Source organism: Aptenodytes patagonicus, chromosome 3 (genome assembly GCF_965638725.1).
Source record: "Aptenodytes patagonicus chromosome 3, bAptPat1.pri.cur, whole genome shotgun sequence".
NCBI lineage: Eukaryota > Metazoa > Chordata > Aves > Sphenisciformes > Spheniscidae > Aptenodytes > Aptenodytes patagonicus.
This window is the reverse complement of record NC_134951.1, coordinates 55663946-55736034: the sequence shown is the minus strand read 5'-3', so window position 1 is coordinate 55736034 and position 72089 is coordinate 55663946. Positions and strand designations below refer to the sequence as shown.

At 41.3% G+C, this 72089-nt stretch overlaps 1 long non-coding RNA gene across 2 annotated transcripts; it reads left to right on the top strand.

Moving 5' to 3' along the window:
• The first annotated feature begins 18909 nt into the window (after window positions 1-18909).
• On the top strand, window positions 18910-55466 carry LOC143158042 (uncharacterized). 2 transcript variants are annotated; one of them, XR_012994899.1, is made up of 4 exons: window positions 18910-19035; window positions 32258-32389; window positions 46582-46704; window positions 46956-48038. It is a non-coding gene; the product is annotated as an uncharacterized LOC143158042 (long non-coding RNA). The 2 variants fall into 2 exon arrangements; XR_012994900.1 differs by lacking the exons at window positions 46582-46704; window positions 46956-48038 and adding an exon at window positions 54996-55466.
• Window positions 55467-72089: the final 16623 nt, after the last annotated feature.

The window sequence follows — 72089 nt, the reverse complement described above, 5'->3', positions numbered from 1 at the left end:
CTTTTAGTTCTTAAACTGTATCTGAGTTTTCCAATAACATTGAGATTCAAATAAACAGCCCTCTGGTGTAACATAACAACACACACATAAGTTTGCTTCACTAGTTGTCAACAATAGAATATCAAGAGGAGATAGTGATCCCATTAATACAAAACTATTATACATTACTAAAGCTCTGACCAGGAGCAGACCCTCTTCTCTCTCTTGAAATTGTGTGATAAATGCATTCCTCAAAAAGTTGAATTTGAGAGACTGCTTCCTCTACTTCTTGGAGGAGAGAACAGAAAAATAGTTGGAGACTTCCTCAAGCAAGCACGAGTCTTCATTTACGGAAATTAACAGGGAAAGTCATTTTGACTGGGACACCTCTCTCAGTTTCTCACTCTACAGTTCAGCTGGAGTGACCAAAGTCTTCACCCTGTAAATGCATCTTCTTATCGCATGGCAATCAGCCCTCGTCAGAAAAATCTGTAGTAAATATCCAGTAACAAAGAGCAGTGCCACAGGCAAACTGAACAGGAGGCCCCAGCCATATGGGCACACTGATGCTTCCGAAATTTCCTAATAGGCATGAAGTTACGAGTGGAGACAGACCGCAGCATGCCAGTAGTTCTTCTAAGGTCAGCATGCTTGCAGGCTGGCACTTACACAGCAATGTTTTCAATCGCATCAGCGTCTGACGAGCATCTTACGTTTTCGCTTATTTGCTCAGCGCGGGGACAGTTATAACCACGGATTTGGAAACCTCTCCTTCACCTGCTTTTTTTGGAAAGCTTTGCTAAATAAACCTTTTTGTAAGACAGAGGTGCTTTAAGATTGTTTGGCTATAGAGAGGTAATACCTTCTGCATGCACAGTAGGAAAGGTCCACTTGGGACTATAATTTAAAGAGCTAATATTAATGGAATAAAACACACACATATTTACCATCATTAGTCCTTTTCCACTGCTACAGTAGCACTGAATGCTCACGCTAAACATGTCAAGGTTGAAAATCAAAATATTCTGCCCATATACTGTTTTTACTGTTGTCTCTGTACTGTTCCAACCCGGCCCATAGTCAGGAAACTAGTAACTTTAAGAGAAAATGGCACTATTCTTTGCTGTTTGCAAGGACCTCTCCCTGTTAGCTATAAACTGGACAAACCTTAAATGCTTCCCGGAGCTGCTGATAAGCACCCAAAACCTCTGAATGGCTTGCATTTGCAAAGCTAGGAGGGAAATCTTGTATAAAGTCTTTCCTGTAATTTCAGACAATTCCTGTTTAAGGTCAAGCCAGAAATTCTTCACAAATAGTTTCTCTCAGGGTACAGAAGTATTTCCTTTTCAGGTTCTGGCTAGGACCCAAAGCTCAAAAGCATGAGGAAAAAAACCTAATGATAATCAGAAAGTTAACCAAATCCTTCCTATCTCAAAAATGCTTCCACTACATGTACTTGCACTACAGTTTGGCAGGCACTCAGTAAAGTGATATCAACCTATCTTAATAGGTTCCCCATCTTGACACCCTCATAGGTAACGTGCCCTCTGACCTTCAGTCACCTCTGCTGTTGGGTAGCTTTCTATTTCTTCAGGTAAAGCACGTTCTTAAAAACTGAAAAATATTTTTTCACTTCAGTCCATATTTGCAAATAATTGCACTGGCTGGGCAGTGGGTGGAATTTCTTACTGACTAACATGAGGGGTGTCTCCGTGCATTTTTCTCATGTGTCCAAACACCAACACAAGCATCAGTAAATAAAAGGGGATATTAAAGATGTGTTCTGAAAGAAAACATAATTTTCTTCTAATATTTGTTCTCACTCTCTGGCTACTTTCATTAATTTATTTTATAAACCTCTTGACATTATTTTATCTTTTTCCAATGTGGCAGTAAATGTATGTACCCTCTTCATTTTATTTACCAGAAAATAGTAATCAAAGGCAGATGGACCATCTGGAACAAATGTCGAGTTCTCTAACATGTGAGCCCAAGAAATCTGAGCTCTGAACTATACTTTGGCTGCAGTTCTGGTTTGGATTTCAGGTAAATAATTTAAAATAGGAGAACTGTGCCAACATAAATCAATTTCCTGTGTTATTTTTGTGTTTAATGTAACAGCAAGTGCCTCATTCCTGAGTGACATGATGAGACCACATCATAGCAAGGGCAGAAATACCCCCCAATAAGGCTTTGGTTTGGCTTCCTGATTCCTTTCAAAATGAACCTTGCCAAAAGGCTCATGTATGGTTAAACCAGAACCCATCAGAGACCTCATCATGGGTTAAGTATTGTGATTTGCAAGTCGTCTTCTGTTTCTAGTTATAGCAGGAGAGGAGTGGAAAGTATGAATTCAGGGTAACAATCTCTGTCTCCATTTTTGCCACCAAAAATTGACTCTTATAGCCCCAAAGTTACCTTAATTTAGGTTCCGTATTCTATTTCACTTCATCATGCTTTGCTGTTTTGTATAGTCACAGGCAGTATAAAGTCTAAAGCAACATCTACCCCATTAAAGGACGTTGTATTGGGGCCCATTCTCTGTGTCTGGTTGTGTGGGAACTGGCCCACGTCCATGCTTTTGAAGTCTCCCACCTTCCAAGACAGGGTGGCCGCATCCAGATTATTTGCTAGGAATGGTCCATGCTCTGTGCTAACTTCTGAACTCTCCTTAGGACATCCCTGGGAGAACGCCAGTTGGCTTAGGCCAAAATGGTGCTAGTAATTAGATAGCATAAAGGCTGGGCCATGGTAATTTGAATTTATTAACATAGATGTAGACTAGAAATCCTGGCATCCAGCTGGACCTTGTCCTTACTGAAAAGGAGACAATTTCTCACTTAATACACGCTGAAGGCACACTTCTTCTGTTAGTGGTTGTATCAGTATTGCTAAGATACATGTGACATTCAGTGGAACTGCATCCAGAAATTAAAACTCGCTTCTGTAAATGCAGGCCTTCCACTTTTGGCAAGGAGTAATTCCCGTGACCTGAGCTCTGTAGATGGCTTCTTCCCCTCATGTTCAGCGGGCAATACTTGGCATCAGCAGCAGTTACACACAGAGGAAGGATAGAAAATGCATCATACATCTGCAACACACTGTGCACGAGAAGTGTTTTCATTGAGGGATTATATGCTGAAAAATAAGCAGTATGCAAAAAAATCACAGTGTAGACGGATTTTAGGGGGATACTTAGAGAACAAAAAAAATTTCAGAAACTATAGGTCCAACAGGAAAAAAAAAATTACTACTTGAAACTTTGTCAGGTACAGATTTTATGACATAAAGCCAATCACTTTCAGCTTGAAGAAAATCTCCAGTTATCTAGCTAGATTAGGATAAGCACCCTTCCTGAAGACTATGTGAATCTGTTCAGAGTGTTGAAATTCTTAAGAGAACCAATTTTCTCATGTCCTTTTTGAGATCTCCTCTCTCAGTAAACCAAAAAAATAGCTTTTCTGAACTTCCACCTTTAATGAAAAAGCTGCTTAAAATAAACTAGATTCTGCTAAAATTTTAACTTGGGTTGAAGCTAATTTGGGGCTGTTTCAGATCAGCTCCTACATTATCTGAATGCTTCGCCAACAGTGAACGATGTAATGTATCTGGTGGATTACTGGAGACTGTCATGTCACGCCTGTACACTCAGAAAAAAAATAGGCTTATGTTCTGGATATTTCAAAATTACTTTCTGGGCTGGAAAATGACTCGCAGCTGAGCACTTTAAGGGCTGCAAGAAAACACCTTTGAAAGAGCAAAACATTTAAATAAAATAAATAATAAATAAATAAATAAAACATTTAAATAAAAATAAAAAATTTCAGATTTTGCAGTCTTCCTGTTAGACAGTCCATTCAGTTTGATTTTTAGGAACAGTAGGAGACAACTTTATGCAAAACAGCTGTGCGCATTAAAGTGTATTCCACAAGGTTTAATACAGCTTTGTCCTAGTCTACGTTGTGGAAAGGAGCTGCGTCCCTGGGCTATTCCTTCTGAGCTCCACCGGTATGGCACATTGCAGCTCTGGGATTTGCTTTTCCTAAACTAATTGGAAAGACGAGGACACCCTTATAGGTTGTAGAAGAGAAAACCAGAAATTACTGGGTGGCTGAGGGGGAGAGAGGGAGGAGGAAGGAATTTATCAGATTAATCTTAGACTTCTGCTTTAGGATGAAACTACTCACCCTGTGGGAGCTCCCTACTTGTCTCTACGTATTAAGCAGCCTGCAGAGAATAAGTCTTCAGACAGAGTCTACATTTTTGTTGTCCAATATTAACCAAGATTAATCCCACTTTATATTTGGAATGAAAATACGCATACACGTATATGTTTGTGCAGGCTCATGTACAAGTACATTTGCATATGCATCTTCCTGTTCTTTCTTTGGCTCCTTGGGTTGTTTCTTTCCTTCACAGGTGCCATTTTGCACAGCAACATTATTTCCCTTTTTTCCATTAGTGAAGAACTCACGTGTTTTCCGCTAAGAGCTCAGCATTTACAGAAAATTATTGCAGACAAAAGCATAGTTTTCCTCATACATAGACTAAGCAAATGTGATATATGTTGAATAACTTTTTTCACTGCAGAAAAAAGATGCCAACATTACAGCCTGTTGTTCTGATATACCTGCTTGTCAATTAGTCTGCATATTGCCTTTCCCTGGTGTGTGTAAACCATGGGCTGCAACTTTTCCTGCCATGTGCAGATGAAAGTGGGAGCAAATGTCTTGCAGCAGTCATACCACAAGTGCTCTCTACTCCCTCCATCCTCCCAGGAAGACTGACCAACATATTGCCATCCCCCATTCTGCTGCAAAACACTCTAGTCACAGGGACAAACCAGCAGATATGGTGTCTTTAGCAGCCAGACTGCGAAGAGAAATGGAGCAGGAGACACCATAACTGTGTTCATGTTTCTGGATTTAATCCACATTTCTGGATTTAAATTTTCTGGTTTCAGTGGTTTGCTTTTTTTTCACTAAAGGTCAAAATATTTTGTGGGAAGCAGACATTAATCATATGCAAAATATTTATTTGCAAAAAAATACATATCTAATTAAAGATTTTTGTCAGCTCCCAGAATATACTAAAGTTTGTATCTGCTGCTGCACCAGTCCCCATCACATGCTAGAGAACTTAAAAAAGCAACACTCCTACATGAAATTTCACAGTGAAAAAAAAACCCAAACCCTGAAGTTTCCTTTAAAAAGCCTTTCTACCTTCATACCTCTGAGACATATTATTTGGAACCATTTCTGCACATCCAAAGCACAGAATACTGCAAAGCCATCAGCAATAGCTAAATATTACTGCAGAGAAATAGCAAACACAACACTGAAAATATGCTAACCTTGTGTGTCAGCTTTCAAATGTCAGAACTGATTTCTTTAGCTACTATTGATTTCTTTTCTAGTACTGCAGAAAAATCTTAAAAGTAAGCACTGGACAGTTATAACAAATTTTATCTATTCTTAGGATGTCGTGTCTATTTACTTAAGAAAAAAGTATTCTAATGATGCATTGTTTTTTACAGCTTTGGAGGAAAAAATATAAAGGAAATGCAGGCCTAATGCAAACTGCAGTATCACTGTAACAGACATGGGAAGGGTTGTCATTAGGTAAGGCAGACCCTGGCGTTACGCTGGCTGATTTTGGTTTTGGTCTTCTGCTGACTGTCCCTCACATGTGAACACAAACGTTCATATAAGCAGCCTTCAAAACCGTGCAGTGCTTTCTGTCTCCTGTGCACTCACCTTGTTGGAAATACAAACAGTCAATGGAACATGCATAGCCAAATATTTCTCACTGGAAAATGCTGTTTGGCCAAGACTCAATCTCCAATATCTTCACAGAATTTAGTTCTACAGATTTTAAAACTATCTTACTCTTTTTTTTTTTTTTAATAATTGGTAAAAAACCTCATGTTTTCATAGTATTTCTGTTCTGAAAGTTTTCATTTAGAAATGCAATTGAAAGTAAAGTAGAATATAAACATTCTTTGTGAGAGAAATATTTTAATAAATTAAACATTTTGTAACTACTGAAATAACCCAGTCAGCATTGTTTTATCCGAGATGACTGCAATTAAAAAAAAAAGAAAAGAAAAAAATAGGGAGAGTAACTATTCATTATGATTCAGAATGGAAATTTTGAACTTTTGAAAATCTACCTGGGACAGGAAAGCCTCCTGCTGCCCAGCAGGACTTCCAAGTGGCAATCCAGTCAGCCCTTGAGTTACCTGCTGGCCAGGTATATTGTTTCCTTACATTCAGGGGTGTTTAATACAGAATGGAGAGTAAAATCTATACTCTTGCTGCCATGCATTTGAAGCGCTACATCCTGCAATTTACAAAGTAAAGCCATTCTTACAAAAACATCTAGGAGGGGGCCATCTAACATGTATGGAAATAAGAGGAAAAGGTTCCCTGTACTGTAGGAAAATAATTATGTTTGTATGTTGTTTATCTTTTTCTTTGAGACAATGTAGCTATAAACTTCTACCCAGAGCAAACAATAATTGTGCTTTTGTGCGAGGCATTGCAGCACCCACTTTGCACAAGAGTTAATATAATGTTTATATATGGCCAGGGCAACCAAGAGTAGTTTCTGACCACAAGGTAAATACTGTATTTTCTTCTACTCTGTTTCTACTTTGTTCTCAATATTATTAGGTATGCCAAGAAACACGTGAAGCTGATCAAGCTGAAGGGCCAGTTCACACAGCTAATATCTTCCTCTGGTCTATGATCAGTTCAGTTTGAATGTGGACATTTTGAACGTTACCTTTAGGCCCCCCAATTATCAACAGATAAGCTCATATTGAGCAGAGTTATTTAGTCCTTTCCAAAGCCTCGTGTTCTGCTCATGGCCTGTATGAGTTAACAAGGAACTGGTCTATGGGGAGGCTTCATGTAGGTGGCTCACCTATACAATGAAGTTATTCTCCAGCTACACTATGGAAATCTTTTCAAGGTTACTGTGAAAGATGTGGTGGATCATGACTTTTCTTTTCACAGGGAATAGAGGCAAGAACTTTCCAAGGTTAGCAGAGCAGTAAGGGAGGAGCACGACTGAGACTTCTGCTTCTTTATTTCCATTCGGGTCATTTCCCATAGACAAGACAAGCTGGTTATGACCAAAAGCCTCTCAATTCAATCTGTAGGCTTCTTGCCTATGTTAATCTTGCAATGACGTTAAATTAAACAAAGTTGATGATGGTTTCAAATGAAAAAGAAAGTTCTGCTTCCTTTTATATGGAAAGGAATTACACCAGGCTTTCTATTAGCAATTGAACAGAGTACTAATATAGAAATGGTTTCTCAGTTGCTTCAGGTTTATGTCAACAGACTACCCAGTTAGGGGAAATTCTTCAGTAAATATAAAAAGCCTGTGGGTTTTTGATATAAGTAATGCCTTGCTTTTTCTGCCTCACTAGACTTTGCGTTTTTTCTGATGGTTTTAGGTAGACGTCTGTTATGTCAGTATCATGTTTCCTGTTTAAAATGGGTACAGCCATTAAATTGTAAGCTCCAGAAGTATCTTAAGGTAGCTTTACCAAGGAGATAGCACAACCATTTCCTTTCACAGGTAAAGATACAGTACTTTATTTTCCAATCACTGAAAGTTTACTCCATAATTCTATTATATTAACAAATCCAAAAGCAGAGATTTTATTTTAGAAAAGTATTACGTTCCTGCAAAGCAGTGATAATAATAATAATAATTTGATGAGTGCTTTACAACCAGTATCTGGTTGGCCTTCACATTGGCTCTGTGATGACGTGTACATGGCAGTGATAAAAATAACTATGGAGAGGAATTTTATATACTGCAGAAAAATAAACCCACAAAAAGACCTCACAAAGTGGCCTCAATCCCACTGAATGTCTGAACCCAACACTGGCTTCATCCAAACTCCCTCTGTCAGTGGGCCCCGAGTCTCTATGTCCCTGTCAGTGGAGTCCCCTGCGTGCCTAAATCTCTGCTGCTGCCTGTGCCCATAAATCAATCTCTGCAGCACTCAGCAGCTAAGCACAAGGTACCACATAAACCCCTTGGGCTCTGCAAACCAGGTGTCCCCCTCTAATCTTGCCTCTGTGGTCTGACCCAGCAGAGCTCTGGGCCTCATCCAAAGAAAGACAGAGAATCATAAAATATATCGGCCATAGAGGAAGGATCCTCCAGGGAGATCTGCTGCTATCTGCAGAAACCCCTGGAGTGCTAAGTCTGGGCCCAGTGTCACTCCTGCACGCCCAAGGACACACTGATGTGTTTCAAGAAGGCCATAAATAACATCCATATGAATAGTCCCCAAGGTTAATGTCTCCAAAAATGTGAACTGTTAACCCTCTAAGGCAAAGCTTTCTTCCCAAGAGGGGTAAAGGTGTACATACGCAAACACTGAATCTTTCTATTCTCATTTATTTTCATTATGGACTTCAGCTGAAGACTGGACCTTTTCAAAGAAACCTCAGAAAATGTCTCTATGTTCCCTTTGTGCATCTGATTTTTCAAGAAAACATGGTTGTTTTGTGATAGGGATTGTTTTCTGTGATTTAAAACCATATCTACATGCAGGTTTCACCTCATGAAAAAAAAAATTAAAAATCTGTTGTGCTGGTTGTAATATTACATTAAATAAGGAATATCTACTTGATCACAATAGCACATTGCGAGGCAATGGATGCGTGTAACGCAATATCCTATCGGTTCAACTGGTGGGTACTAATAGGCTTTCCATGTACAAGCGGCAACCTCTTCTCTAATTATAAAAAACAACTTGTTGTTGAACAGCTAATAGCCATGCTAAGCCAGATACATTGTGCCTCTCTGAGAATGAGAGAATGAAGAATAGATTAATATTGTGCCTGCACTGACTTCCTTGAAATAGCACAGAAGAGCAGGATATTATTGACTCCAAATCTATGCCTCTGCCTGTAAACTCCCTGGGAAATTTCAGGTGCTGTACATAAGGAAGGGAAAAAATATGAAATCAAATCAAAGCATAAGATTCAAGCTTAGCTGAGAGCCATATCTCATACATTTTAATTATTGTTACTGCATTTTTAATTTAATTGAAGCTGTTTCTTATGGAAGTGTTGGTACCACATCACCATTCAGCCTTCATTTATTTTCTGATCTGACAGCCCTAGATGCATTTGTGTTGATGGCTTAATTGTTTCTTTCCCTGAGCAAGAGCAAGTGGGGGAAGTTCACAGGATGCCATGCAAGGTTATCTTAACTACAAGGCAACCTGGATTGCAATAGTTTGTGACTAGCAAACAGACACACTTAAAAACATATTTTCATGGAAAAAGGAAAACAATGTCTTATGAGCACATTTGGGATAAAAATGAAAACTGAAAGCTGAAGCAATAATAAAGGATACTTGAAAAAAATCATCTCATGTTTAATCAGAAAAGGTCATTGTTTTGCTTTTTTTTCCCAAAGGTTTTGGTTTTTTATGTTTTCCTTTTGTTTCTTTATTCCTTTCACAATAACAAGTAAATCAATAAATAGAAAAAAGAGAAATCAAAGAGAAAAAAAATTGTCAGCAGGTAAGAAGGAAGCAAAAAAAACCCACTTTAAAGACAAGAAAATCTGCAGAATAACAATTTTCTTTTAAAGACCATTTAAGTGATGAAGGTTTTAAATGGCAGTATTTTGCTCCACAGGTTAACTTTGTTTCCTACATAATGCCCTTATTTTCTTGGGCTATCTGATGCCATTTAAAGGCAAAGAGAAATAAGTCCTAGCTGTGCCTATGTAGAGGTGGCCCATTGGGCTAGGCTGGCTAAGCCAAGCTATTTTGTCCAGTCTGTAGAAAATCAGAGATCCATAAACTATGAAGGTTTTTTCATTAGCAGACAGATTTTTTTTTTTTTTAAATTTTTCCCCCTTGTTTGTTGCTCGGACATTAGTACCACTGCTGTGGGGTGCAAGATACCAACCTATCTGATACATGACATCTTACAGCTACTTTGCCCTCATTTTGCACCATAATATTTGACTGCACAAGTCATTGGGCAATGGAGAATAAGGCCACAATTTTCCTCAGAATTTGCAGGGGGACAAGAAATGGTTTTCTTAATATATAGCTAACTGCTGGCTGTGTTGAGAAAGTGGAGTTGTGTTACTGAGAGTGAGTTAGGCCCAGGTCTCCAAGATGCTTTACCTGTACATCTTCATTTGAAGCTAGTTTGAACTTTGCTGCCTATAATGAGCTACTCTCACATAGAGGTTTTCATTTGTTGTAATGTGAGGGAAAATTATAATGGAGGCGTTTTTTGCACCGTCTAATTAAAAATACTTACAGCATTGTAGCACCACCTGCAGGAGGCCTTTTACTTTGCTAGGGTACTCACTGTACCATGGCCAAGCTTGTGTGGGAACATTATAACCCAAAGCATTAGAAACCCGAAGGTCTTACAAAGGGCTTAAAAAAAAATAATGGAGAGAAAACCGTAATAACCCAGCTGCACACATGGCAAAACCATGCGAGATGTGTGCTGCTTCAGACAGATAATTTTTAACTCCCGATTTTTAATTGTTTTCTTTTGACCGATTTGCTACAAGAAATTGCCTTTAAAATTAGTTTTCCATTTGATTGGTTAAAATGTAGAGGGCAATATGGCAAATTTTTGGGCTGATGTAGACAGCAAGATTAAAGGTGTGTTTAATACCCCTGAGGTGCACACACTCTGCCGCGCAATCAAGATCCTGGGGCCTGGGCTCTCCTGATAGCCCAAAGCCAGTGGGAAGCTGTCCTTCATGGGCAGCGAAGGATTTCCCATGCACAGGGAAGCTGCCTGGAGACTGGGATCTGCACGGCTGAGCCTGGGCCACCAGCTCGGGCGGCCCCACAGGGATACTTCTCCCCACACGTGGTGGAGGCACGTGGCGACCCAGGACTGCTGGACCAGCAGTCCTTCCCCTGTGCAGCTGTGATTTTGGGCATCCATCACAGCAAGTCCGAGGGGCCGCAGGGGTTGACTGGGGGTCAGAAATGTAACAGCGGTTCATCTGCGTGGCCTTTTCTTTTTTTAATTAAGTACAAGAGCATAATTCTGATATATTTAAGAATTCAGAGACCTGAGCATATCAGCTGATAACTCTCCATCCCGCCCCTGAATGTCAAGGCTGCTGTTGTAGGTAATTTAGTCATGACAGCCCAGACGCCGTTAACAGGGACAGCCCCAGACTCAGGGCTGAGCCGTGGAGGTAAATACTGCATTTCCATTGACTTTGTTGGCAGGACTGGACTGTCTGGTAAGACCCAGCCTTGGTGACAGGGTCAGTGATGTCCAGGACTTTCACCACTCACGTCCAGAAGGGTCCAGTGCAGAAAGGACTGAAGCCCTGGAGAGAGGCATTGCTTGCTGCCAGCCACAATGCGCGTGGGGGGGGAAACCACCAACACACATCTCCAACGCCCTGTTACTTCTGCCGTTTTCTGCATAGCACAGATATGAAGCAAAGTGTCCAAGCCTCCCCGAACAGCCAGCCACAACATGTTAGACAAGATATCAGCAAGAGCAGCAGACCGTGGAAAATTAGTGGGAAAAGGGAGGAACGAGGACCTGTAATTTGCAATAGTCGGTCATGCTGTGCACATTTCTGGGGTATTTCATGCATGTGTGACTGCAGATACAAAAACACACATATGTAAAGCAGCTTTGTTCCTCAACGTGCAAGCTCTCGCATACTGTAAAATCTTCGGTTTGCTGCTGACTTGACACTTTTTCATTATTTCCCCCACTTGCTCAGGGCACAGGACATGTGCAGCAGATGGGATTCAGCAAAGGAAGGAGCAAAGACAAATTATGTCAGGTAAGACCGAAAGAAAAGGCTCTGCGACATACTGCCATTCAGAGCAGGGGAAAAATGCTGAGGGTGAAGAGGGGACAAAAGCCTATCTCCCTCTCTGCCCGGCACCCCTGCAGCCCCAGCCCCGCTGGCAGTGGAGCCCCTTACCCCACCTAAGCAACGCTGCTCCTCCCTGGGTCAAATTTTCCTCCCTCGTCCCTGGGCTGAGGACCCTGAGGGATTTTTAAGGAGACAAAAATCCCTCTGTCTGGACAAAGGTTGTGAGAGCAGCACCCAATGAGACCTTGCCTCACCTCTGAGAATGTGTCTGTAGCAGCTGATGCTCTTTGTGTGTTTGCTTTCTAGTTTAGCTGATTTTTAAACCAGTCATTCATGACAGCCTCTTCAGTAATGCTGGAAGAGACATGGGCATGCGTGGCTGGCAAAGGGATATTGCTTTTCAAATAGGTACTTGATTTTGTGAGAAAGAGTACTAGCAAAGTTATTTCTGTTTCCTGGCAGCAAATCATTTAGGCGTTATTCTTCCAAAGTGGCTCAAAGGAAGGAAAATGTGGTTAGAAATCTAGATTTGCTTGTGAAAGTGTGTGTCTGTTTTTCACAATTTTCCTCATTCCCTCTCTTGCACTTTCCTTCCCTCTACCCAGCTTCACTCTCCTGCTCTCCCACTCTCTTACATATGTATGGATGTGCGCATGTATGCATATACCTTTCCTTTCCTTCCCTTTTTTTTTGCCAGGAGAATCAACCTCAGTAAATTACTGTACAGTCCTATCTCATAGCAGCTCGCCTGTTCCCTCCCGTAGGCAATTTGGTGCCAACTGGATTATATCAGAGCAGTTGCTTTCCCCACAAGAGCAGGAGAAGGTGCAGGAGATTAAAATAAAGATCAGCCAACCCTGTAGCACAGCAAATTAGCTCAGGCCATTAAGCATAATGGCCTTCCAGAGGCCAAAGGGGTCAGCTATTAGTTCAAAATAATGACCTTCAACCCAGGCAGGAGGAAGTATATACACAGACGCCTGTCGTTCTCCTGATTCAGTTTTCAAAAGATCTACCTCAGTCCCCATTTTGTACAGTTAAAATGTTTAACACATTTAATGGGACCTGATTTTTTTTTTCTTTTGGGCTGACATGGGAGTTTGAAGTTAACCATGTGGAGGCTGCTAAAAGATCCAGGCAGAGTGATTCCAATTAACAACATGGAAACACAGTTTGCTTAATTTCGAACCTACTTAAACATCAAAGGTTCAAAAGTTCAGTGCAAATGTTCCTGGATTACATTATTTCAGAGAGGAAGAGAGAGTAAAAAAAAAAAAAAATCCGAGGCCATACAGTATAGACTGCATATCATATGAAATATGAACTGGTTAGGGAAGATGTTGAAAGCGCTGGACTGGGATTCGGGGGATGTAGATTAAATTCCTTGTCTCTGCTGCAAACTTCCTGTGTGGCCTGGAGCAAACTGCATTGCTGGCTCTGTGTTTTAGTTTCTGACACGTGCGTGGGGTGCAGCTAATGAGTCCTTTCTCCTGCCCTTTGTCTCCTTTCCCTACTTAGAGATGCTCTTTAGAGAAACGTCTGCAGAGCTTCTCTTAATGAGTATATATACAGAGATGAATACTCAATACAGGCTTCACCTCAACTTTAAATACTACCAAAGAAGAACTAGAAAAACAATAATTAAAAACAGTAGGTTGGCTTTCAGGAAATTCTTGGCTCTGCCACAAATTTCCTGTGTGACTTTCACCAAGTCATTTAATCTCTCTCTGATTCAGCTCCACGACCATAAAAGTACTTCTTAGTAATGTAGTGTGTAATGCATCCACTCATAGTTGTAAGGCATGTGGAAATGACAATAGGAGACCCAAAACACAGCTAGGTAGACTTTCTTTGGTGAATAAAAGCTGGAAAGCTCAATATCATATCACAGACATGCCTTCTAGGGAGGCTGTCTTGAAACTCCTAACATGCGCAGTATTCAGCCCAGTGAGGGAGGTGAAGGACTAGCGGACCACAGATATATTGCACTGTATATGGTCTCCATATGTGTCAGTCCTGAATTTCAAGCATGTTCTCCCGATCATAATGTAAAATGCAGAAAAAAACCCAAGCATATTTGTTTGTTTAAATTGGGGTGAAAAGAGGATTAGAGGGGAGGGAAAAGTTTACAAACTCAACAAGTCTTGTGAACCCCAATTGGCAGGAGAGAAAGTTCGCAAAACCTTGAGCCCCGTTGCTTTCTGTCATGCCTTGCTCCAATATGGAGAAGTCTGGCTGAATTTATGACTGTTTACGGCATGAGAGCTACACAGTGTTTGTGGAAGTATAAAAGCTGTTGTTGACTATCATAAAAAGAATTAAATCGCCAAACTGTTTTCACAGGAGGTTAAAAGGTCTGATATAAATCTTCAAAGGGTAGGCGGAAACTCTGTCCTTAATCTGCCCTGTTGTGCTGAGGTACTGCAGGCAACGCATATGTTGTATAACGTTAGCCAGTGCTGAGAGACTTTTATAAAGCCTATAGGCACAAAGAAGCCGATAAGGGTGCAACTGGATCATTGGGCTAACACTGGATTTGTCTGCTTTCATGAGCAGATATTGAACTATAAAGCTTTTTATTTAAAACTCATATTAATTTTTTTTTAAAAATAGGTGAATGTAATTTTGAGCCCTTTGCTTCCCATGGAGGTCTTGTGAGCGTGCGTGTTTAAGAGAGGGAAAAAAAGTACAAGGGGAGGGTTGGTGTATGTGATAGTCTCCTCCTCTCAGTGATGCCAATTAAGCACACTTTCTGCTGGTGAGCTGAACTTTACCCAGTGAGCTTTCACCGTACATCATCTGCCAGTGGGACTGCGACAGCTGCGCGGCAGGGCCAGGAGTCCAAACTGCAAAATGCCCAATAGCACTTCTAGGGGGATAGTTAGAGAGCTTCAGTGGGAGTTGGTCATTACAGTTCCCACTTGGGATAATATTTTATCCTAAAGGCTATAGTAGGGCATTGCGGAAAATTAGTTCATGGCTTACAAAATTCAAACTAGAGCTTTGAAAATGTTTTTAAGCTGTGCAAGTACGAAAAACACCCAGAAGTTCATTTGTACCCCAAGTACCTCGCCAGGATACCATTTTAAGTTTAACAATGATTAAAGATGAAAGCATTCTTATTAATTAACATTAATCAAATGTTGATAAGAGAAAAACTAAATTAAAAAAACCATTAAAGAGAACATCACTTCCAGGCCAAGACCGATGCCAGTTTTTTCTTGCCTGGATTGAATTTTATATTGGAATTATAATATAAACCTCTGAAAAGAGGGTTTACAGTGGAAACACTGACAGACTCTTAACCGGAGCATGCTACGGGTGCCTTTATAAACATACCAGGCATGATGGTTTTGAGCCAAAAAAGTGCTTCTTAAAAAATGTATTAAAAAATAATTTATTCCTTATGCATGTCTAAGTTAAAACTTCTCAGCATGAGCTTTATTAATTCCCTCAGGGCTCCTCTCTATCCGTTGCAGACAACAAAAATGTACTCTATAGAAGATAAACTGGAACAGCCCAGCCCTCCGTGGGTAAGTGGAATGCTTTGCTGGTAGATAGCAGCACCTTCCTCCATACTCTGCACGCTGTGCGTGTACGAAAGCACACCCAGAATACAGCTACGAAACAGCTAGCCTTAAGGAAACTTGGTTTTGCCTCATCTTCTAGCTTTACTGTGCAGCACAGGCAGCCACCCAGTGCACAGGAGAGCACATGATGGATGTGTCACAGTGCGGAGTTTGGGTCAGGGCACTGCTGGCGAGGGCGCATGGCCATGGTCCTGCTGGCCCTCTGCCCAACCCCGTGTTCACATGTGGGGATCCCCCACGACACTGGGAAGGACACCCATCATGAAGGGATAGCGTGCGCCCACACGCCTGGGTGCGCTCTGCTCCAGCCCTTGCTCCCGAACTCGATCCTCCCTCCCTCCCTCCTGCGGGGACACAGCAGGGCAAGCAAACACCTTTTTTCCCAAACAGGGTCCCCTCCCACCAGCCAGGGAGCAAGAGGGATTTGGCCACAGTTGCTGCTGCTTCTGCAACCGAAGAAGAAATAGAGTGCAATTTGAAAATTGGATATGGTCCGCAAATGAAATCTGACATGCAAACAGCTAAGAATGTGGGTGATGTGCGATACCCAGCCCCACATCTGCACCCAATTTGCACAAAGGATTCCTGTCATTTTCCGGGGCTGAAACAAAAGTCTGGTTCAGCAAGCCCCACAACTTTGGAGGGCTGAAATTTGCAGCAGAGTCTTGTAGCCTGGTTTCCCCTCAGACAGAAACATTTCTCGCTGTAACTCCCCAGTTCCTCTCTTCCAAATGCTGAGCATGTTCTCAGCCCCAGCTGCACACGGCTGAAGATAAGCCTGGGGCAACGTCAAGAAGAAGCTGCAACGTTTTTTTAAGAAGCAAGTATTAATATATTTCCTGTTAGACATGGAAAATAGGATTAGAGGCGATATTATGACAAAGGCCTTCTGTGAAATGAGGAATAAATGTCATTAATGCCCCCTAATGGGCAAAGTGGTCTCCCACCTGCATGTATGTAGCAGGCCTGTATTAGATTGTCATACATAATTGATAGTGAAATAAGACACTTCCACCGAATGGGAAAAAAGGCTCATGCGGTAAATTCATTTTCAGTGGATTCATTTGCAAAGAGATTGATCCAATCAAAGATTGAGAAATTGAGTCCAAATTGATTTTATTACATGAAGACTAGGATCATGTTATAAATATCTGTTATATACACAGCAAGTAAAACCAAAACAAAACAAAGTCAATGGAAGAAAATCCTTCCTCACTCTGAAAGGAGTATGTACACTTTATTTCTTCTTACCAGTTCACGATACAAGATAGTGCAACATAAAATGTCTCTCTTAAGAATGATATAACTTAAAGTGTTTTTTTCCATGTGACATTTACTAAACAGTGACATCTATTGGGGAACAGTATTTCAAGAAATTGGAAAACAGGAATCTGTTCAGACTTAACTGACCAAAGCATTTGAAATTATGGGACACAATTCTGAATTAGAAGAGAGATGGATGAGATGATCTTATAGATCTATTCCATCTCTAGGGCTAGACCATGTTTTCAGGAGTCAGGCTGAAGTAGTTGTGGGTGGGGAGGTGTGGGTGTGTGAAATTTCACTGCCATTTTAAACAAAATGCTGGCTGCAGGTATTTCCCCTGGGCCTCCAGTGGAGTGTATGTGGCAGCAAAGCTTCCCCCATCCTTTTAAAAAAATGCAATAGAGATACATGTTCTCCACTGTGTGGCAGCTTCAAAATCCAGGGATCCAGGTTAGGAACCGTGCCTCCTGCTGCTCCCCAAGCAGTGCTCTTCCCTTCACCGGAGGAGGTGAAATGTCCTGTCCTTCCATCCACATAAAGTGGCCCTTTCTTTCTAGGACTGTCAAGAAGAAGCACTGACAAATCACACAACCATCAGTGCACAGTTTTCTCAGAAATGGCAACAGAATTGTTGTAGAATGGGCTCCATAACAGCAAAATCAGAGCTCTTGCTTCATTGCTGTAAGAAGCCTGGCTCCTTCTTCTTGACCACCTCCCCGCAGGTACCGGGGGTTACTGTCAGACCCCCCCGAGCCACCTCTGCAAACCAGCCTCATCCCTCAGCCTCTCCTCGCAGGGCAACTGCTCCAGCCCCTACCAGCTTGGGAGCCCCTCACTGAATTCACGCCATTTTGTCCACATTTTGTATCACGGGGGGCCCAAAACCAGGCACTATATCCTCAGGTCTCATGATGGCAGAGCAGAGGAGCATAATCTCATCCCTAGATGGATGGACTGTGCTCCTGCTGCCTGGTCACTGCTGGCTCCTGCATGGCTCGTGGTGCTCCAGGGTGCCAGCACCTCCCACAGAGCTGCTCCCCATCCCTGCTGCCCCCAGCCTACACCCTTGCAGGGTTATCCCCTCAGCGGTCCAGGAGTTTGCATTGATCCTCCTTGAATTTCACAAGATTGCTGTTGGCTCATGCCTCCAGCCTGACTGAGCCCTGAGGTGGAGAACCATGTTGTTGTTGCTCCTGAAATAATTTTACTGATCTCGTACATGCCTTGGAATCCCTTCAGTGCATTTCTGAAGGCAGCTCCAGGGTCAGATAATTTTCTGAAATGAAGCTGGCAAGCAGTGTCTGAGAGACGAGCCAGGCCATTTCCCACAAAAGTTCAGTTGCTGTGTTTTTGATTTATATTGTTATTTTGTAAATGGTACATTTTAAAAGTAAAAAAATAAACACCAAGTTAAACGATGCAGCCTAATACATACTTAGAAGAAAAATGAAATGAATGCTGAGAACCTGCATACTTATTTTCTGTGGCATGGCCTCAATTTCAGGTTGACCTGGAGTTTTTCAAAAGAAAATACAAATATATTGCAATGAAATTTTCTAATGAAAATATATTGGTTTTCCGTAATGAGATCCAGAATGGAATTTCTAGTCTGAACCAGAACAAAGGAGCAGCACCTCTGAATACTCCCTGCCTAGGGCCCACTTTTAGGGCAGGAGAGACCCAGACCCATAATCCTATTGTGTTCAGCTCCAAACAAGGACCTCCTACCTCCCAGTGGGTCCCTAATGGGTTGCTCTGCTCAGTTTCCAAAACAGTTTTTGGAAGACTTTGATTTTATTCCAACACAGAACAAAAATAAGTTTCAAAACCTCAACATTTTTTGTTAAACAGAATTTTCCCAGCCAAACCTACCATACATTATTACTGTTACAAATCACCCAAGTGCTTCCAGAATAATCAGAAAGGAGTGCTGCATCCAGAAAAATCCCAAATCAAAACCAAAGGGTAGAAAGAAGAGATATAGCGCATCGGGAGGTCAGTGGTTGTGTGGCCACTCCGCACTGGCATAGTCATCCAGGGAAGGAGATTATTATCACCGTGTAAGTGCCCACAGGAGTGATCCAGCTTGGACTGCTTGGGGGGGAGCAGCTCCAAGTTGTGCAACCTCCCACATGCTGTTCCCCACACAGGCAATGCTCCCTGTGCACACAGCCATCTGTCTCCACATCCCCCTTCCCTTGCCTTGGCAGCCACCTCCTTCTCCGTGTTTCCCCACCACGAACAGAGCAGCCCTCCTCAAACATCCCTGTGGCAGGAGCTGCCGCTGCCAACCCTACCCTTCTGCTCGCTTGCCGGGAGGAGCGGGGGACAGGTAAGCAGGGGAGAGCAACGCTCTCATATGGGAAGGTGGTGAGGAGGTAGATTTGAGTGTGTGCAGCCCAGCCCTGCTCTCCTGGGAAGAGAGAAGGGAGCCAGGGTCTGTCACGAAGCAGAGAGGGAATGGGTTCGTTCCTTGCATGACTCTCCCTCCTTCATCTTCCAGGCCTGACCAGGCACATCCCACAGCCTGTGTTTGACCTACAGACAGTCAAGGCTACACTACACCTGGTATTAAAGGTATTTTGTAGCCACATGTTACCTGGATCCTTTATCCAGGTGAGGGACCTGCAAGCTGAGCCTGTTTGGGTATCACCAGTGGGGTGATGGTGAGGGCAGGAGCTATAGGTCTACACAGACACTCACAGCGTGGGTGTTTGACTGTCAGCGCATCGCTCCCTCACTGCCCTGCAGCAGCTTGAGCACAGCTCCTCGCTCAAGTTCAGGAACTGCAGTGTCAACCCTGGGGCCGCTGGGCTGGGCTCCGCTCAGCGTGTGATGTTTAGTCCACTTCTGCCTTAATTCTCCATCATCTGCAATACGGGGAAAATACATATTTCCCTGTTTTCCAGGATAAACACATTACAAGATTGTGAAGGTCTGGATGGGGATCAGAAACAGGAAGAATAAATGTTTCTCTTTTCCTATTAAAGTGGGTGGAATTTTTATGGGAAGGGAGGCAAAACCTTTACTTTCTATAGCAGAATAATAATTTCAGCCTGGAGAAAAAAAAACTAGAAGAGGCCTCTGGTAGGAAGCTGTACCTTTTGGTCAAAGGTCTCAGACACCATTGTAAGACAAAATACTTAAGCATTTTTCCTTAGGATTGTCTTTCACCAAAAAAGATAAGCTCTTGGTTGAATGCTTGGCATCAAACAGCAGATAGTGAAGTGGGGATTTCTCATGTCCTGATCTCTGTGAGAAAACACCACCTTTGTGAAAAAGAAAGCACGGTTTGCTAAAAGAGCAATTTCACAGCTAGTTGATCTTTCTGCTCCTATGTGGACAAAGGGCATTTCTGGGTCTGCAACCCTTCTCTCCCCACCTCTCCCCTCAAACCTCTCTCTGCTCCACATGGAGACTCTTCCTCTGGTCAGATGTCTAGGACAGCATAGGTCAGGGACAGAGTATGCACTTCCTCAGCCTCTTGTTCTCTGAGATAAAGGTGAAAAGAACAAAAATACTAGCCAATCCAGAGCTGCACTGTATTTATAGCAATCATGATTAACATCCTCGTAGGCTGGCCTCAGAGCTCCTGGGTTTGTTTGTCTCATAAGAGACTGCTTGGGGATAAAAGCAGCTCTGGGAAGAGATCCCTGTAGAATTTTTTCTTCCTGGAGATCCTGCATGGGTCTGGGTCTGCTTCTTCATCTCAACATCCACAAATACAAAAGGGGGCCAACCAGCAAAGCGGGGATGTGAGGAGGGCACGCACCTCATCTGTTCCTTGCAGCAGCTCTGCCTGGCACAAGTTCTGCCATCATTAGGGCACTAGGCTTTCTTCAGGATTTTCTCAGCAGGTTTCCACAGACCCTATGTGCTTGGCCCAGCATGTGATAAGTTTGCCAGCAATGTAAACACACGCTGTGCACAGTGCTTTCATAATTTGCTAAAGAAAGGATTAATGCAAAATCTCCTGATCTGACTCCTGGAAGCAGTTTTTTTCCAGGGTAGAATATGGTTGTTTCTCCACACAGATCTTCTGTGAAGGCAACTGTGCTGAATATCCCAAGCTGTGATTACTAGAGGCTTCAGCCAGCAGTTATTTGTGTCTATTTTCCCTCTATAGCAGGAAGATAAGGGCTGTTTAGTTTAGCTGGATACTCCTCTGCTCAGTAAGACTATAGGCTTCCTCCTAACCCTGTTCCCCATCCATCTCTGAGTTTGCTTTCTCTTCCAACAGCTTGGGCATCACGGAGCATTCCAGTGCTTGGAGGTCAAATGTGAAGGACCATACCTCCCTACACATTACACCTCCTGTCTCAGAGGGGGGTTGATAACTTTATTTTTCTTTAATTTGAAAAGAATTTAACTAATTGTATCTTTACTTTTGTCTATATGATATTTGAAACGTCCCATTATTAATGTTGTCCAACACTTCAGTATAACAGTGTGCTTCTATTTGCTTGTTTCTCTGCCAAATTTCCATGTTCTCACACAGAATGCTTTCCTCTGGCTGGTTATATTTTTGAGTGTTTTTTTCAAAATCAGCCCAAATCCCATTTCTTGGAACAAAGCTGAGAATAAGGTATGTCATTTCCCATATTAAAAAGTTATTTTCTGATATCTTTGTAGTATGCAATGTCTTTTTATCTCTGAGCAGGGACTGGAATTTGACTGGCATGGTAGCCTTAGCATTAATGCATGCCTTTTGCCATTTAAAGAAAAGTTGTCTATTTTAGCCCCAGTTTCAGAAAAAAAAAAAAGCCTTTGTTGTATATTAAGGATATCCATGCAAAATTAACATTTTAGTGCTTGATTCGGCAGCCTTATTAATAATGCTTTCAGCATATTATTTATATATGCTATTTTATTGAATTACCTTAAAAAATTATTTTCCAAATCACCTTTTACACCCTACTGAGTAGGTTCTTTAGCATATTAAAATTCACAGACATACGCACACACAAAAAATTGCTTTAAGTACAGCATTGATTAACAGTAAACTTTTAGATGAAAAGTCTATAGGCTGGAGTAGCATAAATAATTATTACAATCAACTTGAAGAGATTTTTTAATATAGTTCATAAAACAGGAACAGTGGCACTGTGTGTTGTTTCCTGTATTGAAAGCAACTATTATTTGCCACTTCTACCACATTGCTGTTTGAATGAGACATTAAAAATAGTGCCTCTCATTTGCCAGGCTCTGAAGCTACCCAGCTGGGAGGGCAGAGAAAGGAAGTGTTCAGGGTGTTCACAAAGAAAATGTGCCAGATCCTGCTACCCGTCCTACTGGTGTAAGTCTAGAGTAAATCTACTCGCTGTATTCATGGGTATTCTGGAACAGTATAAAACAATGCGATTTGATCCATTGGGTAATAACAAGGCACAGAAGAAAAGAAGAGAAAAAATGAAATGAAAAGAAGATAGGCTGCACCGGAGTGATCACTGGTGTCTGGGCTGTTAGGGCAGAAAGAAGTATCAGCCTTTCGAGTCTTGCTGGCGGCCCATGTTTCACTTCTGCAAAATGAACAAAGTATGGTCTTCTCTAATCAGGTCTGACCATTCCTACGTTCAGTCACACCAACCCCACAGATCACATCTCACAGGTGTTTCTACAGCAGAAGTACAGGGGCGGTCAGATACCTGCGGCATCCCCAGTCCCTCGCCACTGGCCGATCAGTACCAGGAGAGAAACTAGCCCCCAGTAGCTCCATGAAAGACCATGCATTTTTCCGCTTCTCCTTTCACCTCACCTTTTGGGTTCCTCCATGCGGAGGATGGAGGACGATACCCTTGTGGTATCGTCCCGCACTACCTTAGCTCCACATACTTTAGAGCTGTTGATGCTGCCAATGTGGTGCATAACAAGACGACTGCATACAGAAATGTGGATTTATATCACAACTATTTGCTTTTTTTGTGCTAAGTCTCATGTGTCTGTGCAAAGGAGCTAGTGAAATCAGAGGGGAGGTTCTGGGACGTTCATCATGTACAGTATTATATTTTGTTTCAGTATGAAACAGCTGTATAAGGATTATAAAAATGTGATTTGCCAAAAATATTTTAAATATTTGAAAAAGGATTTGGTGGCATCTTCCTTATAAAAATAACCAGTTCCTTCTGTGTTGACTAATGTGATGTACATAAAGGGTTTTGGCAGCCGTACAGAATGAGGTGTTTCAGCTGTTGTTCATATAGACAGATCATTCTAGAGATGTACAGATGTGATGCACATTAAAAATGCAGTGCTACAAGCTTTTGTAACATTCGTAGATGTTTTAGGAGGTGAAGAGCAAAACCTTTACATTCATCTGGCATTGTACTGTTTTCACTGGGGGACGAATTGTGTTCGTAAAGTCAGGAGCAAAACCTCAGGACCAAGTCCTGTGCTAAACACCACAGCCGGGAGTCCTAGGGAACTTGAGGAAGCTGCAGAGTCCTGCACAGATGCTGCCATGCATGGGAAGCATGTGGTTAATGAAGCTGCTGAACAGTGATGGTCAGGGCTCCACACTGGGCTCCTACTTCATACCCCACTGCAGGATGCACAAGGGGTCCTTCTTGCCCCTGGTTGCCAAACCATACTGGAGGTATTGGCTGAAAACAGATTCCTCTGTGCCTCCCACATCTCAGCTGAGCAGAAGTGTATGACCTCCATGAGATGGGGCCATACAGACCTGCAGGGAAGGGGAACGCATTTGCCTCTGAGGATGCAGTTTGCAGAAGCAGCAGAATGCCGAAGGCTGGAGCACATTTACTGTGCCAGCTGCAGGGCAAGAGCCACTCTCCACTAGCTTGCTGCTGGAGTTTGTAAGGGATTGCAGAAAGTCTGGCAGTATATCTGACCTGACTGCTTGATGTTCAGGAAAATGGACTTGCACGCAGTGAGCCCCACACATACCACACTTCTCCACGTGAAAATGAATCCTCTGGGACTGCCCATTCTGCTATCCATATGCTGCAGAGCTGGATTTGTTGGACTCAATGTACATGAGCTGGAAAACTCACCTGCTCATGTGCTTAAAGTCTGATGCATCCAGAACTGAAGCAGGCTTACAGCACACATGCTTTGCATTTCACGCAGCCATTTTCTGTCTAGGATTTCAGAGAAAAAATATAGGAGCCCTAAGCCACTTTGCCATATAATCGGAGGGACCACAGCTGTGTTCACCTAGCAGTCCCTTCGAGGTTCAGGGCTCACACAGCCCTGTGTGCACTGCTGTGTGCTGGTGATATGTTCAACGTTGCACCAGGACAAAAATAGAGTCCTTACTAGAAAAAATGTATAAACTCAAAGACAAAGAAAGGCATGACCTATCAGAAACCTAGAAATAATTGATTCATGCTCTTTAATAATTAAAAACTTCCATCTGAGCATCCAGGCGAAGGAGGGATACTGTTAGGGAGTATCTTACACTAAAGCTTAAAATACAGAAAATAGGATTTATTTTGAGGGGAAAGATGCGGTATCCCAGGAAATGTGAATCACAGGGAAGTCACAGGACTACATGAGGAGAGGATCCCAGTAGGTGGATCTTGCATTGGCTCATTTTTTATTTTATGAAATAGAATCCTGAATAGTAAAATTCTACAGATCACTTCCCTTTTAAAATTATCTTGGCTAAAAAAAGACAAGAACCTTCAGTTTTTCAATACTTATGCGAATCAACACATAGCTGTGGACGTTCTGCTGGTTTAGAGCTTTTTGGTACGCTGTAGTTTGAGCGGGAAGGGAAAGGTTGCATTGTGAAAATGAAACAGCTTGCATATTGAAGATAGCTGGCTTTGATTTATTACATAAAAATGACTGGAAAGAGACAACTGAGGTCAGCACACACACAGCTTTGTGCTATAACCCACACACTGTCTTTCCTCAAGTTGGGAGAGTAATGGATATGCATAATGCAAAGCTTGCTGCTGCAAAATGTTCTACATTTTCAGCTCTTGTGTGTACACAAGCCCCAAGCTGAGGTTGCTGATCATCCTTAAAGATGAACTTGGAACTGTGCAGCACTGAGCCTGAAAGCACTAATACTGCAACTAGCTCCAGGCATCACTTTAGAGATATGAAAGTCATATGTCCACTTTATTGTGTATAGAATATCCTGATATTGGAGCAATAAAACTCTGCCCCAAACTATTGCAGGTCTAGCTTATGTGTGGTTTCAGGCGTTAACAGAATACCAGAGAAGAGTGACTTGCAGGTTTTCATTCTGAAATGCCAAATGTCCTCTCAAATTGAAGAAAAACTTAGGCAAGTATGCAAAGGCAAGCAAACAGATCTAGATACTTTGCTTTGTAAAGGCACAGACACAAAACTTTACATGTTGAGCACTGCATTTATCCCCATCGAAGGGAGCAGGTAATTAAAGGAACATGCCCTAAGCTGCACAAACATATAAACAGCTCTGTGATTTTAAGATGTAAACATGCGGGCATCAGTAATTTGCATGTATCAATATTTTGCTAGTAAATATATGCACTAGTTTTTACACCTGACCACAAGCTGCTATTTTTAATTTAAACTTACACTAAATAGGGCAAGCTTTTTTACTTCCCTAGCTTCATTTCTCAATGCAGGCATCTTCCACTTAGGGCACATAAATACCTTGTCTGTATTGCCTCCATAGCCAAGTGGAAAGTAACGTGTATTTTAATGAAAATGAGGAAGTTCATAAGGCTGATGCTTCTAGGGCTTAGCAAGCAATTATACTTACTCTATAAATACTAGCTGTTACATAGGCCTCCAGTTATGCTGACTGATACTAGCACAGCAAGAGTGCCCGGGTCAAATGCAATTAGACTGGAAGTAATGTTGGAGTAAAACTCAAATCTGTAATAGGACAAGAAGCTGACAGCTAAAGCCCATTTTCTCCCTCTCCATTGAGGTCACGGATGGTACAACAGAATGCACTTACTGCATTACGTCTCTCCATCACTGTAGCTAAGAGGAAAAACAAATCAAAAATGTATTTCTTACTTAATGTCCAGCAACAGCTCAGGTCTCAGCCTCTGTTCAAACACTAATGCTCACACAAAGCTGTTAGTCAGTTACATGAATGTTTTTCATTTCTGTTCTCTTTTTTCCCCCAAGAGCAAAATTCCTTATGACATTTTGTGTGAACCCCCCATAAAATTGTGCCACAAAACAGAGAAGAGGAAAATAAAATCCTAACTATTTTAACATCTCAGCGTTGGCTGTAAGCAGTTGGTATATTTTTAAATCAGTGGTTGTACTCTTGAATCCTCATCACTGAGAGGAGAGAACTAACATGTACCTTGAAAAATCCTTACTGAAACCCTCTGGAATATAAACTGAGCTGTATTTACATGCATTCTCTGAAGGAAGGATTTAACAAGGCTTGAAAGGGTGGGATTTGCTTGCTATTTCTTAAGTAATGAACAAGCAAAAGATTTGAAATGGCCAACTGATATTTAGCTAAAATAACCTTTGTGAATGGATGCTTATTTCAAAGAGATATTTAATTTCATTTTATAACTATCTTAAGCAGAATAACAACTCTTTCATACTGCATTTGTTCACATATTGCATGTCAGCATAAAAATACCCCTACTAATTACTCAGCCAGGATTATTTCTGACAGGGACTAATACTTGGGGTTTATTCCCAGCATTTATTTAGTTGGCATTTAGTTAACTATGTCTTCACTTTTTTTCTACACTGAGAAGTGCTGAACACTTGCAGATAGTACTGAAGGAACCTGCAGTCCTTTGATGAATTTAAATGAAGCAAAAATGAAGGGTTGGTGAAAATTTGGCAGTGCTCAACAATGGTGGTGGTGTTTTACAGGGATGTTTAGAGTTGCCATTACTTTTTGCTATTAGGTTTCACATAGCAGAGGAAAAATTATGTAAACATGAAATCATTGTCAGCTGGTCTTCATATCAAATGTGAAGGTCTGTGCATTTGTACTCCAGCAACTTCCATGCTCAGGTTTATGATCCTGGTGGTGCTGCTGGCATTTCCCAGTGGGGCTGTGAGAGCTATAGAAGCAGAAAGCGGGGTCTTACTCACCTGAAAGTGGGATAGACATTTGGGTCCAGAACTCATGCTCTAATCTCTCTAGCGTTTCAAAAGTATGTTGTATAGAGCAGAGCGTTCTTGCACAAAGGGGAAAGCAGACAGCTCAGCCAGAAAACACTTCCTACACCACAGCAGCAAAATGGACAGAGAAATGTCTCCATGGCCACTGGGAAGGAGGCAGGGAAACCAGAAACAAGACTGCTGACAGCTTGCTTCCTTCAAGGAAATGGCAAAGCCTTTGTCCTCCAGAAGGCAAAAGCCAGGAACCGCTGTCCCCAGCAAATGGACTGAATGTGCTGGGCCAGTTGCCTGGTGGTCGCTGCAGGTGGGGGACAGACCCTACATCCTCCTCCCTGGGAAGGACAACACGCTTCCTGCCCAGGCATTCCCCTTCCTGGAGCCAAAGAAGACTCAACAATCCTACCTTGTAACAGTACACAGAAACATTCAAACAGATGGGAAGCTGAACCTAGCATTTCCCATCGAGCAAATCCGCATTGTAGACCCCACGGTAGCACCACCAAGAACCAGTGATCCAGAAGTAACAAACTGTGGTTTTGCGTGGATTTGGGCACTGCCACGGATCCAGTGAGCTCCAGCTGAAACTCCATTCATGACAGAGGATATCAGAAAATGTCTATCTATCTCCTGTGCAACTTTTCTGGTGCCTAATAGCGCACAAACTGATACTGCCACCTTTCCTTCAGCTGGGTATTTGCAGAGGCTTTTATAAGCTTTCCCTTCTCTGGCTTAGTTCCTGTTTCCATAAAATTTGTGGGAACTCAGGTAGCTCAGCCCTTAGTTAACTTGGCTTAAAACTGGCCAACGGATTCAGAAATAAATAGAAAGACAAACCTAGTGGCACACAAGCACAGTGTGGTCATATCAACCTTGTTTGTAATGGGAGCTGGGCTAAGAAATAGTCACATTACTCCAGTTCAGATGATGGAAGCTATTAGGAATTGATTATTAAATGGCTGCTTAACTTATGGTCTGACTTCAGGGTAGAGTTTAGGCGGGGGTTAACTGATTGATTCAAACTCATATTTCCACACCGTAGACTTTTTTAATTGCTTTGAAGTTTAATCCTAATTCTAAACTTTTGGAGTTTGTTGAGCTTTTTTTGGGAGATACCTACAAAAAGCGGACAGTATTTTTTTCCTTCTCACTACTAAAATGTTTGTAACTTCTAATTAATATGGAGCTTAAGCTACCTGAATATAAAAGGAGCTATTTTGCTATTTGCTGGTACAAAAAAAATTCTTATTATTTAGGAAAAGTTTATTATCCCAGACTGAGTATTGTTAAATTAATGATTCTCTATGAAAATCAAAAACCCAAAGATTTTTTGTATTGGTTTTCTGTTAAAAAATTCTCAAATTTATTCAAATGTTATGGGTGCCCATTTTATGGAAACACATTATTTGAATATTCCTCCCAAGCTTCATGGAAAATAATTTCAGCTAGACACACTTGTGAGGACTAAGGTGTATCATTAAATTGCAATGAAACTGCTGGCTCGAGATACCAGCTACACTAACACAACTCCATCAAGGCGTTTCCACTATGTTGGTATAAAACTGGATCAACAGCTGGATGAATCATTCTCAGTGCTTTCATCTCTATCAATCATGCTGACTTGCTTTACTAATTGTTTCCTCTGTTGAACATTCAGAGGCATTTTCATTTTGCTGTATTTCCTTTTCCGTCTTACACTGCTTTCTATTAACCACCTGTAAGTGATTCACTGCTGGATGACCTAGGGTTTTGTTCAAATTGAACTATTGCTTTGTTTGCTGTAGAGAATATTAAATTAAATCAACCTCTCAGACAAAATGAACGTTTGGCATAAAACTTGCTCTGAAAGGTTAATGGATCTCAGAAATCCTCCCAAGTGAAGGAAAAAGGCTATACCTAACCAATATGAAACTCATGCAGCAAACACTGTACTTCTAATGTAATTTCTCTGATTTCAGTGAGGAATAAATTTGACCCGCATGAGTCAAACCCATCCTTCTTTTCAAGGGAGGTACAATAACCCGCAAGGAAACAATCACCTCTCACTTGCCAGTAGCTTAATGGGAAACTCCAGGTCAATGTATGGGCATAAAACTATATGGATTATTTCTGTTATGATACCTCTTTTATTAACTCCAACAGAAATTTTTAATTGAAATTTTCCAGCCATTAGAGGAAGCTAAAATATATGCACATAAAAATAAAAATTACTGCAATAAGGAAAGCCTTTTTGAACAAAAATAATTCAGTATTTAAGACAAAAAAGTGAATGCATTATATTTTTTGATATCTTGCAAATTTTTGTGAGTGTGGTTACCAGTGAACTATTAACCAGAGGATCAGACCAGTTCTCAGAGGAGAGAGAAGCAGTCTGAGGAAAACTAATAACATAGGACAGAAACGTGAATTTACCATTCAATCTTTTAGAAAGGAAAGGAAAATAACTTTGGGTTCCATTTTATTTGGTTAAGTTCCATCTTATTTCATTTTTTAAAGATTCAAGAGTTGAGATATTCAGAAGCAGTAAGACTGTGAGGCAATTTGTAGGAAATCTGATGGTTTTGCTGTCAATCTGTAGTGAACCTAAACCTTCTTTCTTAGAAAACGTAAGTGAGGGAACTTTAATGACCTTTTCCATAACAAGCTGATCCTCGAAGTTGGAAAAGCTGATATTTCCTTTGGGAAAAGCATCTAAAAGGATTAAGCTCCTATTTTAGATAGCTCATCTGAAAGGCTAAAAAGTGGGTGCATCCTGGCCAGTGCATCCTCAAAACCATTGACTGTGCAAACTAACATCTCATATTTTCATGAAGTTACATTAGATTTTTTTTGCATTTTAATGGAAGAAAAGCACCGAAATCTTTTCAGCTCATTTGAAAAAGTGGTTAACAGCAATGGTGATATGGAGTTGGGGATACCCACAGCTGGGCCACTGCTAAGGAGGTGGGGGGAGAAGGGCTAGAAACAGTGCTAGATCCAAGACTCCTATTTAAAATATACTGATTTAGACATCTGTCATTAAGGATATCTCTTAGGTCAAGTCTTATAACCCTATGCTAGGACAGGTTTACATGATATTCTTCAAAGTTTCTTCATTAGTACTTTTGGTTAGTGTAGTTTTAAGGGATCCAGTGTGAAGGGGATTTCCATGGCTGGCTGGCAGAGTCTGATGCAACCCAGCAAACACTCCTATGCTGGAGCTAGGGTATCGCTTTTCATGCTCTTTATGCCTCTCAGTGTTGGGTGGTTGTGTGGGGAGGAGGAATCAGCAGCCAGTGGAGGTCAGCTTCTTATGGAGAGGTCATGAATGTTATTTAGTCCCTAAAAGATAAAGGAGAGCAGCACTCTCTGAATACTGAATGGCAAGAGAATCCATGTGGGAGTAGGATCAGTAATACAGAGCTGAGGACAAAGAATATAAAATTAGGTTAGTGTGGAGTTAGCCCATTAAGCTGTAATTTAAACTATCTAAATGGACAGGTCCCCGCCCCCCATCTCTTTACCATCCCTTATTATCAGCTCAGAAATAAGATACATTAGTTGGTAGCCTGTATTTTACTATCCTGAATAGGAAGGGAAAAAAATGGAGTAAAATTATGAGTAAATGTTTCTTATCATGTTATTTGTATTCTGTCTTTTGCAGAGCATTTATAATGGAAGAGGGACTATTACACCACCAGAGGCAGAAATTCAGTTCATGGTTCACTGTAGATTACAGAGACTGGAAAAGAAAAACAAAATCAGTAAACATTTTCCTTTTTGTTCATACAATATTGCTATAGCAGCAATGACTGGTGGGAAATTTTCCCACTAACCCTTTATATGTGTAAACATTTTGAAAGCTTCCTGATAATTACAGTCAACTTGCAGAACACAATATTTCTGCAAGCTTTTTTGTACTTGAATAACTCAAATACATCTTCTTTAACAGATTTCTACAAACACATTTAATTATCAGTGAGGAATATATATCTTATACAGACACAAACAACAACAAAAAATCAGAAACAACACCTCCCCTCTGCAAATCACATAATCTAAAGGAAAATAGCACTGCTTCCTCCTCACCACAACTCAGTTACGTGATATGTGGACGTGAATGAAGCAAAACAGCAGCATTACTTCATACAGTTTTGAATGCCGTAGACATGATCAAGCCGATTCCAGCTGAGTTAGAAACTGTATTCCTACATTTCTGCATTTGCCCAGGTTGCCTGGGCAATGCCAGTATTGCTATTGCAAGTTGGAATCTTTCTTTTCAGTTGTAGTAAAAGCACAAGTTCATTTTCTCAGACTGGCATTACTTCTGATTTTTTTATTTAAAGAAAGCAAAAACCCCGTGAATAAATCTCTAGCTAGATTAAGGCACTTATTTGTTTCATCTCATTAAAACTTTGTAAGAGTAATGGTTAACACTCTTTTCTTGCCTCTGTGTTAGGAACTAAGAATAAATTCCTGTTTACAGTTACAGCAGGGGTGGACATCAAAGCATATTTAAAACCAGGTGGAAACCAGGAGGAGCAAAGGGAGATAAGGTCTGTTCTGCAGCTTATAGCACTGGCCTTTGCTAGGAGTTCTCCAGGTCTCACCACTTCAGGCAATTCCCTGACAGCATACCTATGTAAATAATTGTCCTGCTTTCTTCACCTCATGAGAAAGGTCACCTGAAAAATCCCACAGTTTCCCATTAGGATCAATCCTTCTTTTGCGTTATCATCCTCAGTTAGGGTTGCTGGCTGGGGTAAACAGTTATCTTTCCTGCTGTCCAGGCCCCCTTCCCATCTTTGCAGCTACACAGAATGCACAACAAACACAGGGCACAGCAAACATTGGATGAATAGATAACACTTGGATACTGAAGCTAAACATACATAAATTAGTTTGAGTCCTTCACTATTACCTTTTTAGCTATTTTTTCATTTCAGTTTATTGAGCTGCATGTGTTTTGCTGTTAATTCGAGCTTCTATTGGAGTTCAGGTTTGTGCTTAGTGACTACATGGATAATCTCTTTGCTGCAGGAGCAAAGAGCTGGTACAAAGACTCTACAAGAAGAATGGTGAAATTCTCACACTGTGCCATTTTTAAAATTTCTTATCTCATGTCTTTTAAATGGCTGTCTAGGGCTGGTCATTGTAAAGCTGCTATTACTAATCAATGCGGAGAGCAGGTTCTGGTCATTCATTGTGTCACCATTGAAAAAGGAGAAAAAGATGAACTACTGACATCTTCATAACAAGTTACACCAAGATGGAAATTGGAGGAAAATTATTCAGGCTGTGTTCTGGATGTGAGAGATTTAACCTAAGCCCAGGTTCTCCTGAACACCTGATTTGTTAAAGCACATATCTCAAAACTAAAAATTCTTTGACAAAGATAAAAGAGAAAGTCTCTTCATGCCATCAGTGTGGACCAGAATATCAAAACATGTTCAGATGTGCAGGATAACCAAGATAAGTAACTTCCCATCCTTTCTTTTATTCTTCTCCAGCTACCAGGCTCCAGATACAGTGAAGGAGAAATGAGTTAGTTCAACCCATAAAATCCTGGGCATATGGACAGAGCAAAGAAAATACTCTGTCAGGAAGTAAGAACAGCCACAACTATACCTTTTGCAGCCAAAGTAAGTGTCATCAAACAAAAAAATTAATGTGTTGGGGTTTTTTTCCTGAAAAAATGGTGGATTTGTTATTTCTATCTTTGTTAAGGTATTTGTGTAGCCTACCTGAGTATTTTGACATCTTACAAATATTTACAAATAGAAATAGTAATAACACCTTAACAAAGATAGAAGAAATAATAATAATAATAATAATAATAATAATAATAATAATAATAATAATAAAAAATTTATTACTCCATCTGACTCAGCTTACCTTGTTAGTGAATTGATTTTCAACACCAACAAGAAAGCTCTTCCTTGGATTTCTCATACCAAACCCCAGGCAAGTGACCCACTACACTCAACCACATCCCTCTTGTGTCTCTACCTCTTTACTTTGGAAACTCATTGCCAGCAATCCCACCTCATGAATATACACAAGCTGGCCCAAACTAGTTACTTCTTATCTTGCCCTTTCACCCAAGTTTCAGAACTTGCTGAACCTGTCTAGGTTAGAGTGAAACAGGTAAGAAAAGTACCTGTGATTTATATTGCCTGGCTGTGTATTTTCAAAGTGCGAAAGAAGCAAATATTCTATTTTCACTGCCTTCTGAATGATTTCTAATATCGCTTGCAGGTTTCCATTTTATTACAAGTTGTACATGATTTGCTACATTTCTGGGAAAGTGTACAAACTGTAATAAAAACCAGTATCACAGAGAAAAACAATAGTTAAATGGTCTAATAATAAAAGAAACTGACTTGGAACAGATCAGTGTTGTCAATCTATCTTCAGGTAATTCTCTTTTAAAGGAAATGCAGCTGTTTGAGTTAACTGGCAAACTGCTGAGATTTTGGTAGTGTAATCCCAGCCAAGAATTATCTATGCTGGTTAAGATCCTCACTGCCAATGAAAATAAGATTATGCTCTGGATCCACAATCCAAAATAAAAATCCCAAACTAGCTGCCAGTGTTTTTGGATCAGGCAAACATTCCCTCTCAGCCCTTTCTTTCTTACCTCATCTCAGAAAAGCAATTTTGGTTTCAGTTTTGCACTAGGCAACTTCTTGGCTGCTGTTCACCGCAGTTTTCTGTTTCCTTAGAAAGGATGTAATCCCCTGAGATACATAGGAGTTTGCTACACCCTCTTTCCTGAATACAAGCCTTGCAATGCACCAGAATTTTTAACAGTGACCTCTGGATCGGTGACGTATTCAAAAATAAAGATATGGTGGGAATTAAGCATGACCCCACGGATGCGTAAACATGCCTTTCTTTATGTTAAAGTGTTATTCTGCGGGCTTCAGGAGGATATTAATGTGAAAAGGTTATTCGTGTGCATAAGTGTCTGTAGCTGAGCCAGAGCGCCAGGTAGTGTAAAGATGTGCGGATTTAGTAACAGGAATAGAGCTTCACCAGTCTATACTGCAATTATACTGAGAGTCTATACTGAGAGGCCAAATTTTGTCATTAATATTAGCCTGAAATGAATTACTATCCAATCTTGAACTGAATATATGAAAGTATTCAAATATTGTTTCTTCTTATCGAATCAGCCAATTTTTCAATATCCAGGGTGAGCTGAATCTTGAAAGGCTCCTGGGACTTTGGATTTCCAAGTAGATTCAAGAGACTCGCACAAAATTGCTCCTCAAAGTCTCTGTCTTTCTAAGGCCTTTTGACATTTATGCACTTGTTTTAAACAGATTTGTACAAAGTAGCATGGTGGACTAAGGGATACTTTTAAAGGCAACAATGATTTTCCTGTGGCCAGCATTTTAAAATACACTATTATCACAGCATCAGTACAAAGAATCTCAGAATTATCTTCATTGAATACAAATACCTGCAGTTCAACAGATCAACATGATTAAATGGATCCATATCTTGGACTGATGGACTGACCCAAATATCTTCAACTGACAATGAACACTCCTTAACATTTTCTTTTTGTTTCTTTGATACTTACCTTGATTGTATTTAACAAGATTCTTCAGTTTTTCCTCATCTTTCTGTCTCAATAGAGCACTATTTTTATTTATTAATTTATTTCTAGTTCATATATTTACTTTTATTCTTACTTACTGCTTGTTATACTGTCTTGCCTGTGGTTTAGTTCCTTTTCCCATTAATCTCCAACAGTTTGGTTCAGGTCTTCTTACAGCAGCGCAATGAAGTATTCAAAGTGATGCTGTAAAACACTAAAATTCTAATTGTTTTCAATACGTAATGAAAGTAAAGCAGAAGTCTATTAAAAACTTTAAGATATTACAGCTTTTTTTTTCTATATGTGATGAACCCACAATCTTTTTTTTTTGTTAGTGTTCTTTCCCTGTTAACAATAAAGAAGTCGATAAGCATCCTGTGGAGTTTATGGTCTAAAAATCCCATATATAACTTCAAGTTTACATGCCACGTCCAATAGAAACACAGATTCATGTCTGGCACATATAGGCAGCTCTCATTTATCTGTGAGCAGGTAATGTGCTCTGTTGATTATCCATGCTAGGGATACAAAGCCTCATGTCCAGCAGGGTGTTTAGTAATACATGAAGCACATCATGAATACAGCTGTACTGCTTCTGGGGCTGGAACAGACCCAGGAATACAACACCAACTTTCCCACAGAGCTTTGAGTAGTAGACCCTGCTGGATCCAAGCTTTACCTGTGCACGAGCTTAAGTTCACAATCAAGAGTGTTGGAGAGTAGCCTGATCTTGCAAGCCCAGCACTGAAACAGGATTCCTTGCGGTGGTATTTCTGTATCATACGCAACAGACCCTGACATACTTGTTCTATTCATTGTTTTCCATTTTGCAGCACAGCTGAGCCTTCTCTTGCCTCAGACCGTATCAAGATGTAAGAAGAGGTATGAACATTATGTACAGTTTGCATGATCATATTCCAGACATAGCACAGGACTGATAAGGTATAGTTTTCCCTGCTGTTTAGCACAGCAGCCAAGGACCTAATCCAAAGTCTGCTAAATCAGTGGGTATCTTTCTGTTGACTTTAAACCAAAGCCTAATAACGTAAAGCCAGAGAAATGCTTCTCCAGCTTATACAGGAGAGGTGTGTACTCTGAGTCAAAGCAGATGTTTGTAAGAGATGAATTGCCATGATCAGTAAATTCCACAGTAAGTAGATACTATTTAATGACCGCAGAGGTTGCTTTGGGAATCAGTTCCTTCTGGATTAATTGGAGTGCTGTCTAAAAAGCAGTCTCATCAGTTTTGAGCTTGAATTTTATTGGTAATTGAGTGTTTATCAATAGGAACAACTATATGTATTGTTTATTTAGTACACATACCTTGAAAACGAAGCAGATTAATAGGAGTCAATTACAATGTCTTTTTAAAGTAAAATTGCAAGTAATGTGTTAGCCCCTAAGAGACCACCTCTAAGTTAATATATGTTTTGAAAACATAATTACTTTATTTTGTCTTTCGGCATTACCATCAATTTATCTCTCCTGAGAGAGAAACTGTAGTGTCTTACTCACAAGGAGGAGAGTAAGAGGAGTCAACACTTTGAGGTCAATGATAAGTGTCTTTTTTTTTTTTGTAATATGTCTTATCCTTAATTTACAGTCACAAAGAAATACACTGCACTAAAATATAAATGATATTTGTTGCCCCCGTCTGCAGATTTTATAGGATCTCCACCAGGAATACGTGACAATGCAGTTCAGAAAATGTGTCAAAGGTACAGAATTAGGCAACAGAAATTGGTTAATTCAGTCAGATCTCCATTGTTCTGGCTCTGGGGGCTGAGATATCCTGAATTATGAACAAGCCTGAGCGGCACAGTACCACAGTGTCCCCTTAGGCATTCAGGACACAGACATACCACTGGCTTCATCAGAAGTCAGCTTGGGTTCTGCTTGGCTTGCTAGGTGCAATGTAGCATCGTAAACACTTGGTGAGTCCTTTGCTGGGGATTCCAGCAACACCATCCCCTCTTCTTACCAGGGCTGGCCCCAGCACAGGACCTTCCTGACACTCAGAGGAAGAGAGCAAGGACAGTAGCTCTGCCTGGAATTAGTCTGGGAGAAACTCTGCTGGATGTGAAACTTGTAAAGGAGAATTTCCCTTCATTTCCTTGATTTAGTGCATGCTAGTTAGCACCCCCTGCAATTGAAACATATCAATGACCACAGAGGAATAGTGTGATCTCTCGAAAGTTCGCCACTCCAGACCGGCACCAGGTAGTACTGACAGCAGTATGTGAGACACTGCACTTTAGCTAATACACCTATCTGAACCATCCTTGCTGTACAGATATGGACCAGTAATCTGTGATCTACATAATCCAACAACAGACAAATACAAGTTGATGATACAACTCTAATATAAAAATTGTTGGTGTTCAGTAAGAACATCACAAGAAGCTTATGGCATTAGAAGCGTACGGAATGAGAAGTAGAAGAAAAGAAAAATAAAATGGAACTCTGTCCAAGAAGATTCTTGGAGTTGCCTCAGCATTTTAAGAAAAGTGCATAGAAGAGAGTTCACACTTCCCTACATTTGTGTAGCTAATCTGTAGGCTATAAATCTTTTCTCAAGCTACTAACTGAGCTAACTTTCTTCTATTCCAGGCATAAAACCATTCACTGGTTTTTTTTTATAAAGTCATATGCTTCATGATAATCAGGCCCTAAAGCCCATATTTTTGAAGCTGAATTAAAACCAGTTCAGCAAATCAATATCCTGTGATATAACTATGAGGAGAAGTTGGGCTGCTACGAACAAGCAACTTTTCATGCCTTCATCCACCTCAGTCCCCAACTTCCTGCTTGTCAAACATCCCATAGCCTGTGCATCTGGAGATCTGTTCTGTCAGCACCAGCAAAGCAGGGATTAAGGGCTTTATCTTATTCTCCATGGCATCCTATATATTTTGAAGAAAACCTTTTGTCACAGCAAGTGGAAACTGAGAGCCACAAAGGTACTTTGTGTATGACGTGATCTACTCTGCCGTTGGGATACTTTTTTGCATAGTGCAAATCCCTTTCCCATACACAGAAGATTTGGCCTTGTAACTGACATTAGATTTTCTAGATTAATTTGGCTTCATACTTCCTTTGCTTCCATGTGGTTGAGGCACACTCACCACTGCAAGACAAGAAAATTTCCCAAATAACACTAGTCTTGAAAAACATTTATTGTCAACAAGCAGCTGAATTACCAACTCCCAAACTGGTCTGTACAGAGGCACATTCTGTTATACTTTAAATATTCCATGAAATATCATTTGAAAGCTGGACAACATGAGATGATACAGTCCAGTTCACGAGACAGTTCATTACCCTACTTTTAAGAATTTCTACTCCAAGGAATGAAAGGCCTTTGAATCTTCCAACTATACTGAGATCACCTTCAGTGCAAGCTAGGTTAAGATGAAAGAAAAATAGAGAATGTATTTACCAAATGCAAATAACAAAATTGAAAAAACTTTAGAAAGAGGTGAGTGGAAGAGAAAATAGAAGCACGCATATACATACTACTTCGAAAATCTCCAAAGGTTCCTCTTACCCTGCAGTATGCAGCTGATGAGCTGATAAGATGCTTCATGGCCTTGTCAGTCTCATTCTGTGCGAATCTTATGTCCTCACCTTGCCCCACAGAAGGCTAGATTTGCTGACTCCCATTCCTTTTTATGCCCCAAACTTTTCTTTAGGGTGAGCTGAAATGCAAGTCCGGCTCCTTCTTCTGTTCTTCCAGGATTTCTTATCAACATCTTCCAATAAGAGGTAGTTTCAAAATTCTGTCCCCAAACTATTACTTACCTCCTTCTGCTTTGGAAATACTAATATTCCTTGGGCATGCCCAGACAAGGGCATCTCTTGCCCCAAAACTGAATGGAATGTGCTAATGACTGAGCCCTGCAAAGAGAAGTACTCCATTATCATTATTACTCAATAATGATCCATATTACTCAAATGCCAGAGTACAGTCCTTCACCAAAACCTTATATTTTCATATAAAAGTATAATATGATAATTATATCTTATGCAGTTATATTACCAGAATTAACACAGGCAAATCATTACCAGGTTTCATTAGAAAGTAGATACAATAGTAACTAATTATTTCAGAATATTAATGTTTTTTTGGGCTCACTGAGTCCTAATCTTGTTTTTAAGTACTAAGACACATTTGTTTTCTTCATATTGCAACAAGAAGTCTCTGCATTTTCCTCCTATCCCTTCCCTTAGGTAACCTCTGTGATCATAGCCTGTTTAGAAATTAACTATTTGTTGAGAGGAACGTGGTTCTTTCTTTGTCTCCTAACTCTGAGAATTCCCATACAAATCTCTTCAAAAACATCTTCCCTGTTACACTATCCAATATTCTTAAATGCCTTAAATGGGATATTCAGAAGGTACCTAAACCTATGAGGGAATAAATTTGTTTACCTAACCATGAGGTCAGGGGAGTATGTGCTTTAGGGATAGCTGAATAGAAATGGCAACTATTGTAGTTGTATAATATGTGTATAGACTTGCAGTAAAACATAAGTGCTAAAGAAAAAAATTAAAATCAGCACCACCCAGCCAGCTGGATGATGAAAACGCAACTTCAGCCAACACTGGATCCAACAGAGCTGTTGAAAGATAAGGTCAAGTTCATAATGAAGTCACCAGATGATAATCTTGTTTAAATTTTGAATAAGGTATTTGGGTGTATGTACGGTGAGGTCATAGGAGGAAACGTGACACAGACTTTAAGAAAATGTTGGGTTTCGAGTGACATAATGGAGGCAATGCTGACATTGAAAGCAGAATATGCAGGAGAATTAACATCAGCAGAATGTGATGGGGATTGACGGGCTATACCACCCATTCTCTGCATGTGGAAAAAATACAAATACAGTACGACTGACCAGCCCTCTGAATAAATAATAATGAATTTTCAATGCTCTACTTATATATTTTATGGATCTGTTTCTGTCAGGCACAACTACATAGATAAAGAAGCATATGGGTTCAAACAGGATTAAAAAAATTAAAAAAGGACAACTACTGGTTTGGTTTTTTGCTTTTTTTTAATCAAGTCTTTGATACTTTAAGGTGGAAATTGAATCTGAATAATTTTCCTTTTAAAAAACAATAACTACCCTCCAAGTCTGTCTTTTTCACATGTAAAATACCAAATGAACTTCAATAGCTGCTTGTTCAGCACAAAGAGTCTTAAAATCCTGCAGAAATCCTAGTATACTTCCTGTCCATTCTCAGTGCAGTAACATTTTTAGAAAATGAAGAAAACATTTCCTTGTAATTGCAAATGTTTTGTCAGGAGTGAAAATACTCCAATTAATAAGATAACAAAGTTTTGAAACTCACCCATTAAAAAAAATACAAGGTCCCATGGAGTGTCCCAGGGATACTTAAATAATAAAGTAAACGAAAATGTAATTAGACCTAAACCTTTCAAAAACACAGGTGATTTGTCAGGTCTGTTCACACAAATGGGCCTGTGTGAGGCTGGCCTTTGGGGGACAGACTTTCAAGTTACCAAGCGATTAAAGTAAAAGTGCTGCGTACTTTCAATTTCGTTTGGTTTCAGGGAGAGGAAAGGCCCGTAGGGAACCGAGCAGACTCAGGGCCCACCGGTGCTACCCACTGGAAATGCTGAAATGGCTGCGAGAAGTTGGCCATGGCCAGTGAGGAATAATAATAAGCATTTCCCTTCTGCCAAGAGTCATCATTAGCTTTTCCCTCGATTTTCCTAGGGCAAGGACTAAGCTCACTTTTGGAAATAATTGTTGATAAAGCACTTAGAAATGTACAGCATAGTGAAGATGCCACTAGGAAATGTAATCGCTATTCTTGCTTGAAGTAGTAGTGCACAAATATTTTCATATTGCAGACCTCTTGACGGGCACCTCTGGCATTCACCTGCTTTCTGTTTCAGGCAGCTAACAGACATCTGTGTTGGCAGGTGGGGGGAACATTTGAAAATGGGAAAAAAACCCACTTCTGAAAACCATTAAGAAAATTCTGGGTCTTAAGCTTGCAAGATGTCAGTCGCTAAACGGCCCCATCTTCTCTGTACTACTTCCCCAATGCTTTCTGCCTTCAGAGAGTAGTACTGTTGAGGGAAGGGGTATCAGGAGAACTTAACAGGGATGTAAGTAAGGATGCCAAGAAGGAAGTCTTAAAGGCGCAGGAGCAGGCTGTCCCTGTACACCGTAAGAAGAATGGGCGGGGAAGACGACCGGCCTGGCTGAACGGGGAGCTCTTGCTGGGACTCAGGAAAAAAAGGAGAGTTTACCGCTTGTGGAAGAAGGGGCAGGCGACTCAAGAAGAGTACAGGGATCTCGTTAGGTCGTGCAGAGAAGAAATGAGAAAGGCAAAAGCCCAGCTAGAACGCAATCTGGCCGCTGTCGTTAGAGACAACAAAAAAAGTTTTTACAAATATATTAATGACAAGAAGAGAGCCAAGGAAAATCTCCATCCCTTATTGGATGCAGGGGGGAACATTGTCACCGAGGATGAGGAAAAGGCTGAGGTACTCAATGCCTTCTTTGCCTCAGTCTTTAACAGGCAGACCAGTTATCCTCAGGGTACTCGGCCCCCTGAGCTGGAAGACAGGGACAGCGAGCAGGATGAACCCCTCATAATCCAAGAGGAAGCAGTCAATGACCTGCTACGCCACCTGGATGCTCACAAGTCTATGGGGCCGGATGGGATCCACCCGAGAGTGCTGAGGGAGCTGGCGGAGGTGCTCACCAAGCCACTCTCCATCATTTATCAGCAGTCCTGGTTAACGGGGGAGGTCCCGGACGACTGGAGGCTTGCCAATGTGACGCCCATCTACAAGAAGGGCTGGAAGGAGGATCCGGGGACCTACAGGCCTGTCAGCCTGACCTCGGTGCTCGGGAAGATTATGGAGCGGTTCATCTTGAGGGCGCTCACAAGGCATGAGTGGGACAACCAGGGCATCAGGCCCAGCCAGCACGGATTCATGAGAGGCAGGTCCTGCTTGACGAACCTGATCTCCTTCTATGACCAGGTGACCTGCCCAGTGGATGAGGGAAAGGCTGTGGATGTGGTCTACCTGGACTTCAGTAAGGCCTTTGACACCGTCTCCCACAGCATTCTCCTCGAGAAGCTGGCGGCTCATGGCTTAGACAGGTGGACTCTGCGCTGGGTCAAAAACTGGCTGGACGGCCGGGCCCAGAGAGTTGTGGTGAATGGCGTTAAATCCAGTTGGCGGCCGGTCACGAGCGGTGTTCCCCAGGGCTCAGTACTGGGGCCGGTCTTGTTCAATATCTTTATCGATGATCTGGATGAGGGGATCGAGTGCTCCCTCAGGAAGTTTGCAGACGACACCAAGTTGGGCGGGACCGTTGATCTGCTCGAGGGTAGGAAGGCTCTGCAGAGGGACCTGGACAGGCTGGATCGATGGGCCGAGGCCAACTGTATGAGGTTCAACAAGGCCAAGTGCCGGGTCCTGCACTTCGGCCACAACAACCCCATGCAGCGCTACAGGCTTGGGGAAGAGTGGATGGAAAGCTGCCTGTCAGAAAAGGACCTGGGGGTGGTGGTTGACAGCCAGCTGAATATGAGCCGGCAGTGTGCCCAGGTGGCCAAGAGGGCCAATGGCATCCTGGCCTGTATCAGAAAGAGTGTGGCCAGCAGGAGTAGGGAAGTGATCGTGCCCCTGTACTCGGCCCTGGTGAGGCCGCACCTCAAATACTGTGTTCAGTTTTGGGCCCCTCACTACAAGAAGGACATCGAGGTGCTGGAGCGTGTCCAGAGAAGGGCAACGAGGCTGGTGAGGGGTCTGGAGAACAAGTCTTATGAGGAGCGGCTGAGGGAACTGGGACTGTTCAGCCTGGAGAAAAGGAGGCTGAGGGGAGACCTCATCGCTCTCTACAACTACCTGCAAGGAGGTTGTAGCGAGGTGGGTGTCAGTCTCTTCTCCCAAGTAACCAGCGATAGGACGAGAGGAAACGGCCTCAAGTTGTGCCAGGGGAGGTTTAGGTTGGATGTAAGGAAAAATGTCTTTACTGAAAGAGTGGTTAAACATTGGCACAGGCTGCCCAGGGAAGTGGTGGAGTCCCCATCCCTGGAGGTATTTAAAAGACGTGTAGATGAGGCGCTTAGGGACATGGTTTAGTGGGCCTGGTGGTGTTGGGTCGATGGTTGGACTCGATGATCTTAGAGGTCTTTTCCAACCTCAATGATTCTATGATTCTATGATTCTATAAGTCCTCTCTCCCAAGCAGCACTTCCTCCCACATGCATTTCAATTTCAACCTTAAAGATGAAATGTTTGCATTCTACCACACTTTTGTTAACAATGTTAATTATTATTGTCATCAAGAATTAGTAAAATAAACCCTGTCTAGAAAAGTTCCCTTGATATGATCTTACAGTGCATTAAAAAAAAAAAAGTGATTGCATCATCTGGGGAATATCTTTCTTTCTACTAGCTGATGTTTTACCTTTGGAAATGAATATTTTAGAAACATAATTTGAGGGCATCTAAGGGTTGTAAAGTCTAGTGATGACACACCTCAGTGTTTAACAGCTTTGTGCACTCTGTCTTACATTTAAAGGCACCAAAGTATGTCTTTATGAGACCATAATGCACACCCTGTCATGTCTTATCACTTAATTAGGTCACCTAGTCTGCCCACCTCGTTAAGTGCAATAGCTAACATTATATTTCTACCATTTTTTCAGATTGCTTTTAAAACTCCCAAGGGAAGGTTCTTCCATTAGTTTCTTAGCAGGATTATTTCATATTCCGGTATGTCTCACCATTAGAATGGTTTCTTGACTAGTTTTCTATTTATGTAATATCAGGCAACTAAAGTATTGCTTTTCTGCATGATTGCAAGGATTTCACACCTCCTTATCACTTCCATATCTCCTATATCATTTACATTTCTCTCTGGTTTTGGCAAATAAATACATATTTATAGCTTAAAAATAAAACTAAATGAAAAATGTTCAGTTCCTTCAGCATCTGGGATTTTATTTTAAATAAAAATTCTGGAAACTTTAAACAATATGCATGGCCAGTCTTACCACAACTGCAATCTAAACATCAGCATGGCTCACACCTCCTCTCTCACCCACAACCTGACCTGAGAGGCACCTAAAATTAGTTGGCATTTTCCAGTTACAGGACACCTAAACAGAAGGACCTATTCTTGCTTTCTTCTTCATGGGGCATTGACCAGAATCCAAGCTTAAAAGCTCCGCAAAGACCTGCTGAGACTCACTGGGTTTGGACTGACTTTATTTAAAAATATGGTGAGAAGAAGATGACACATTTTGCACAGAGCTCAGTAGCTGGAATACATGCGTAGAAATTGGGAACAACCTGAGATGCAAGCTTTGTAGAGGCTAAAGGAATTTAAATAGATGTCTTCTGTCTCCCTAGAGATAACCTTTACCACCTGGCTATTTGGTAGTTTCTCCACCACTCCAGTGAAAGATGGGTAACTGTGCAAAAAGGAATGTAAGGTTTAGGGACCTAGAGAGAGAGTAAGGAGGAGATATCCTGGATCCGTGACCTAGTCGTACATTAATACCCAGAATGGAACAGAAGAGGAGTCCTGGGTTCTGATTTCAAAGCCAGCGTTTCATCCAGTGTCTCCTTCACACAAAACACATAACTGGTTTCCGAAGTAGTACTGAAACTTAGTATTTCCCCTCTAGTGTGTTATAGACACCAGCTCTAGGTGTAAATCTGCATTCCTTCCATTAGGAATAAGTTCTACAGGTTTCTGGTTTCTGCTCCCTAGACTATTTCAGTACTCTACCCAATCCTCGTTTCAGCACAGGCTGTGATGCAGACTAGAGAAATGTAGAACACAGTTCTGTTACAGGAATTTTTTGTCTGAGTAATTCAGGCTTATAGCAGCATTTGAGAGTTAGGTGTAAGGTGCCTTACAATTGCCTTTGTCAGGGCAATCACAGAACTGCTTGGCTTGAAAAAAAAAAAATACCCTATGGTTAAAAAAACTGGTGGTCAAAAACTATGACCTACCTGGTAACTCTTAACTTCCTTTTCACTTCATAATGTAGTGACTGGTAGTGGCATAACATAAACAGTGTTATCTCTGATTTGAGGGCAGGAGTTCATCCATTCCCTAATCAGTATTTTACATTCATTATTTTTGTTGAATACACTGTCCTCTTGTGCCTCGTTTCAATGCTTTAAGGTTTGCATATATATGGAAATCAGTGTTCAGGGAAGAAGATCTGTACCTGGAGCCTACACAAAAGACCTTAATGGGCTGATAACATGAGCACATAGTACTGTCTGCTAAGTGCAAAACAGTTCAGCTCCACTTTGCAATGGGGTAGCATTGCACATACCTCAGATCTGCTACAAATACCCACGCAGGGAGGTGAAGTGGTATAATAATCATAAAGGAACCCCAATCTTACTGCTCACTAATCTTCCTATGTTGATAAAACCTTATGCGAAGTTTAAGGACAAGACACAGAGGTGCACTGAATTTCTGCCAGGTAGGGCAAGTGTATCCAACATATTAACTAGACAATATACAGCCAAGTGTTTACAGCAAAAGGAGAAATGTACTTGTTAGTGTTCAAAAAGTCAATGCAAACTTATTTTATTCTTTAACAACTATATTCCAGACCAAAACCCTTCATTATAGGAAATAGCATGGAGAAGTGAAGTTTTGACTGTATGAATTTTCTGAGCATGTGAATTGAACTGAATCAATTTTTGTAATTTTAAGGCCATTCACTGTGAGCACAGTTTAAGACTCCAAGGGAGCACTACAGCAACACATTCAGACTGAATTGCTTTGAAATTGGTTAAATGCTACTTCGTTTTCTTCAGCTACATTTTGAAAAGCATGTTTTCATGGGGTAAATTTAATTTCAAGTTGAACTACTGCATTGATTAAATGTCTTATTATATCTTACCATAACTTCATTGTAATTCTAAAGCTCCTAAAAAAATAAAACAGTAACGAAAAAAAAAGCTACAACAACCATGGTACATACTCCACCTTCAGAAACTTCTTCAACTCTTGGCAACTAATTTCCTTTAATTGGGGTTTTTTTTCAGATTTTTAGTTTTTTCAGTGACGATGCACAGTCAATCTGTTTTCTGAATGAACATGGTCCTACCAGTAAGGCCAAGAAGAGCTCTTGATCTGCTTTTTTTTTTCTGTAAAATTATAATAACTCCCAATAGCGCATTATTATGAGCAATTTACAGGAATGTGACATTAAGATTCACTAGGATGTTAGGAGGAGAAAAGTGGAAAGAAGTTTTTTATTCCTGTAACGTGGGTTTCTAAGACTTGTTCCTATAATCAGTCCTCTTAAGAATAACAGCTCTCACTATTTTCCATGGAAGATGCTTATCAGCACTCCAGAAACAAAGGCTTCTCGCCCAGCTGTCCATACAGCACTTCGCTCCTGGCAGGAGACAGGAGGCACCAGCCACGCTTGCAGCTGAATCCCTACTGAACATGGAGCTTTTGTGAGCGCAGAGCTGCACAGACCACGTTCACCGGTCCCATGGCCAGTCACAGTTACTTGCATATATAATTGGAGGTTAAAAATATTTAGCTAGGACATTGCTGAAAGTGCCCTACCCACAGCCATGCACACAAAGGCACTTTATTGAGCAGCAGATCATCTGGAAGTCTGTTTTCACAGCTAACGGTAATGGCTTAAGGCATTTTTTACATAGGCATTACTGCCGTGTGTTACAGGTGAAAATGGAGATATCTGGATCGCATAAAAAGAGTCTTATAATCTGTTTTCTGTAAGGTAAGAAAGGAATAATAGATAAACCCAGATTGATGTTTATATACTCTCTCTTATGGTAGTCATTTAGGGAGTCTCATCTTCCTGTAACTTAAGGGAGAGTTTGCATCTGAACCATCATGCTCAACAGCCACCAGTTGGCTCCTGTGACTCTGTCCAGCCTTCTTATTTTTATACTTTTTAACTTCACAGCATTCTGTGGCAATAATTTTAACAGTGCATTTATGCAGTCTTGAAAATTTGACAGTCAAAAGTATTTTTGTCTGTCTCAGACCTTTTGTCTTGTAATTTAATTTGGTTCCCTTAGTTGCTCTGTTATGAGAAGCAGTAAGTATCACTTCCAGTTTACAATGTTGTTTTTTGCTGTCATCTTTCCCTTTGGTAAATTTTTTCCCATACTGAAAAATATTAGTGTATTTCTCTCTCTCCTTATAGAAGCCATTGGTCTCCTCTGCTGCCCTTCCCTGTACCTCTCCCCATTCCACTGCTGATCTCTGCAAGAGGATAGCCGCAGAGCCAACATTTTGTGGCACAGAGTATGCATCAATTTTTATGAGGGTACAACACCATTTTCTGTTTTGGTTTGTTTCTTTTTCCTTCCCTAGTTGTTCCTACCTTTCCGTTAGCCTCTCTGGCTGGTGCTGAGCACGGAGCTGGCATTGGCACAGAGCTGTCCACAGTGACTCCTAACTTGTTCTTCTGACTGGAAAAAGCCAATCATTAAGTATGCAAAATTCTGGCATTTTCTTCCCATGCACCTAACTCCGACTGTTTCAATACTGATTTTCATCTCCTGTTTTATTGCCCAGGCACCTGATAATGAAATCATCCTCCAACTTTTTGTCAGCCTTAGTTTAGTCCATCCTAAGTCATCTTTTGAGGAAAGCCTTTACAGAAGTCTCAAAGAAGATTAATAACAGTTTGGGAGGGAAGAACTTGGCAGCCAATGACTAGGATCTAGAAGAAGAAGAGTAAACATGCAACATTTCTGATGTTCCAGAATACAAACTGGGAAGATAAGAGCAGCAATTTCTGATTTTAAAATGTTTTGGATCACACCACTTCATTCCAAGGCTAATTAAGGCAGTCCTTTCTGGGGAGCATTGCAAGCAGGTTCCACAGAACAACCTTTCCCAACAAAGAAAGATTTTCACCTGGAAAGTTCTAACCAATTCTTGTATGCAATATTCAGCTGCAAGAACTTCCATTGAACAATGATATTTCCTCTGAAGTCTCATACCATCAATCATTATCCACGTTGTTTTGATTAAATTAGATTTACTGCACCATGTTGCCCAATTTCGCAGGGCATTTTCTGAAATATTATAGAGATAAGGTATTATGAATGTATATTTTTACCGCCTCTGTCCTTCAGTGCAGAGAGTGCAGCCTCCATGGCACCATGCAAAACAAAAGGAAGGCTACAGCTGCATTTCTGCAGAGCCCTGCAGCCTCTAATCATGGTGGCTGTATCCACCCCTACTTACTCAAGATAATGGCATTTTAATATATTTTTTTCATTTCTAGAAGTTTGTATGTAAATTCCATTCATGGGAGCATTCTGTGTTGAGTGCACCCAAGACTCAGGAAAAAGTATATCGTAGCCCAGAAATAAAGCCTATAAATCCTGCAGTTTTATTCTGCCACAGCTGTTCAGTAAGGTATTGCAGTATTACGACTACATTTTGCAGATGTTCGCTGTGCCTGCATTTGAGTACCTCCAACTGGACAACATATTATCTCTGTAAATGTGTTTCTGTGCACTGAGTTGTTTTCAAGTCCATAAAGTTTGAAAATACCATGTGGTTTTTCCAATGTTAGCACTCTGCATGGTGAAGTGTTACACATGGACTCTCGCAGAAGTAAATAAAATTATCTCAGACTGTCACACAGCTGGGGGAAAATGTCGCATTTCTTTCTAACACATCACTTTGGAACACAGCAGATCTCAGGAAGTAGTACAACTGTGGGAAAAGTTATCTCTGGAGTTATCTATCTCAATAACCATGTTGCTGTGCATATTAAGGCTAACCTCGATATGACTCTTATTTCAGTACAATGGGACTCTTGCAGCAAGTGATATACAGTGAGACCGAGTGGAGATAAGGGACAGTGAGGAGGCAGAATATTATTTCAATTTAGTTTTAATTTTAAAATAAGTGTAAATACAATTGTAACTTAATTTCTTACCAGCCCTTCATGAACACTCTGCAGAATGGTACCTTCAGTTCCAGAGGTTTGTAAAGGGACAGAAAATTTAAGGCCCAGTCCCTTAAAGATGTGAGTGAATGATTTTCCATGAGGGAGCTGTTTCATGCACCAGTGGAACCAGTCTGCTTCACACACACCCTAACATTTCATTTAAGATGAAGTCTCCTGTGGTTTCCAAAGAGGCTGTGCTTTGGTGGGTCATTGTGTTACCACCTTTTTTAAATCAGGGTTTAGCCCTTGTGTTCTTGTTAGCTTCCTATCACAGAGATTCACACACCTTGCTGAATCCTAACCACAGCGGTAGCATTAATTACATATTTACAGGGGCAAAATACAGAAATACATAACTTCACAGAACAGAGGACCACGTCCAAAGGACTGTCAAGCAGGGCATACGATTTTAAATGCTTCTGATCTGGCAAGGAAAAGATTACTGCTTTCCATATTCATATTTTATATTTTGAGTGACTCCAGACTAACCTCAGGGAGAGCCCAGAATATCAGCTTGTCTGCGCCCGGGAGCTGACACTGGAATATGTAATCAGGAGAGCCTGCTGTCTGATTAAACCTCTCCTGACACAGCCCCGGCTTTGGTGAAGTTTAAACTGCCTCTTCCCTCTTTCTCTGCCCTTGTGAGAGGCATGGCGAGGCATTATATCCTGCTTGTTAATGATGGACGACCCGGCTGGTTCAGCCCAGCGCTGTCTCCTGGGGACATGGCAGAGATGGGCTGGCAGCAGAGCACAGGCTGCGCTTCAAACCAGCTGGCCGGCAGGGACCCCCGGCCTGTATCATTGACGACGGCAGCCGCCTTTCATTTCCTCACATCCCTGAGGTTTTAATATTATGGTGCAGGGAAAGTGCCTTTTAGTACTTCATTGACCACATTCATTAATGTTGCTTCTCTGAGCCATTTGGACCAGAGCAGGGGAGGTGGTGCGAGGGGGAGGGAGACGTTGTGGAAAAGGAGAAGCATCGTGTTTTGACTGATGTTATCACTACAGGCTACTGCACTGAAAGGAAAGTTAAATAAATCCTTGGAAAAGCTATAAGATCTCTGACTGCATTGAAATTCTTTGTTATCACAATGCATTTTGCAGCACTCTGTCTCAGGACATGTTTTCTCAATTTTTGCAGCAGGCAAGTTTTCTCCCAAAAGATGGTATAAAGGGCCTTCCCCGCGTCCCCCCCCCCCCATAATGCACACAGACCTTAAGCTCATTTATTGTATTGCACTGTCCAGATATGTCAGAGGCACCACGCTCAGTCACAGAAGACTTCATTTCTGGTGTGAAGAATTTTTGTGATAATGACAGAGAAGGAATCTTGAAATGAGGATGTGCCTGAGGTGGGAGATTAAAAGCCAACACAGTGGATGAAAGATATAGAATATATCCTCAGTGTGCACTTCTACCCTGAATATTGGAGACTATCTTATTAATGTAATAAAACAGACAGTATATTTGCTGCAGGCATTGTGGAAGACATGGGTCCTTATATCTGGAAAAAAAAGAGAGTTGCTCTACCAGCCCGAAGCACAAATTTGTTAGTTAACAGGAGCTGAGACAGAAGACCACGTTTACCTCAACCGTCTGTCTGTGAAGTCACTTCCCCTCCTCCTCTCTTTCTAACACTGAATACCCTTGCAGGGAGATGTGCCTCAGAAAAGAGCTTGACCAATGCTCCTCTCCTTTTCTCAAAGCTGTTCAGTAACAGCTGAGGCTATCAGCTAGGATACAAAAAACCACAAGATTATGTCACTGTTTTGAATTACATGGACAGAAGACTTGAATTTGAGGAATCCCAGCTTCTGAAAGATATACTGGAACTACCTACCTTCTCCGCAGAAAAGAAGACAGAAATTGCCTTTTGCCTTTTGCCACCTGCTTGACAATCACAATGTTCCATTTTAAAAAGGCCCTGCAACAAGCCCTCAGAGGAAGCTTTTCTGGAGCTGGAGACCTGAGGCACCCTGGTTCCTGTCTTAAGGTGCAAAAATGTTCCAGAACAGAACAGCCATGAGCTGACACCAAAATAAGCTATGTAAGTCATCAGAGGTTGTTTTTTTTTAAATAATTGTATTTGCAATCAGAACAAGAACTGATTTTGAAACGTCAGCATTTGCCTAGAATCAGTAATCCTCTATTTCAGGCCTGCTATATGAATTAAAACTAAATACCAACATACTTCTTTAGCAAACAAAACTTTTATTTCATATTGCTTCTGATCAATGTCTTTTCCACTAAGGGGAAAGCAATATAAATCCAACAAAGGCTAAGAGCTTTCTATGACATCAGTAGCTATTTTTACCACTACCATCATCATGAAACCTTGCAGTACCTTTGTTACTACTTAACTGAAACATTAGCAACATCTTAAGGTAAAGAAGGGACTCAATGGGTTCCAGGGGTGTAACACCACCATAAAATGCAGAAGCTTGTGTTTTACTTTTCTTCCAGACATGCAGCTGGTTGCCACCTGGTAGCCTCAACCGCAAACGTTCATGAATTGCTGAACTGAGTTTCATGCAGTTGGCATTGCTTCTGCATGGTCTGTCCAGACCACCTGAATAGGACCCTGGATCTACAGCAAGGTGCTGAGCATGCTTGTGTTCTCCTTCCCATGACATTTCTGGGGTGGACGTAAATTCCCTTCTGCTGACTTAGCTGTGAGAGTAGAAATACCCAACAAAGGGATGGAGTGAACCTCTGGGTGTGTTAACCTCTTGTTCTGCTGGCCGAGTTTCTCCAGAGCTTGTCTGTCAACATTGTGTTAGAAGACAAGGACTGCAATTGTTTACTTCTTCCTATAGAGAGGGCGCAAGGGGGGAAGCTCATGGAAACATTTCTTTCTGCGCATTCCCACAGAGGTCAGTCACAGTCCTACCTTGTGAATTACATGATTTAAACCCTTCTGTGAAGCAAAAGTACATTGATTTTGAAAGCTGGCATTTAAGCAGAGCACCTTCATGGTTACATTAATTATTTAACACATTTGTTCACCATGTAGAAAACTAGCAGTTTCCACCACAGCCAGCTAAAGGAAACGTTTTTTCACAGTCTGCTGGGAAGGAGCTTTGTATATGCAAATAAAACCTACAATGAACTGTTAAGCATCCAGTCCTCAAATTTCTGTTGTGTCCCAGTTATTAGCTGCAGATGTCCAGCAATGATTGCTCTTTGTTCACCAGATTGACTTTTTTTTCCCCTGTGGGGAGAAGGATGGAGCAATTTGACTAAAGAAAGTCTGTCCCTCCACTTCTTGTTTCCTTAATGAAAAAAAAAGAAATCTCTTGAAACATGGAGTAGGTTAATTGGAGAAACAACTGTCTTGTTCAGTTAATCAGCTCTGAATTCACCAATAGGTATCCCAGCTGGCACTGGAAGTAATCACTGGAAGTGTAGGAGTGTGTATATAAGCTAGCCAAAGCTCAAAGAACAAAACTGTGCCTGTGGTGACTGAATAGACAGCATTATCCTGATGAAGGATTTCTTACAAAATTATTTCAGTGGAACAAAATAGGATATGCACAGTACAAAAAAGGAAAAGCAGAACAATATTAAAACGAAAAGGAGGAGATCATAAAAAAAGGAACATTAAGACTTGAATCTACAGAGTCAATAGAATTCAGTTGAATAGCCCATTGTACCTATTCTGCTGTAAAAAAAGCTCTGTTTGGGAAAAGGATTTTATTTTAGCCTGAAGTGACACTATGAAAGGAAATTTTCTGACTAAGATTTCACTGGGACTGTGACAGTCATTACTAAAATAAGAAGAGACAATAACATAAACTCCTACTAAAAAATACCTACTAGCACAAGCAATCTAAAAATATTCCCCTACTTAAGAGATGTTAACATTCATAACACCTGGGAGCTTGCTGTTACACCTCTAAAGCTGGCTCTGCAACAGTGGCACATCACTCGCACCGTGCCTCTCCCAAGTCATACTACTTTTCCCCCGAACATTCAATTACATGAGAGAACTATCCTGAGCCAGTGAAAACCAGCATAGCAACGTCGTCTCATTATCTCTTTGCTAAGATATATCTCTTTTTTTATTTTTCAGCAGCAAAGGGCTGGGTCCCACTCTGTGCTATACCATTTTTTTTGCCAGTGTAATTTTAGAGGGATCAATCAAATAGCGGAGAGTAAAGTTGGGTACCAACAGGGGTAGTCTCAGGGCATGGATAGGACGTCATGTCCTGGATCAGCATGGAAGAGGTTATGACTGTCATTTTTCTCTTGACAGCTTTTGATTATGCAACTCAGGCTGTGGAAGTCATTGGCTACATTAACGAAAGGACTTGTGCTGTATTTAGGCACCTAAATTCTTTGTATAGACATTTGATATGTGCCTTTGCAATGAACCTTCCTCAGACACCAAACCTTTCGCTTCCACAATGGCCCAGAAGTGCCTCAGTCTTGACACCACTGAGTAGCTGTAGTCCAGCTCACTTATAGCTCCCAGCCTGACCCACAAGCCAGCTCATGTCAGCTTCTCTCATTTTAAGCCCCCAGGTGATGATTGCTGTCAAAGGAGGCCTGCCTGGCTGGGTTTCCATGAAATGGTGCCAGAGATCATGCTGGCAATGAGTGTGGTGTAGTCCTCTCCGTGCAGCATAGACAGCAGTACCTAATTTAGGTATCCCGAACACTGCCAGCAACCTTAATGCTTAAATCCTTTTTGTGCAGCCAGTCCTGAGGTACAGTACTGCAAGTCATCTTATAATTCCTGGTGACAGCTAAGATAATGGTCTTATTTGTTAATGCTTAAAATTTAAGAAGAGTAGTTTTGGTTAAATGCATACAAATTTATACCACAAGAGAAATAACAACACAAAGCTCATTATACTCCTTCCCCACAAAAAAAAAAAAAAAAAAAAAAAAAAAAAAAACCCAAAGCACATATTTTTAAAGAATAAAGCTTGGCTAACCTTTCTGCACTACCATAGTATTTCATGGCAATTGCTATATCCTTTTTTCTGCTTTTGGCAGGGAGTAGGGTCCTTTCTATCAAGGTCATGCAGAAGAAACCTAGCTAATACAAAAAAGGGGACAAAATCTAAGAAGCACTTCATATCAGTTGTTGGCATGCAAAGACATAATAATGGTACTTAGGCTGTTAAATCTAAGTGTGCCATTTAAATAGCATAAAATATCACTCTGGCTAAGAGAAATGTAATAGCAGGGACTAAAGCAAAAGGAAAATCCTCTAAATCCTCAAGAACTAAAGCAAATCCATTCATTATAAGCCAATAAATTTGAACCAGAAATCTAAACTGTTCTATTAGAGAGCCATCAGTGGTAATTCTTTGGCCACACAAGGTAGGATATCTGTGATTAAGTCCACCAGTGCTGAGATCAAAAGAAGCCATCAGGCATTTAATCACATCACAGACCATATCTGAAGGAGGATCCTGTTTGCTGTCACAGTTTGCTGAGGGAATGTGTCAGGCTGCTTGGGGAGGTGTCCCAAAACGAAGTCATGCCCGTTACTGAACAGTGTCTCTTCTTACAAGATGCCCAACCCTGCCCTGTGTGAGGGCCAAGGCTGTCAGCAAAAAGAAATTCCTAGTTGATGAAATCACACTTGTATTTGGCACTTTTCTGAATGCAGTCTTTGTGAAGAAGTCAGATTTCAATACCACAGATGTTACAGGGGAAGGACAGTCTAGTTACATCCTATTTACAGAAATGTGACTAAGATCAGAGTCTAGCTTGAAATATGTAAAGCAGGACCTTGAATAATTTGGATGCAAAGGATCAGAGGGTTTGATAGGAAAAAATAAGAACTATTAAGGCATACTTTGGTTTTGGTCTTTATCATAGTTGGTCAACCAGATAAGCCTCTCTTATACTGAAATAAACTTAGTAACAGGCATTTGTTCATTCCCTGAAATCTGAATGTTCTTTTTGCTTTTATGGTAAACGTTCTTTGCGGTTTGGGACCACTGATTTCTCTTCTGAGAATTCCTTGCCCAGACAAAGCCGTCCTTAACCTTTTTGAAGGTTTTCTTCTAAGAAGACAGGATAATAATCAAAGATCTTATCTTTGTTCCATTACCCTGGCTTTCTGTCACAGCAATCCTGTTGGTTTCTGTATAGGAAGGGCATCATGATCTTCATGTACCAAATTCAAGAATGAAGTCCTAATTACATACCGCTTTTCTAGACATGATCAAGCACAATATGATCCACATTCATAGCTGTCTGAAGAGTGTCATGCTCAAAGCAGAAGAAATCCTGGCTTGGGAAGAATCATAACCAGAAGCAATAAGATTAAACAAGGAAAAAAAAGGATTGGAGAAACACAACTGCTTTCTTCTTGGTCTGTCATGTTACATCTGTGCAGTGTCATTCATCAGCAGTGTCACAAGTATATAGTAAACTGTATTTCATTGGTTAAAAGATCTGTCTTCCAGTATTAGAGGATCAGGAAGTGTAAGACTATCTGTAGTCTTTAAAATATAAGCACTTCTTACCCTCTTTGAGCATTATTTCAGTTAAAGACAGGCCATAACACGGCAGTAATGACAGATCTATTGCTAATTAGCAAGTGCAGTTCCTAAAACACCAGTGCAGTATGCTTTTTTCTTGAATCAGTTGCACTTGACACTTCTTTTTTTTTTTTCACAGGAGGTAAAGATTTACTGTGTGATCCTGGCTCAGCCTGTGAGGCCTGATGTACTTGCGACACAGAACCTAAGGGTCATAAACCCGACCCAGATTTTTCATACATCAGGCCCTATTGCTTCTTTCAGCCAAAAACTGCTTCAGCTACAGAATGCCTTAAAGAAAAGCTACAGGAAGATAATAACTGTGTAAGTGTGCACAGACAAAAGCACTTAGGAGTTCTCATTTCTTAACCATGTACCCCAAGTCCGTGTCATTTCTGCAGAGATTAGCAAGAAGAACAGAAATGAGAGGGACACTAAGCCTCAGGAAGCTGTACTGAAACTGTTATTAAACACACCACCCCAAAATAAACCATGCATAGGACATGTTTTTTTTCTCTAATACAATGATCATAGGTGTGTTTAAAGAGGACACACCATCACACAGCTGAAGTATCCTTCAAAGCTCTCTTAAAATAAAAAGTGTGATTTACCAAAAGGCCATGTGGATTTATTTTGTGGAGATTTTAATTTTGTTGTATAACATATTGCTTCATTTTGCTGTATCAAAGACGATTCAATACTGGGGACTGGCTGCTAATAGCTCATGCCATTACTTTTGATTAGATAAGGTTCATTTGCACAAGTAAATATTCTTGGGAGCGTGCAGAGATTCTTGATTGTTCACAAACCTTACTCACACGAGGTAAAAACTGCCTCATGATAGAAGGAACATGTTGGTGGAGCCAGTGGTCTGTGAAGCCCCTGTTCGTTTTAATTATGTGTAGAACAGAAACATGCTTTTTAGCTGAGACATCACTGCTTTCCACCTGATGAACTGTAAAACTTTCATCTCAGGCTGAGCCTGCAACTGCTTTAAAGCTGCCTGGATATCTGTGAACTAGCATACATGTGGGTCCAGAAGTATTTACGTTTGAAAGCCTCAAGCTATTCTTCAAAATAAATTTAAGGACAGAAAGAACATTTTTAACTAGACCAAGTTTTACAGACAGCATATGAAAGGTTAACACCTCATTCAGCATCAGTGCATGAATTTTTAAGTAAGCATGAAACATTTTACATTCAACATTACTAATATTACATTAATATTTACATTACAACATGAGTAATAACGAGGGGAATAACTATATATGGTTCTTCTTTTACTGACATCAGAAAGTGAAGTTTGAGATGACTAACTGTTGATTTTTTTTGCTGGCAATCATGAAATCATGAGGGCCAAACAGGAGCTAGCACAGGAAAGAGAGGAGACTTGAGGAGCCAGTGTGAGCGGGTAGTATTCGCGCTGGCCATGGCATACCCTGCCACCAGACAGTGCTGCATTTCATGTAACGGGTTCACAGACCCCAAAGGCTCCATCAGTGGAAGATTTGCATAGGGGATTTCTGCTTTCTCATGTTCCTGACAAAAGCTAGCAGAAGCCAGCAAAGAGAGCTAGTGAACACCTTTAGCTTTGTTTCTTCTCTGCAGGAATGAACCTGACTTTGTGTCTGGGATGCAGGTAGAGGGAAGAAAAAAAAAACAAACCCAAAATATTAAACAGAAATAAAAGACCCAGAGAGTAAAGATTTCTATCTGGAATGAAAGGCATAACAATATCATGAGGGTCATGTAACCTGGTGTCCTCAGGTGATATTCATTGTTTTATTGAGAGCAAGGCTCAAAATGTTCAATAATGCATACAAAGCACAGAACTACAAGGTTAGGATAGGAGAGATTCCCTGCAGACCTCATCGACTGTTCAGCTTTTGCGTTGGAGTGTTGGGACTGATTACCCTATAATTTCTACACAGAAATATTCTGCATTAGTGAGTTCTAAGAATTAATTCAGCACAGCTTAAAAGCATTCTTCCTCATTTCTTACCATTTACATTCACAGGCATTATCTCCCTGCACTGTTACTAACTCCAATGGCTACCATCCAGTTCATGACTAGATCAATCACAGGTTCATTTCATCTTCATTTCCCATGCTTATTATTACATCAAATAATTGGGGCATTTCCTGAATTAATATTTTGCCAACAGACAACCCCACAGAACACACATAGCACTAGGCGTTTCTGTGCAGGGAGGTGCTGACTACCCAGAAGCAGATGGATTGGGGGGTAAATAAATACAGACATCCAACTGAGCTCGTGGGTGACTTTGGAAAATTAGGCTACATATTTAGTCTCTTACATTCATATTTAGTTCCCTAGCTTTGGATACTATTAAATGTTTGTGCATGGGAGTGTTTCTCTAGAGCTTTTGCAAAAAGGGTGCATAAGAGGTGACATCACATAATGTTTCTTATACTTCTTCCTCATGCTTCTTCATCTGATGAACAACCACAATCCCCAGCTGCTAAGTCAAAGAATATATCTTCCTTTCACACAGCATCTGCCCGTCGGACATGTTCTTGGAAGCTGCCATATACACTTATCTCCTGATATTTTGTTTGGATACAGTGTGCACTAAACTCTGCTACAGATTGCTCATCCAATTTTAGTGCTGCAGTTTTCAAACCAACAGTCTCAGGATGCCTCTGAATAAGTCTTTTAACAGAGTGGTACCTCATCTTAAATTGAAATCACAGGGTGTCTCCATGTTCAGACGTATTTGCTCATGTGTTCCAGCTGCTTCTCAAGCTGACACACACTTGAAACATTTCTGACAGCTCCAGCCTCAGAAACCTCTTGGGCTAATGGGATTACACTAGCTGCAGCGATACTTTTGTTTTCAGTAGAAAGCACTTCCAAAACAACATGAATTAAACACACCAGCAGAAATTCAGTCATAGGGTATTTGTGAAGTTGCCTGACAGGAATTTCAGACAGTTCCTTCTCCCAGCCACTCTCTTCCTTGCTCTTCTTGGTCAGTAACATCTCCACATCAAAGTGAAAGAGCTGGATTGCCTACAGGGGTGAAATGGCAGCAGCTCCCTTGATGTATCCACCTAACTTCATAAAACAAACATTTGTTAGGCAAATTACTTTTTCTTCCCCAGTCATTATGGTTCTTGGTGAAATGTTTGCTGTATGCATTGACTTTCCTGCTTTGACCTAGTGATGCTCCACATGTTGACAATTTATAGCTAACTAAAATGTAAGGGGACAAATCTTTTTTAATGTATATACATTATATTTAATGCAACTACATTAAATTATAGCTCTTCTCTGGATCTTACGTATATTTTTTCCATAAACTTCTAATCTGGGCTCATCATATTTTATTATTATGCAACAAGGAGGGAAAACATTCCCTCCCATAATCTATTTATTTGACTAAGACCTGATGACCAAAATGTTGGAGAACCTGCCCTATGAGAAAGACTGAAGGAGTTAGGCCTTTTCTCCCTGAAGAGAAGGCTCAGGGGGGACCTCATCACAGTATTCCAACACTTAGAGGGCAGCTACAAAGAGGACAGAGGCTCCCTCTTCACAAGGAGCCACGTGGAGAAGGGGCAATAGGTACAAGTTTCACTGGGAGAAGTTTCATCTTGACATAAGAAAGACATTTTTTACAGATTGTAAGAACAATCATTCACTGGAGCAACCTTTCCAGGGATATGGTAGAGTCCCCATCGCTGGAGGTTTTTGAGATGCGATTAGACAGGGTGCTAAATAATCTCATCTAGGTTCCCTTTCCCGTGAAAGGTTGTATCAGATGATCTTTTCAGGTCCCTTCCAACCTGGGCTGTTCTATGGTTCTATGATTCTTATGATCTGATCTGATAGAAGTGGAAACTACCTTCACAGCTGAAACTGCAGCAGTTTGCTACAGATGTTTTCCAAAATACTGTAAGACTGGGAAGAAATAGAGCTTCCTCTCAGAACCCAGACAATGTCACACACCTGGGACTCTAAGAAGGTCCAGGTAAACTATATCTTCAGTCCAGAGGCAAGGTGAAGTACACCATTAGCTTAGTTGTTTCTTTTCCTAGCTGTTGTGAAAAAGATGAACAAGAAAATAGTTGCCAGCATTTTCTGTTTAGAAGAATGGGACAAGTATGTGTGGCTCACATATGCACTCGTATCTTTTCTACAATAAAGTGATAGATTGTGGCAAAGGATCTGCATCCCTTCAAAAGACGAAAAGCATGTAATCTGATATAGGACAACATTAAGTTACAGCCCTTTGGGGTCAAGGAAGAAGCTGGCAAGGAATTAAGACCTGAAAGTGTGACTGAGGCACTGTTTCTGAACACAGTTGTTGGAACAGTGCTGTTTAAACATCAAGACATCTGCACAGCTTATTTTGAAACTGCTCAAAAAGGTTCTTTCTCATTATTACCATTTTTTCTGGCTCTTGTCATGTCCAGAAATAACTAATTATGGGAATGCTTGCAATCCTTTATCTGCAGCATGACTGGAAAAAAGAAATATGGGTGCTTACCATAAAAGACTTCTTTTTTCTTTTTTTTTTTTTTTTTTTTTTGCAGGGAAACTGATTTAGGTAAATATGGTCCCTTTTATTTTTGCAAGTCTGTTAAAACTGAACCTGTTTCTGAACTTTCTAGTCTTTTATATTCAGCTAAAAAAATCAAACAAACAAATTCTCCTGTAAGCTCAATGTGATATTGCTTATTGTTTTGAATTGAAGGCACTGAGCTTTCAGTATTTAGCTGAAGCATATCAAGGTCAAGTTTAAGTAGGCCTCTGAAAGTTGGTACACTTTTAATAAGCATCAACTAGTCATACATACTTCTCAGTCCTTTGCATCTGTTCTCAATTGGAAGTGAAGGTCACTTCTATTACCAGCCAAGATTAGCTAGTGGAGATAAAGGGAAAAAGGATCTCCTACCTATGCCCCAGCAGGAAAGTGGTTGTGCACATTTGCTGGAGTGTGGAATTCATTAGATGCATTGCTGCTGGCAACTTCTAAGAAACTGAAAAAATCACTAAGCCCTCACTTTCTGTTTAGAAAGGTTTGGCTCAGACAAGAGTACAAGCAAGTTTTTTTTCAGCAAATTGAACCCGAACGGTTCAGGACCACCTGAAGAATTCAGCTATGTATGGCTGAAACTAAGGATGCCATCAAAATCTCCTCATATTTGTTTTCATTTGACATTTTCTTAGACAGTACATTGGTCAATAAGAGAAGAAAATAGAGATCTCTGAAATCTCTACAACTTTGCAAACTAACGTATCAGAAATGCAGAACAGCACCATTCACAAGTGTGATTATTAGTAATTTTAATTTTCCAAAGCAGATTAAGGCTCCATTCAGATCAGGTTTCCATTAAATGGGCAGGTTTCATGCAAAAATCCAAAGATTAACTCCTGTCCTAAAGTTAAGGATGTCTGCCACAAGCCAAGTAATATCCTGTATATATATCCTGAATATATTCTGTATAATATTGTGAGTTCTCATCATTGTTTCACAAATCTCATAATATTTCTTACTTTATAAACCTCATCTCTTCAAGTCAGGGCAATGTAGACTGATTTCACATTTCATTCAGTTCATTTTACCTTAAAGGCACCACAATTACAACAAAAAAAAATGTAAACATAAACATCATGAGAGATAATAGCACTATGGAGAAGTAATACCTATATGATATCAATGGGATCAAGGAAAAGAGTCTTACCATTTTCAGCAGATGATGGATTTTGAATTAATTAAGTATTTGTACACACTTTAGGTATTAGTATGAAAGTGATTATATTTTTTTTAATTTGCTAACAGGTTAAAGAAGAATTTAAAGAACACAGTCCTTGAAGGAGGAATCCTTTAATGAACTTTGTAGAAATAAATTAGCTTTTTCTAGGAAACGATTAAAAAATAAAGCCTTGTAGTGTTTTTTCTCTCTGAGAGGCAGAAAGAACTGACATAAAAAATAAAGATTCCTTGGAAAATGTTAAGGTAGTAAATACTTTTTCTTAAAAGTCAGGGAATGCCAGAAGTTGATTATGCATAACCTTAATTTGGAAGCCTTGAGTACAAGCCTTATGTTTTAGTCTTTATTAACTACACAGTTGCAAACTTTTACAACAGCCTGCCTTATTCAGTCAGTGCTTAGAGCAGAACAGTGTTCACTGAAGGAGCTGCCAGATATTGTCTTTTATCAGTTTCTTCTGTGTTCCCTTTGTCCATGTGGTACCCTCTGGCATTCTTATTGTGCAGTGAGAACTGTAATTCACACTCCCTCCGCTCGGCCCTATGGAGCAGGCTCTGTCAATGGAGGGCAAATCCTATGATGCAAAATTGTGTTTCTCTGCTGAGTGAGTAAGATAGATAGTGCCTTCTGGGAGTCACGGGACTACCAGAGCATCACGGGATGCACAATCTGGCCTTGCAATGGGGGGCATCCAAACTTCAAAATCCTTGAAATAATGTAGTTCCATAATGCATCATAATGCTGAAATGATTCAACATATGGCAGTTCATCTACAAAAATATTCCATCTTTAAACTTTATGTCCTGATTCAGGAACGAAAATATTTTAATGTGTTTGCAAAGCAAAAATTTTGTGTCTTTATAGTTCTAAATCTAATCCACCTTTTCTTCCTGTTCTTCTCAGCAACACTGCATATAAATTTATCACCAATTAATAGCCAGCCACTAGACAGACATGCCTATTGCTTCAAGGAGCTTTCAAACAGATAAAGTCTGAGAGGACGAAAACACTGTTATCTTCATATTGCAGATTGGGAACTAAGGCACAGAAAGATTAAGTAGCTTGCATAAGTTTATCCAGGAAGCTTTTAGCAGACACAGAAATTTAACCTGAAGTACAAGACTGTTCTTGCAACCATCTAATCTTTTGGAAGTATTGCTAGTCTTGCAGCAATATTCATTCTGTATCTTGTTAAAAGTTTTTGCAACACTCTTCCCATTTTCTGATCACTCTTCCTCAAAAGTGTGTTTTGTTCTTAATTTCAGGAACTGAAAGCAATGAAACCAGTCATATAAATAAAACTACAAAAAGCAGGTATAACCATTTGCAGCATTTCTGCTTGCACAATGAATTAGAGGTTATGAGGTATGTATTTCCTGTTTGCTCAGAGAGTAGGGATGAAAAATAAGCTCTCCTGTAACTGCCATGTTTACAAACTACCTTAGATCAGCGTATGTCCCATGTCTCGCTGGGCTGTTTCATTATTCTAAACAAATCCACATATTCTGCAAAGGGAAATCAAGAAGAAGGAGAGATATTTTCGTTTTGGGTCATTGGATTAAAACACCTGAGGATCTGAACATATTTTTTGCAAGATATCATAGAATCGTAGAATCACAGAATCGTTTCGGTTGGAAAAGACCTTTAAGATCATCAAGTCCAACTGTTAACCTAACACTGCCAAGTCCACCACTAAACCATGTCCCTAAGCACCACATCTACACGTCTTTTAAATACCTCCAGGGATGGGGACTCAACCACTTCTCTGGGCAGCCTGCTCCAATGCTTGACAACCCTTTCGGTGAAGAAATTTTTCCTCACGTCCAATCTAAACCTCCCCTGGCACAACTTGAGGCCATTTCCTCTCGTCCTATCGCTTGTTACTTGGGAGAAGAGACTGACACCCACCTCGCTACAACCTCCTTTCAGGTAGCTGTAGAGAGCAACAAGGTCTCCCCTCAGCCTCCTTTTCTCCAGGCTAAACAACCCCAGTTCCCTCAGCCGCTCCTCAGAAGACTTGTTCTCCAGACCCCTCACCAGCCTCGTTGCCCTTCTCTGGACACGCTCCAGCACCTCAATGTCCTTCTTGTAGTGAGGGGCCCAAAACTGAACACAGTATTTGAGGTGCGGCCTCACCAGGGCCGAGTACAGGGGCACGATCACTTCCCTACTCCTACTGGCCACACTCTTTCTGATACAGGCCAGGATGCCATTGGCCTTCTTGGCCGCCTGGGCACACTGCCGGCTCATATTCAGGGGGCTGTAGTACCACTGTCTCGAAATGGTCCCTTCTGGAAAGATAGGAGCTCCTTCACCTGTAGGAACAAGTGATGATGCATCTTTCCTTAAAAGCAGCAGCAAGGGAATCCTCTCCTTTCCCATACAGCAGGGTGTATGCAGACAGTGAATTGGTTGCAGCTGCCTCATCCTCTCTGCCACCCAGAAGTCCAAAGCTGGACCCAGGAGCTGAGCTGACTTGGAGGCAGTATTCCTTTACTGTCTTATTGCAATGATATGTGATCCTCATCTAGTTGTTGTGCTTGGTTTTATGCAGTTTTAGAAATGTACTGTTGAAATTGCAACACATGCTCAGAGGGAAAAAAGGTTTAATGAATATTAAAAGCATGTAATTAATTTCTCCTCTGTATTATTCCCAAGCAGGCTTTGTGGAACATCCATGTAAATTATGCATAATAGCTTTATGAGCTGAACTTTCCATTTGTGTAGCATGCAAGAGGCGCGTTCTTTTTTTAGCAACCTGTGGGGATTCATCTTGTGCTTTGGAGTGAACAGATAGAAATTCTGGAATATTTCTAGAAATGTTTTGTTTTCCTTTCAAACTAGGCATCCTCCCTAGAAGGTAGAAGGCTTGGGATAGATGACTTTATTAATCTTTAAATTATCCAAAGACTGAAGTGAGAAAATCCAAAGCCTGATTTGCTGACTTGTACTCTTTGTTGAAAAGATTGCATATTACTCAGAAAACTAAATTTAAATATGGCACAGGACTGTTAAACAGGTAAAGAATGTTACAAGGCAAAGCAGCATCCTTGTTCCAAAAGCATCTTTTATTCACTTTATTTATCAACTTCTCACTAAAGATCACGATGGGATTACTTTTGATCGTTTGTTCAACCTTACGTATAAAATTAACAAGTCAGCTTTGCTCCTAAGAGGTAATAGATTTTTTTTTACAAGCTATTTAATGTTAACATTGCATTTGGCTGTTTGTATGTGCCCACAAAAGCATATTTATAGAAGACATTACTTTGTTATCAGCCCTTCAGAAACTGCAAAGCTAGTACACTGTAAATCCCCCTTGGGGACACCAGGTCCAGGCCGCCTAGAAGCATTGTATTGGGTCTTTTCTTCTCCCGGGGAGTCTGAGACAGACATATGGTATGTACTGGCATATTGTGAAAAAGAAACAAAACCTCCCTCTCATCAAAGCGCATGTCAAACTTGAGTGGAGTCTGCTTCCTGGAAAATGGGCTAAGCATAACAGAAACCCATTTATCTTCCATTTGATCTTGACTGCGGCTGGGATCTATAGCCGTTACCACAATGCCTTAGTCACTTTGAGGCTCTCCTAATAGTGTAACTCCTGTCACCTCCCAAATGACAGCACATGGCACTCTGAATAGTTGTGGTGACACACTGTCAAAGTCCTCCACATACAAAGTCCCAGAAATCTGTCCAGTCCCACCCAGAAAGGGATTATTTCTACAGTTTATTTTTAAGTCGCATCCTACGTTCTACCTCCCATCCTCAGTGATAAGACTCTTTCCATCTTTGGTGTGTGCTTCTTCACTCATATTTAACACTGCCAGAAGTACAAATTAGTTCCAATTTTTAAACTTTTGAAATTTTAAAATCTGGCACCAGCTTCAGTAATTTGTGTGTAAGAGAGAGGGAAAGTGGGAAGGGAACAACATGGCTTCACCTGGGGAGCAGTAACACCACACACATCTTCCTGTCTTCTCAGCTTTTCTCATTTGTAGAATATAAACATAGTTTTATATTTAAATAATGAACAACACAAGCATTCATTTTCACAAAAATATTTCCTCCCTTTTTAAAAAATCTTAAGACAAACTTCAAAGGCTGTTTAGATTAGGCAACTGAACTATAACAAACCATCCACTTACAGGTTTTCCATATACAAGTACCGGGCAACCAAGGAATCTCGGATTCCCACAGCACTGGGGAACAGCACAAGGTTGTGCCTATGTTGTTCTCATCTGGTGAGAGTGGTTATGCAAGGTGTTGTGCCAAGAACGAAACTCAAAAACTCTCAAGTCAGAGGGCACGTTGCTAACTGTGTAACCTGGGCTCCCTGTGGACACGCTGCACAGATCCTGCTCTTGAGCTGGGTCAGACCGTAAGTAAAGCTTATGCACAGCTGTGTGTATCTGCCCCCACACAAATCCTAAATTGCCTTGACAACATTTTGGCAATGTGAAAAGACTTGAAAAGTCAGGAGCAGGCACGATTTGAAGATGTAGCTGGAGCACTGTAAGAAGTTACAAACTTTCCGGTGCTTGATACTACATCTTACCTGCCTGCAGACAGTTATCATCCTCGGAGCAGAGCCATTCCTGCTCATTCACCTCAGTGCAAAATCAGCCAAGTAAATCTAAATAATTTCTGGCCAATCTTGCAACTTTGCATGAGAAGCACTGCTATGATCTTCTACCATGTCCAGATGGAACAAGAGCCTATGGAAGAGGAGCTGGAGGAGTGATGACATTCAAAACTACTGCAGTTGCTTTTGGACTGATTTTATGATCACCTATTTTAAATAGGAATAAATTGCATTTTCACTCAAAGCCAATTTAGACTTCCTTTATAGTCTGAAAATCAACCTCAGGGAGAAAAGGAGGCAAAACAGAAGGGGTACTGTTGGGAAACACAGTGGCAACTCTGGTCAAGCTCAAATGGGGATATCCCCCTTTTTTGGAAGCTCCCCTCCAGAAATTCACTTTTCAGAGCCTGTAGAGAGAGGCAGAGTAGAACTACGAGGAGAGTACAGCTGTACAGGTCAGTGTCTAGACTCTGAAAAACGGCAGTCTCCTGAAATCCTAGCATAAGTTCTGAACCAAATTATTTAAATTACCGTCTTCTGTTTTCCTTTGCATTTTGGTTGCCCCTCCACGGCTTACAGCAATGCTAGGCAGTCAGAAACTTAGAAGGGGAGAAAGCAGTGTTTAAGGTCTTAAGGTCTTAAGGTCTCCATTGTTTTCCTCTATCCCTACAGTGGCAGGGAAGGATACTGAAAGGAGCAGGAAAACACACCTGATCAACGCGTGGCTCAGGGGCTGGTGCCATCGGAGGAATTTTGGTTTTTTTGATCATGGGGAGGTTTACATGGCACCAGGCCTGCTGGTGACAGACGGAGTCCAGCTGTCTCACAGGGGAAAAAGGATCATGGCTCATGAATTGGCAGGGCTCATTGAGAGGGCTTTAAACTAGGTTCGAAGGGGGAAGGGGATAAAACCAGGCTCGCTAGAGATGAGCTGAGGGGTGGCGTGTCGATGCCGGGGGCGAAATCGATAGCCCAGCTCAAGTGCATATACACCAATGCACACAGCATGGGCGGCAAGCAGGAGGAGCTGGAAGCCATTGTGCAGCGGGAGAGATATGACTTAGTCGCCATCACAGAAACATGGTGGGGTGACTCTCATGACTGGAGTGCTGCAATGGATGGCTATAGACTCTTCAGAAGGGACAGGCAAGGAAGGAGAGGCGGTGGGGTGGCCCTGTATGTTAGGGAGTGTTTCGATTGTCTAGAGTTCAACGATTGTGATGATGATACAGTTGAGTGTCTATGGGTAAGGATGAGGGGGAAGGCCAACGAGGCAGATATCCTGCTGGGAGTCTGTTATAGACCACCCAACCAGGATGAAGGGGCGGATGAAGCATTCTATAAGCGGCTGGCAGAAGTCTCTCAATTGCTAGCCCTTGTTCTCGTAGGGGACTTCAACTTCCCGGACATCTGCTGGAAATACAACGTGGCAGAGAGGAAGCAGTCTAGGAGGTTCCTGGAGTGTGTGGAAGACAACTTCCTGACACAGCTGGTAACTGAGCCTACCAGGGGAGGTGCCTCGCTCGACCTGCTGTTTACTAACAGAGAAGGACTGGTGGGAGATGTGGTGGTCGGAGGCCGTCTTGGGCTTAGCGACCATGAAATGACAGAATTCTCGCTTCTTGGTGAAGTAAGGAGGGGGGGCAGCAAAACCACAACCATGGACTTCCGGAGGGCGGACTTTGGCCTGTTCAGGACATTGGTTGAGAGAGTCCCGTGGGAGACGGTCCTGAAGGGCAAAGGGGTCCAGGAAGGCTGGACGATCTTCAAGAAGGAAGTCTTAAAGGCGCAGGAGCAGGCTGTCCCCATACGCCATAAGAAGAATGGGCGGGGAAGACGACCGGCCTGGCTGAACGGGGAGCTCTTGCTGGGACTCAGGAAAAAAAGGAGAGTTTACCGCTTGTGGAAGAAGGGGCAGGCGACTCAAGAAGAGTACAGGGATCTTGTTAGGTCGTGCAGAGAAGAAATGAGAAAGGCAAAAGCCCAGCTAGAACGCAATCTGGCCGCTGTCGTTAAAGACAACAAAAAAAGTTTTTACAAATATATTAATGACAAGAAGAGAGCCAGGGAGAATCTACATCCCTTATTGGATGCAGGGGGGAACATTGTCACTGAGGATGAGGAAAAGGCTGAGGTACTCAATGCCTTCTTTGCCTCAGTCTTTAACAGGCAGACCAGTTATCCTCAGGGTACTCGGCCCCCCGAGCTGGAAGATGGGGACGGCGAGCAGGATGAACCCCCCGTAATCCAAGAGGAAGCAGTCAATGACCTGCTATGCCACCTGGACACTCACAAGTCTATGGGGCCGGATGAGATCCACCCGAGAGTGCTGAGGGAGCTGGCAGAGGTGCTCGCCAAGCCACTCTCCATCATTTATCAGCAGTCCTGGTTAACGGGGGAGGTCCCGGATGACTGGAGGCTTGCCAGTGTGACACCCATCCACAAGAAGGGCCAGAAGGAGGATCCGGGGAACTACAGGCCTGTCAGCCTGACCTCGGTGCTGGGGAAGATGATGGAGCGGTTCATCTTGAGGGCGCTCACAAGGCATGACTGGGACAACCAGGGGATCCGGCCTAGCCAGCACGAATTCATGAAAGGCAGGTCCTGCCTGACCAACCTAATCTCCTTCTATGACCAGGTGACCTGCCTAGTGGATGAGGGAAAGGCTGTGGATGTGGTCTACCTGGACTTCAGCAAGGCTTTTGACACTGTCTCCCACAGCATTCTCCTCGAGAAGCTGGCGGCTCACGGCTTAGACAGGTGGACTCTGCGCTGGGTCAAAAACTGGCTGGACAGCCGGGCCCAGAGAGTTGTGGTGAATGGAGTCAAATCCAGTTGGCGGCTGGTCACGAGCGGTGTTCCCCAGGGCTCAGTACTGGGGCCGGTCTTGTTCAATATCTTTATCGATGATCTGGATGAGGGGATCGAGTGCTCCCTCAGTAAGTTTGCAGACGACACCAAGTTGGGTGGGAGTGTTGATCTGGTCGAGGGTAGGAAGGCTCTGCAGAGGGACCTGGACAGGCTGGATCGATGGGCCCAGGCCAACTGTATGAGGTTCAACAAGGCTAAGTGCCGGGTCTTGCATTTCGGCCACAACAACCCCATGCAGCGCTACAGGCTTGGGGAAGAGTGGCTGGAAAGCTGCCTAGCAGAACAGGACCTGGGGGTGTTGGTCGACAGCCGGCTGAACATGAGCCGGCAGTGTGCCCAGGTGGCCAAGAAGGCCAATGGCATCCTGGCCTGTATCAGAAAGAGTGTGGCCAGCAGGAGTAGGGAAGTGATCGTGCCCCTGTACTCGGCACTGGTGAGGCCGCACCTTGAATACTGTGTTCAGTTTTGGGCCCCTCACTACAAGAAGGACATCGAGGTGCTGGAGTGTGTCCAGAGAAGGGCAACGAGGCTGGTGAGGGGTCTGGAGAACAAGTCTTCTGAGGAGCGGCTGAGGGAACTGGGACTGTTCAGCCTGGAGAAAAGGAGGCTGAGGGGAGACCTCATCGCTCTCTACAACTACCTGAAAGGAGGTTGTAGCGAGGTGGGTGTCAGTCTCTTCTCCCAAGTAACCAGCGATAGGACGAGAGGAAACGGCCTCAAGTTGTGCCAGGGGAGGTTTAGATTGGACGTGAGGAAAAATGTCTTTACTGAAAGAGTGGTGAAACATTGGCACAGGCTGCCCAGGGAAGTGGTGGAGTCCCCATTCCTGGAGGTATTTAAAAGACGTGTAGATGAGGCGCTTAGGGACATGGTTTAGTGGGCCTGGTGGTGTTGGGTCGATGGTTGGACTCGATGATCTTAGAGGTCTTTTCCAACCTCAATGATTCTATGATTCTATGATTACTACTGGTCAGGGTAGCTCAGGACTTAGATGTGGTCAGTCACGCTGATCAAGACTGCATTATACTATTATACTGTTGTGTTGTCAACCACCACATGTGTTCTGGAGGCATATGACTCAAAATATTTCTTATACCTTCTTCTCTTCAAATTTAGACTGTAATGCATTAATGGTAGAGATGAAACAATATGGGTTTTTTTCCCAAAAATTTTTTGGGAAAAAAAAAGCTTCTCGCAGGTGCCAGAATTATACAGTTTCACCCATCAGTAGCAGCAAAAATTAAAATGATGAAGCTCCAGTCCTTCTGAGATAAATTGACTCAGCAATTCAGAAACATTTTATTTTAACTCACTTGGAATAAGAGCTGAGCAAATGAAGGGCTTCGTTCACAGATACTGCCAACATAGACAGATTTATTTAGCCAACAGCATTGTAGTTAGATCAGTCTTTCCAAGGCTCAGAGCCTAAACTCAGGTCTTAACTCTGGCTGCAGAGTATTCTTCTCAGGTTATTGTCTCCTCCTAGTGATTGTCATTGCCAATGCCATGGTGTGGAGAATACTGAGGTGTGTTACTCTGTGTCTCCTTGTGTGGACTATTTCCATGAGTTACAGTCAGTGACTCTCAAGGGCAAAATTACTGAAATATCCTGGGAAATTGAATTCCAACCTACTTACTCCCCGAGCCACAGGAGGAAATGGAAAACTTTCCTGGATACGTGGCCTCACTCAGTTTTTGCAGAGGAAAATCGGAACATATGTCTCTCAATAGGTGAATTGGTTAATCATAAAACTACTGCAGAAGTGAGAGACATTATGAATGTGGATCTTCATTTCTCTTTCATTTATTACCAGTTTCAAAAGAGAATATGTTTTTATTTTTCTGAGGTTAAAAAAATCTTTCTGATGAAAACAACTAAAATGTTTTTCTTTCTATTACATCCAAATATTTGTCTCCTTTTAGCCACAGAAACAAAAAAATCAATTATTTACTCATTCTTAGTTAATGGACTCTCTCTTAGTGGATTATGAAAATCACCAGCAAAATTAGCTGCTTTTTTCAGTGTATGATGTAGACAGGATGGTGTGTAAACAGAAATATTTCTTCCACCTCAAGGTGAGGTTTGAAGCATATTAGCAGATGATGTGTATAAGTTTATATTGTCGCTTTGCATGCAATAACCATCTCCCCTTTGACAAAAGCAAGATTTTATTTGTCAGAACTGCCAATCCAGCAGCTTTCATGAACATTAAATTATTTTATTTTTAATTGGTTTTTTGTTTGAATTTGTTTTAACATGTAAGCTAATAGAAATTTCCAAGCTCCAAAGCAGCCATGGTTCAATAGCACATGACTTTCAACTGGAGTACATATCAGTTCTTATTTTATCTAAATTAGTTCATGCCCGACTGCTCAGTTTCCTAGTGGAAGTAATGTGTAGTAAGAAGGAATCAAACAAAAAGATAATGTCTTCAGATGGTATTATGTGTTAGAAAATAATATTTTTGATAGAAAACAAACTCTCATATTACAGCTTGCTTCTACTGGCAGAAAAAAGATTTCAATTAACATATAATTAGTTAGAAATCCATTAAGATACTTAAAATATTTGGCTTTTGAGTTCATTTAAATGGAACTAGAGTATGTCTCTAAAATTAAATGAAGTAAAATCAGCTTTACAAATAAATTCTGCAGAATATCTTCAAATATCTTCAAATTCTTATCTAATAACTGTCAGTATATATCTAATAACAGGCAGTAGATATCTTTGGCTAGCTAATCACTGAATAAAGCAAGTACAAAAAGAGGCAATATATCTTTTTCATTCCTTAAAAAAAAGGTAAGGTCATGAAACACTATTAGATTTTTTTAACCAATTTCAGCCAAAGAAATCACACAATGCGACTTCCACTATCCAGAAGTGCCATTTGTACATATTTAATGAGAACATCAATATGTAGAAGACATAACTAATTGTGGAAACACTGGAATTTAGAGCAGACACAAAACTGCTTTCTTAAATATTAAAAACAAAGCAATCTCCAGATGAAGATCCTGAACCTACAAGTCATTTAGCACCAGGATTATTCTCCTCCACTTAGTACTTTCGACCATATCTAGCATACTGCATCCAGTGTTGGGCCCTTCAGTATAGAACAGACATTGATGAATTGCCATGAGTTCGGCATGGGGCCCCCAAGCTGCTTGGGGCTGGAGCATTTGCCCTGCCTGCAGGGAAAGGCTGAGGGACCTGGGCTGGCTCCATAGGAGTCTAACAGCAGTCCCCAGTACCTACAGGAAGGCAGCTGAGAAGATGAAGCCAGGCTCTTCAGCGTTGCATGGCAGGAGGATGAGAGACAAGGGCCAATTCTCTCTGAAATGAGAGAACCAGACTAGATTTCAGAAAAATCATTTCATTCATGAGGACAGTAGACAGTGGAGCAGGTTGCCCGGAGAGGTTGTCCAATTTCTGTCCCTGGAGGTTTTCCAGATCTGATTGTGCAAAGTGCTGGTCTGATCTGGTAGTCCCATCTCAGACTTGGTCTGATCTCACAGCTAACCCTGCTTCAGCAGGAGGTTCGGCTGGAGGCCTCTTGGGATCCTCTCCTACTCCTGTTATCCCGTGACCCTCTATGAACCTGGACAAAGCCAGCTGGTGTTCAAATTCCACTGGAGATGAACAGCCAAAATTATTTTCAAATCAATTAAGAAATCAATTAAGAAATAAACTTTTTTCAGTGAAGCAACTGTTAATCCATTTATCTGCCAAGATTTTGCCCTTAGTTTTTTAGCATTTTCTTGTTACTATACATTTTTAACGGCATCACATAAATTGATAAACTTCCTGAGGTCCCTTCCAGCTTGAATTTTCATACAATCCTGGCTATTTTCTTTTGTCGCCTATAGTCTTTAAAATGCATACATTGTTGGAATCTGGCGGAACGCAATGCTCACAGTTGTGCTCTCATAAAGGCTAAGTCTTGAATATTTTCCAAAGTCCAATTCACAGAAGTCCTGTCAGAAACTTGTCACAAGGCTTAATAAGCAAACTAGCAGGGCAGAAGCAGCAGCAAA